Source organism: Schistocerca piceifrons, chromosome 7 (assembly GCF_021461385.2).
Source record: "Schistocerca piceifrons isolate TAMUIC-IGC-003096 chromosome 7, iqSchPice1.1, whole genome shotgun sequence".
NCBI classification, from domain to species: Eukaryota; Metazoa; Arthropoda; class Insecta; order Orthoptera; family Acrididae; genus Schistocerca; species Schistocerca piceifrons.
In genome coordinates, this window is record NC_060144.1 from 139,434,103 (window position 1) to 139,506,191 (window position 72,089).

The window sequence follows — 72,089 nt, forward strand, 5'->3', positions numbered from 1 at the left end:
ACTGCATTATACACTGAAGAGCCAAAGAAAATGGTGCACCTGCAGAAGTACCGCGACACGACGTGGACGTGGCATGGACTCGACTAATGTCTGGAGAAGTGCTGGAGGGAATTGACTCCATGAATCCTGCAGGGTTGTCTATAAATCCGTAAGAGTACGAGGGGGTGAAGATCTCTTCTGAACAGCATGTTGCAAGGCATCCCAGATGTGCTCAATAATATTAATGTCTGAGGAATTTGGTGGCCAGTGGAAGTGTTTAAGCTCAGAAGAGTGTTCCTGGAGCCACTTTGTAGCAATTATGGACGTGTGGGGTATCGCATTGTCCTGCTGGAATTGCCCAAGTTCGTCGGAAAGCGCGGTGGACAGGAATGAATGCAGGTTATCAAACAGAATGTGAAATCCCTGGGTTAGCAGGACAGAGCGGATGAGGTTACATTTGTGGAAAGGGGCTAAAATTAGTTACTGTCAGTTGCACTCAACACATAAACTTTATTTGTTAAAACACACAATCACACTAGCAAGAATCAAAAACTCTCAAGGTTTTAACGAAAGATCTCCTTTGATTTAATTTAGATTGGCTGAAGGCCACATCGAAAATCCAAGGCATAAGGCCTAAGCAAGAAATTGAGGTACAGGAGTTCTTTTGGAGGTTTCACTTCTCTAGAAAATTTTTTTATCATCAATATAAATAAGCTGAAAACCTTAGCTTAAATTTTTCCCATAGACCTCGGCTGAAGGCCACGCATTAATCAAGAACAGTGTTACGGCCTAAGGCCGAGACAAAGATTTTCAAAGTTTAGTCTAAATAGGCTGAAACTCGGCTGAAGGCCCCATATCAAGAAAAAAATTTAACGGCTTAAGGCGTTGGTAGAAGAACTTTCAATTCGAAAAGGCTGAAGGCGTTATCCTAAAATATTTCGTGTAAAACTCTGATGAAGGCCACACACTATGCAGAAAACGATTTTATGGCTAAAGGCCTAAAGGGAAGAGCTTCTAAATTTCAACTAAAAAAGGCTAAATTCTTTATCCTAAAATGCTTCACGTAAAACTCGACTGATGGCCACATGAGAAACCCAAACAATCTCATGGCTTAAAGCCGAGACAAAGAAATTTCCAATTGTTAATTTAAGCTGAAAAACTCGACTGAAGGCTACATACAACTAGAAAATATTTTTCATGGCTTAAGGCCTAGGCAATTTTTTTTAACCTTTCATTTGAAAAGACTGAAAACTCGGCTGAAGGCCACACACCAACCTGAAACAAATTTACAGCTTAAGGTCTAGACACAAGGAATTTTCAATTTTAATTTTGAAAGGCTGAAACTCAGCTGAAGTCCACATACCAAACAAGAAACCGTTTTTTTATTTTTTTTATAGCTCAAGGCCAAAAAGAAGCCTTGCAATGTTAATAAGCTCAATCTCGGCTGAAGGCCACTCAGAGTACCTAAGACTAACAAGGAAATCACTATGTAAAACACAAGGAGCGGCGCTCAGAAGGTTCCAAGGATTGGCCTGGGAAGGTAACATTAACGAACGTCTAGGTGAGACAGGCAGCCAGACCGACAACCTCTTAGTCAGATTGCAACCCAACCAAAAGGCAGCCGACGAACCAACAAACAAGACCAGTCCTGCTCTGCCCGACCATCAAAACGACAACAAGATGTAAATAGCACAACGTTCTGGATACTGGTATCCAATCCAGCCAAGTCCGCCCCAAACTACCAACAACACCTCAGGTGTCGAACTACACGCTGGGCTGGACAGCATGAACACACAGCCAAAAACTACATCAATGACAAGGGCAGGTAACCAGAACGTCAACGGCCACAGGGCAGAAGATACCGCTGGTACTCTTTATTAATTAAGGAATGAATTAAATTAAGTTAAACACGACACAGGTAGGTGGCTGCAATTCTTGCTGACTTCAATGCACACACGTTGTTAGTCGTGGGAATCTCCCAGAAAGTGACAACCAAGATCAAACGAAGAGATGTGATAGTAGTTGAGGCTTGACAGTAGGTTAAGTGAGCACTCAACTTTAGTGTCCAGGATCGCTGGGCGAGGAACTTCGTAACCTTCGCAAGAAGCGCCTTACAACTCCAACCGCGCGTGCACGCCGCCAGCGGCTCAGGCCTGACCACGCGCCACGGTGACTTCCTCGCTGCTCTGCCCCCAACCGACCGACTGCCACACACAGCACACCAGGAAAATACACTCCTGGAAATTGCAATAAGAACACCGTGAATTCATTGTCCCAGGAAGGGGAAACTTTATTGACACATTCCTGGGGTCAGATACATCACATGATCACACTGACAGAACCACAGGCACATAGACACAGGCAACAGAGCATGCACAATGTCGGCACTAGTACAGTGTATATCCACCTTTCGCAGCAATGTAGGCTGCTATTCTCCCATGGAGACGATCGTAGAGATGCTGGATGTGGTCCTGTGGAACGGCTTGCCATGCCATTTCCACCTGGCGCCTCAGTTGGACCAGCGTTCGTGCTGGACGTGCAGACCGCGTGAGACGACGCTTCATCCAGTCCCAAACATGCTCAATGGGGAACAGATCCGGAGATCTTGCTGGCCAGGGTAGTTGACTTACACCTTCTAGAGCATGTTGGGTGGCACGGGATACATGCGGACGTGCATTGTCCTGTTGGAACAGCAAGTTCCCTTGCCGGTCTAGGAATGGTAGAACGATGGGTTCGATGACGGTTTGGATGTACCGTGCACTATTCAGTGTCCCCTCGACGATCACCAGTGGTGTACGGCCAGTGTAGGAGATCGCTCCCCACACCATGATGCCGGGTGTTGGCCCTGTGTGCCTCGGTCGTATGCAGTCCTGATTGTGGCGCTCACCTGCACGGCGCCAAACACGCATACGACCATCATTGGCACCAAGGCAGAAGCGACTCTCATCGCTGAAGACGACACGTCTCCATTCGTCCCTCCATTCACGCCTGTCGCGACGCCACTGGAGGCGGGCTGCACGATGCTGGGGCGTGAGCGGAAGACGGCCTAACGGTGTGCGGGACCGTAGCCCAGCTTCATGGAGACGGTTGCGAATGGTCCTCGCCGATACCCCAGGAGCAACAGTGTCCCTAATTTGCTGGGAAGTGGCGGTGCGGTCCCCTACGGCACTGCGTAGGATCCTACGGTCTTGGCGTGCATCCGTGCGTCGCTGCGGTCCGGTCCCAGGTCGACGGGCACGTGCACCTTCCGCCGACCACTGGCGACAACATCGATGTACTGTGGAGACCTCACGCCCCACGTGTTGAGCAATTCGGCGGTACGTCCACCCGGCCTCCCGCATGCCCACTATACGCCCTCGCTCAAAGTCCGTCAATTGCACATACGGTTCACGTCCACGCTGTCGCGGCATGCTACCAGTGTTAAAGACTGCGATGGAGCTCCGTATGCCGCGGCAAACTGGCTGACACTGACGGCGGCGGTGCACAAATGCTGCGCAGCTAGCGCCATTCGACGGCCAACACCGCGGTTCCTGGTGTGTCCGCTGTGCCGTGCGTGTGATCATTGCTTGTACAGCCCTCTCGCAGTGTCCGGAGCAAGTATGGTGGGTCTGACACACCGGTGTCAATGTGTTCTTTTTTCCATTTCCAGGAGTGTATATCCTGCACACCAAAGATAGTACAGCAGTACTAGTACCGATACACTCTGCTGCTGCCACTCACGGAGAGAAGACAGCATCGTTATGGCGGTAACCGAAGAAGAAATAAGACACCACTGCACTGCAACCAATGATAAAAAACAATGCATGACGCGAGAAAGCCACGGCTCAGGATGCTTACGTACGTGTCACCTGTCAGAGTCGTATCTGGACGTATCAGGGGCCCTATATCAATCCAACTGTACATGCCCCACGCCATTACCGAACCTCCACCAGCTTAAAGAGTCTCATGCACACATACGGGGTCTTTGGATTAATAAGGTTGTCTACATAGCCGTACACATACATCCGCTCGATACGTTTTGAAATGAGACTAGTCCGACCAGGCAACATGTTTCCAGTCATCAACAGTCCAATGGCGGTGTTGATGGGCCCAGGCAACGCGTAAAGCGTTGTGTCGTGCAGTCGTTAAGGTTGCACCACTGGGCCTTCGGCTCCAAAAGCCCATATCAATGATTTCGCTGAATGGTTTGCACACTGACACTTGTTGATGACCCAGGGTTGTAATCTGCAGAAATTTGCGTATGGGTTGCACTTCTGTCACGTTGAACGATTCTCTTCAGTCGTTGTTGGTTCTTGCAGGATCTTTTTCCGGCGGTAGCGATGTTGGAGATTTGATGTTTTACTAGATCCTGACATTCACGGTACACTCGTGAAATGGTCGTACAGGAAAATCCCCACTTCATCGTCACTTCGGAGATACTGTGTCCCATCGCTCGTGCGCCGACTATAACACCACGTTCAAAATAGCAACTGTAGTTGAATACGAATGCCTATACCAGTTTCTTTGGCGCTTCAGTGTGCTAATCACAGCCGTAACGTTAAATTTTATTAAAGACACTTGATTTCGGTCTAGGATCAGGCCATCATCGTGTCCAAAACCCACCTCAGCTATGCATCTGCGTACCAGTAATAAGATGTACAATGTTCCGCCATTACTATTAACGTTATAGGTACAACATTGCGCCCATTTACCCTCTCCGCCGTTAATTGTGTGATAAAATCGTGGACTACCATAAACATGTTCATTCAACAAGGTACTTGGCTCTGAGCACTATGGCACTTAACATCTGAGGTTATCAGTCCCCTAGAACTCAGAACTACTTAAACCTAAATAACCTAAGGACATCACACATATCCATGCCCGAGGCAGGATTCGAACCTGCGACCTTAGCAGTCGCGCGGTTCCGGACTGAAGCGCCTAGAAGCGCTCGGCCACCGCGGCCGGCTCAACAAGGTACTGCTCAGCGGTATTGTATCAGAGAGAGTAGGTGAAAAGTCCATAAACATAAGTGCGTCAGTTTGATAAACTGTCTCTTCCTATACTGAGCACATTTCGAATGTTACAAATAGGGTGAGCGCATTTTAGTTTGTAGATTTTCGTTGTGAGACCTGAGCTGGATATGACTGGTCATAGCATGTATCTCTGAACTGCCTGTACCCGGTGGTGCTCACGACGTGGAAGCAGTATCTACGGGGCGAAAGAAATACAATAAACTGCTGTGGACGTTACTTTATTGTAGAGGCTTGTTATTTTACATTAGTGTCCCGCAGGTCCTATAGGAAACACTAGTATAATATTGACTTGGTGTCATCTCTGTTCTGTGACTGCCACCCTCATCTTCTTTGGCTGTCCGAGAGGATGCGATAATATTAGTCAACTACTAGCCTGGGCTACCGTCTCTCGACATTTATAACCTTTCGCTATGCCATAGGACTTTATAGTATACCGCCAACTAAACGTATTTTTAATTGAAGAACAGTCATTCTTCAGTGTGATGAAACCGTATTTTATTTTTTAAGTTAACATTGATAATCACCGATAAAGTGCGCGCCCACACGTGCGCGCGCCTGTGTACATGTCTAGTGTGTAAGTGTGTGTGTGTGTGTGTGTGTGTGTGTGAGAGAGAGAGTGCTTATAATAATGTGAACACAAGTGGGTAGGCAGATATAGAGCACCGCATTTACGAGCGTCACTCCAAAAGAAGTGCACACTATTTTTTTTAAATCCATCTTTTATTTTATATGTTTGAAAGTTTTACAGTGTAGATACATCCTTGAGGAACAATATTTTGATTTCTCCACATAATTTCCATCCCTCTCAACTCCTTACGCCATCTTGGAACCAGCTGCTGTATACCCGCACGGTAAAATTCTGGACCAACCTGTTGGAGCCACTGTTTGGTAGCGTGCACAAGGGAGTCATCATCTTCAAAACTTGTTCCACGAAGAGAGTCTATCAGTTTTCCGAAGAGATGATAGTCACATGGAGCCAGGTCAGGACTGTAAGGCGGGTGTTTCAGTGTTTTCCATCCGAGTTTTGTGATTGGTTCCATGGTTTTTTGACTGACATGTGGCCGTGCATTGTCGTGCAACAGCAAAACATCCTGCTTTTGCCGATGTGGTTGAACACGACTCAGTCGAGCTCGAAGTTTCTTCAGTGTCGTCACATATGCATCAGAATTTATGGTGGTTCCACTTGGCATGATGTCCACAAGCCAGAGTCCTTCGGAATCGAAAAACACTGTAGCCATAACTTTTCCAGCAGAAGGTGTGGTTTTGAATTTTTTTTTTCTTGGGTGAAGTTGCGTGATGCCACTCCATTGATTGTCTCTTCGTTTCTGGTGAAAAGCGATGGAGCCGTGTTTCATCACCTGTCACAATTCTTCCAAGAAATTCATCTCCAACATTGTCGTACTGTTCCAAAAGTTCGCTGCATACTGTTTTTCTTGTTTCTTTGTGAGCCACTGTCAACATCCTGGGAACCCACCTGGCACAAACCTTTTTTAACGTCAACACTTTCAGTATTCCACAAACACTTCCTTCCCCTATCCCAGCGTAGCGTGATAATTCGTTCACTATGATGCGTCTGCCAGCAGTCACCAATTAGTTAACTCTCCGCACATTTTCTGGAGTGTGTGCAGTAGGAGGCCTACCGCTGCGAGGACAATCCTCAATATTGCCGTGCCCGCTTTCATCGCGTAACCTGCTTGCTCACCGATTAACTGTACTGCGACCGACAGCAGCATCTCTATACACCTTTTTCAACCTCTTGTGGATGTTTCCCACTGTCTCGTTTTCACAGCACAGGAATCCTATGACAGCGCGTTGCTTCTGACGAACGTTAAGTGTAGCAGCCATCTTGAAGACATGCTGTGACGGCGCCACTCACGAGAACAAGTTGAACTAAGTTTGAAAACAAGCGGAAAGGACGTATCTACACACTGTAAAACTTTCACACATGCAGAATGAAAACAGTATTTTTTACAAAAACAGTGTGAATTTCTTTTGGAGTGACCCTCGTACATTACACTGAGATGACAGAAGTCATGGGATAGCTGTATTCATATATACGGATGGTGGTAGTATCGCGTGCAAAAGGTATAAAAGGGCAGTGTATTGTTGGATTTGTCATTCGTACTCAGTTGATTGATGTAAAAAGGTTTCCGACGTGTCTATAGCCGTACGATTGGAATTAATACAAACTGAACGCGGGATGGTTGTGGGACCTGGAGACATGGGACATTCCATTTAGGAAATCGTTAGGGAATTCAGTATCACGGGATCGAAGAGTGTGCCGAGGACACCAAATTTTCATTCAGTGGTCGACGGCCTTCACTTAACGACAGAGAGAAGCAGTGTTTCGGTGGAGTTATGAGTGCTAACAGACAGCAACACTGCGTGGATTAACCGCAGAAATCAATGTGGAACGTACAACGAACGTATCCTTTAGGACCGTGCTGCGAAATTTTGCATTAATAAGCTATGGCAGCAAACGGAGACGCGAGTGCCTTTCTTAACAGCACGTAATCGGCTGCAGGCCTCTCCTGGACTCGTGACCACATCGGTTGGGCTCTAGACGAGTGGAAAACCGTGCCCTGGTCAGATGGGTCCCTATTTCAGCAGGTAGGAGTTGATGGTAGGGCTCGAGTGTGGCGCGGACTACACGAAGCCAGGGACGCAATTTATCAACAAGGCACTGTGTAAACTGGTGGTCTCTCCATACTTGTGTGGGATGTTTTTTCATGGAGTAGACTGGGTCCTGGATATGTTCGGCTACTTGGAAACCATTTGCAACCATTCATGAACTTCATGTTCCAAAACAACGATGGTATTTTTATGAACGACAAACAGCCATGCCACTGGGGCACAACTGTTCGCGATTGGTTTGAAGAACACATTGGACAGTTCGAGCGAATCATTTGCCCACCCAGATCGCCCGACATGAATCACATCATACGTTTCTGGGACATAAACGAGAGGTCAGTTCGTGCACAAAATCCTGCACCGGCAACAGCTTCGCAAGTGTGGACGGCTATAGAGGCAGGATGGCTCAGTATTTCTGCAGATCGTGTCACGCCGAGCTGTTGCACTATGGCGGCAAAAGGAGGTCTGACACGATGTTAGGATGTATCTAGTGACTTTTGTCACCTCAATATGTGTTAGCTCAAGTACGTCCATGTTGATCACTGTATCAGCCCCACCTCAGATGGAAAAAGATGATGTATTTGATACTGGTAGTGAGATTTGAAAGTCTCTAGGGCATGCAGCCGGATTGATTGATCGTAGTACAACGGATTCTCGGAGGTGTAACTCACCTGCGTCATCAGTTTAGTCCTGTTGACTGACATCCTGGACCAGTGTTTGCGATATGTCTCCTGCCGGCTCCACTGATTTGCTGGCCGCGGTGGTATGAGTAGTTCACGGTCGGGAATCGAGTGGCGGTCCTCAGATTGCGCTCCCCCTTCGCATAGTTCGGTGTTCCGTTTGTGCTACGTCCGGGGAATTAATCTCACTAGTCAGCCACCAGGCTCCATTTTACTGCCAGTACCCGTTTGGAACGTTCTAATGGAAAGTAAGTTTCAAAGAGCATGAGAAATGTGTTAAGGAAAGCATTACATTTGTCATCTATGTTATCGGCACTATAAATATGCCACTCTTGTTCCTTAACAAGGTTTAAAAAACTCTTTGTTGCCATTGCATTAGCTTTTCTACAAAGTTTGTAATTGTATATAATATTTATTTGGTCGTTGCGGACGTCACATGACCTCCGTTCAAGTTCGTTTTGTTGATCCTTCCACTCAGTTTTTTTTATTACAGAGGCCAACCAGCTCTCTGACCGAACACGCTGAGCTACCGTGCCGGCTGAAATAGTGTCTATGGGTGTGCTACTGTTACCCTGCACCCTGGTTGGAGAAAAATCAGCCTGTTTCAGACTATACGAATTTAGATCTTCCAACATAATTTTTCTTGCACGATCAAATATAAAAATAATATTGAAGTCACCACATATAACTAATTTTTGGTACTTCCTATAAAGTGAACTAAGAACCCTCTTTAGCTTGAACAGAGATCCTCTGAAATCAGAGACAGGGGACTTATAACCTACAGCAATTAGTAATTCAGTTTCACTATAAGAAGGGTAAAAGAAGGGGCCAGCAAAATTGCAGACTAATATCTTAAATATCGGTTTGCTGAAGAATTCTAGAATATATTCTGAATTCGAAAATAATAAATTTCCTAATGACTGAAACACTTATGTCCACAAATCATCACGGTTTTGAAAGCATCGCTCGTGTGAAACTCAGCTTACCCTTTTCTCACATTATATACTGCAGACTATGGAAAGAGGGTTACAAGTAGAAACCATGTTTCTAGATTTCCAAAAGGCTTTTGACACGGTACCTCACTGCAGACTGCTATGAAGGGACGAGAATATGGAACAGGTTCCCTGAGACGTGAGCGGCTAGAAGACTTCTTATGTAATAGAACCCAGTAAGTTGCCCTCGACGGCGAGTGTACAAGGGTATCGTCAGGAGTGCCCAGGGAAGTGTGGTACGGCAGCTGTGATTCTACGTATGCATAAATGATTTGGGGGACAGGGTGGGTAGCAATCTGACGTTGTTGCTGACGATGCCGTGGTGTACGCATAGGTGTCAAAGGTGAGAGACTGCTGAAAGATACAACATGACTTAGACAAAACTTCTAGTTGGCATGATGAATGTCAGCTGGCTCTAAATGTAGAGAAGTATAAGTTAATGCAAATGAGTAGGAATAAGAAACCCGCCTGACGTTCGGATACAGTATTACTGGTGTCCTGATTGACACAGCCACGTCTCGTAAATATCTGGGCGTAACGTCGCAAAGCGATATGAAGAAGAACGAGCATGTGAAGATTACAGTTGGAAAGGCGAATGGTCAACATTGGTTTATTGGGAGAATTCTACGAAAGTGTGGTTTATCTGTAAGGGAGACCGCATGTAGGATGCTGGTGAGGCCTCTTCTTGAGCACTGTTCGAGTGTTTGGGATGACATCGAAGCAATTGAGAGGGGAGCTGCTAGATTTGTTACCCATAGGTTCGAACAACACGCATGTGTTACGGAGTTGCTTCTGGAACTCAAATAGAAATCGCTGGAGGGAAGGTGACATTCTTTTCGAGTAACGTTACTGAGAAAATTTAGAGAACGAGAACCTGAAGTTGAATGCAGAATGATTCTATTTCCGCCAACGTACATTTCATGTAAGGAACGTCAACATAAGATAAGTGTTATTAGGACTCGTACGGACGCATATAGATAGTCATTTTTCCCTCGACCTATTTGCGTCTGGCGCAGAAAATGAAATGACTAGTAACGGTACAGTGTATCCTCCGCCGGGCACCATACGGCGGCTTGCGAAGTATGTATGTAGATGTAAATGAAGAGTGTACAGGCACATCCTTACATGCGAACCACAAGCGAAAGACTGCCTGAGTTCGAAACAGACTCTGAAGTTGCCTCGTTGACACAACCACCTGGGAATGGGGAGGGAAAACATAGAACACCTGACTCTGAATAGCCAGGCAGACATTTAAATTCCATTCCTACCAAATGCCAGTACGAAGTCTGAAGCATTTGGACAATGCCAACGAACATCCGTTAGCGCGTGGATGACGAGCAACAGTTTGGTTTGTAGTAATATATTGATCAGACTAAGCTGAAAAGTAGTTAACGTGCTCTTCATGTACTGTAATTCTGATACTGGATTTGGGCAGCGTAAAGAATGCACTGGATCTCAAGACACCTCATTTGTTGTCATTGGCCTCAAACATCACTATCGGATGATTGTCTGCAGTTTCTACGCCTGTTTTCGTATTCTTGCCATATGCTCGATGAACAGGCACAGCCATAACTGCACTCGCATGCTGATCACAAAATGCATACCTTTGGCATGTTCAAATCCATCCATTGAGAGAGGTGGCACTGTGGTTAACAGACTGGATTCGCGCTTGTCACATATTGGGATCAAATACTTATTCAGTCATCTAGAGTTAGGCTTCTCGTTCTTTCCACGTGGAGTAGAACGATGATGAGATGTTTCGAAAAGATCACGGTTCAAATGGTTCAAATGGATCTGAGCACTATGGGTCTTAACATCTGTGGTCATCAGTCCCGTAGAACTTAGAACTACTTAAACCTAACTAACCTAAGGACATCACACACAACCATGCCCGAGGCAGGATTCGAACCTGCAACCGTAGCGGTCGCGCGGTTCCAGACTGAAGCGCCTAGAACCGCTCGGCCACTACGGCCGGCGAAAAGATCATGGTCGATTGCATTAACATACTTGTCCTATTCGAGGTTCTGATCCAATCTAATCATCTTATCGTCGATGGGATTATAATCACTAAACTTTGGCTAAGCACGACTGAGCAAACAATGTATCAGTCCTCTCGGGCGCTATTCGCATGCGTCTTCTGAGTTCCTAAGTGGAGTTGAGTATAGCCCTCTTGAACCTACACAATCAATACTCACGTATTAGTTATTGGGATCCTGCACAACTCGAGCAACAGTATCACAGAATCATAAGAAGCGCTCTCATTATGCTACGATCCTGCCGCTGTCGGATTACAAAACGTGCTGACTGACGTTTGTCTTTTTTACGCGAAACATAAGACACTATTTCTCACAAACAACATTAAAATGTGATTTATGAATGAGAAAGCCCACTGCGTAATCTTCCTATTTGGTGTTGCTCCTAACGACCTACTTTGAGCGGCTGCACTTAAATGTTAAGCTTTTGCATGTCCGAACATGCAGTACACTTCATGCCAATTTGACATATGTGGCATGCCGCCTGATGATGCAGTTTTCATAGCCAGTAGCATATATGTAATAGGACGTAGATAAACACAAAATGGGAGACACGATACTATGGGAAGACTTTGACAGAGCATTTTAAGATTTTAAGACAAGTCTTTGACAGAGCACTTTAAGACCCAACTCGAAACAAAGACCCGGGAGTAGAGACATTCCATCATAGCTACTGATAGCCTTGGCAGAGCCAGCCATGACAAAACTCTTCCATCTGGTGTGCAAGATGTATGAGATAGGCGAAATATACTCACACTTCAAGAAGGATATAATAATTCCAATTTTAAAGAAAGAAGGTGCTAACAGGTGTGAATATTACCGAATTATAAGTTTAATAAGTCATCATTGACAAATAGTAAAATGAATTCTTAAAAGAAGAATGAAATGCCGACCTTGGGGAATATCAGTTCCGATTCCGGAAAAATGTAGGACGGCGTGTGGGAGAACTGACACTACAACGTATCTTAGAACATACGTTATGAAAAGACAAAGCTACGTCTATAGACTTAGAGAAAGCCTTAGAAAATGTTGACTGGAATTCCTTCTTTGAAATTCTGAAGGTACCGCGCGCAGGATACAGGAAGGGAAAAGGTATTTTCAACATATACAGAAACCAAATGACAGTTGTAAGATTAGAGGGACATAGAGGGGAAGCAGTGGTTGATGAGGGAGTGAGACAGGGTGGTAGCCTAACCCCGATGTTATTCAATTTATACGCTGAGCAAGCGGTAAAGGAAACCAACAAAAATTTGGAACAGGAATTAAAGTTCAGGAAGAAGAAATAAAAACTTGACGGTTTTCCGATGACGTAATTGTGTCAGAGACAACAAACCACTTGGAGGAGCAGCTGAGCGGAATGGTGAGCGTCTTGAAAGGCTGTTATAAGATGAACATCAACAAAAGTAAAACAGTGGTAATGGTATGTAGTCGTTGAGGGAAATCGATTAGGAAACGAGACACTGAAAGTGGTAGATGAGTTCTGCTGTTTGGGCAGCAAAGAAACTGATGATGGCCGAAGTAGAGACGATATAAAATTTAGACTGGTAAAGACAAGAAAATCGTTTCTGGAGAATAGAAATTTGTTAACATCGAATATAGATTTAAGAGTTAGGAAGTCTTTTCTGAACGTACTTGTCTGGTATGTAGCCATGTGTGGAAGTCAAACATGAACGATAAACCGTTAAGACAAGAAGAGAACAGAAGCTTTTGAAATGTGGTGCTACAGGAGAATGTTGACCGAGCGGTCTAAGGCGTTGCAGTCATGGTCTGTGCGGCTGGTCCCAGCGGAGGTTCGAGTCCTCCCTCGCGCATGTTTGTATGTGTTTGTCCTTAGGATGATTTAGGTTAAGTAGTGTTTAAGCGGATAGAGGTTCAGGGCACGCTCTTGCCCTAGGGGTGGGAAATTACCCCTAAAGGCGGAAGAATCAGCAATGATCAAAGACATGAGGATGCAGAAGGCAATGGAAACCACTGCATTAAAGACACGTTATGTGTATCCACAGGACGTGTGGCCTGTATTTGAAGAAATGTCATGATGATCTCTCCATTGGCAAAAGATTCCGGAAAAGTCAAAAAAATGGTTCAAATGGTTCTGAGCACTATGGGACTCAACTGCTGAGGTCATTTGTCCCCTAGAACTTAGAACTAGCTAAACCTAACTAACCTAAGGACATCACACACATCCATGCTCGAGGCAGGATTCGAACCTGCGACCGTAGCGGTCTCGCGGTTCCAGACTTCAGCGCCTAGAACCGCCCGGCCACTTCGGCGGGCCGGAATAGTCCCCCATTCGGATCTCCGGGAGGGGACTGCCAAGGGGGAGGTTACCATGAGAAAAAGATTGAATAATCAACGAAAGGATAACGTTCTACGAGTCGGGGCGTGGAATGTCGGAAGCTCGAACGTGGCAGGGAAACTAGAAAATCTGAAAAGGGAAATGCAAAGGCTCAATCTAGATATAGTAGGGGTCAGTGAAGTGAAGTGGAAGGAAGACAAGGATTTCTGGTCAGATGAGTATCGGGTAATATCAACAGCAGCAGAAAAAGGTATAACAGGTGTAGGATTCGTTATGAATAGGAAGGTAGGGCAGAGGGTGTGTTACTGTGAACATTTCAGTGACCGGGTTGTTCTAATCAGAATCGACAGCAGACCAACACCGACAACGATAGTTCAGGTATACATGCCGACGTCGCAAGCTGAAGATGAACAGATAGAGAAAGTGTATGAGGATATTGAAAGGGTAATGCAGTATGTAAAGGGGGACGAAAATCTAATAGTCATGGGCGACTGGAATGCAGTTGTAGGGGAAGGGGTAGAAGAAAAGGTTACAGCAGAATATGGGCTTGGGACAAGGAATGAAAGAGGAGAAAGACTAATTGAGTTCTGTAACAAGTTTCAGCTAGTAATAGCGAATACCCTGTTCAAGAATCACAAGAGGAGGAGGTATACTTGGAAAAGGCCGGGAGATACGGGAAGATTTCAATTAGATTACATCATGGTCAGACAGAGATTCCGAAATCAGATACTGGATTGTAAGGCGTACCCAGGAGCACATATAGACTCAGATCACAATGTAGTAGTGATGAAGAGTAGGCTGAAGTTCAAGACATTAGTCAGGAAGAATCAATACGCAAAGAAGTGGGATACGGAAGTACTAAGGAATGACGAGATACGTTTGAAGTTCTCTAACGCTATAGATATAGCATAAGGAATAGCGCAGTAGGCAGTACAGTTGAAGAGGAATGGACATCTCTAAAAAGGGCCATCACAGAAGTTGGGAAGGAAAACATAGGTACAAAGAAGGTAGCTGCGAAGAAACCATGGGTAACAGAAGAAATACTTCAGTTGATTGATGAAAGGAGGAAGTACTAACATGTTCCGGGAAAATCAGGAATACAGAAATACAAGTCGCTGAGGAATGAAATAAATAGGAAGTGCAGGGAAGCTAAGACGACATGGCTGCAGGAAAAATGTGAAGACATCGAAAAAGATATGAATGTCGGAAGGACAGACTCAGCATACAGGAAAGTCAAAGCAACCTTTGGTGACATTAAAAGCAACGGTGGTAACATTAAGAGTGCAACGGGAATTCCACTGTTAAATGCAGAGTAGAGAGCAGATAGGTGGAAAGAATACATTGAAAGCCTCTATGAGGGTGAAGATTTGTCTGATGTGATAGAAGAAGAAACAGGAGTCGATTTAGAACAGATAGGGGATCCAGTATTAGAATCGGAATTTAAAAGAGCTTTGGAGGACTTACGGTCAAATAAGGCAGAAGGGATAGATAACATTCCATCAGAATTTCTAAAATCATTGGGGGAAGTGGCAACAAAACGACTATTCACGTTGATGTGTAGAATATATGAGTCTGGCGATATACCATCTGACTTTCGGAAAAGCATCATCCACACAATTCTGAAGACCGCAAGAGCTGACAAGTGCGAGAATTATCGCACAATCAGCTTAACAGCTCATGCATCGAAGCTGCTTACAAGAATAATATACAGAAGAATGGAAAAGAAAATTGAACGAAGTGCTCGTATTAAGAAGGGTGTAAGACAAGGCTGTAGCCTTTCGCCCCTACTCTTCAATCTGTACATCTGGGAAGCAATGATGGAAATAAAAGAAAGGTTCAGTAGTGGAATTAAAATACAAGGTGAAAGGATATCAATGATACGATTCGCTGATGACATTGCTATCCTGAGTGAAAGTGAAGAAGAATTAAATGATATGCTGAACGGAATGAACAGTCTAATGAGTATACAGTATGGTTTGAGAGTAAATCGGAGAAAGACGAAGGTGATGAGAAGTTGTAGAAATGAGAACAGCGAGAAACTTAACATCAGGATTGATGGTCACGAAGTCAATGAAGTTAAGGAATTCTGCTACCTGGGCAGTAAAATAACCAATGACGGACGGAGCAAGGAGGACATCAAAAGCAGACTCGCTATGGCAAAAAAGGCATTTCTGGCCAAGAGAAGTGTACTAATATCAAATACCGTACTTAATTTGAGGAAGAAATTTCTGAGGATGTACGTCTGGAGTACAGCATTGTATGGTAGTGAAACATGGACTGTGGGAAAACCGGAGCAGAAGAGAATCGAAGCATTTGAGATGTGGTGCTATAGACGAATGTTGAAAATTAGGTGGACTGATACTGTAAGGAATGAGGAGGTTCTACGCAGAATCGGAGAGGAAAGGAATATATGGAAAACACTGATGAGGAGGAGGGACAGGATGATAGGACATCTGCTAAGACATGAGGGAATGACTTCCATGGTACTAGAGGGAGCTGTAGAGGGCAAAAACTGTAGAGGAAGACAAAGACTGGAATACGTCAAGCAAATATTTGAGGACGTAGGTTGCAAGAGCTACTCTGAGATGAAGAGGTTAGCACAGGAAAGGAATTCGTGATTCGTGGCGGGCCGCATCAAACCAGTCAGTAAACTGATGACCAAAAAAAAAAAAAAAGTGTGTATGCTTAGGGACTGATGACCTTAGTAGTTAAGTCCCATAAGATTTCACACACATTTGAACATTTTTTGAAGAATGCTGAAGATTAGAGGGATACATCACATAACTAATGAGGATGTACGGAACGAGAAAAGAAATATGTGACACAAACTGGCTAACAGAAGGGATCGGTTCATAGGATACATTCTGAGACATAAAGGAATGCTGAGTTTAGTATTGGAGGGAAGTGTGGAGCGGTAGAAATCGTAAAGGGAGACTCAGAGATGAATACATTAAGAGGATTCAGAGAGATGTATGTTGCAGATGTTATTCGGAGACGAAGAGACTTTGCAGGACAGTGTAGTACGGTGAGCTGCATCAAACCAGTCTTCGGACTGAAGACTACAACAGCAGCAACTACATATGTAACATCTGTTAGCATTATTCGATGAACCACTGAAGCAGTTATTACGTCGGGAAAGCCGCAGACAGCACAGCAGTTATAAATTCTGAAATATGAACTGACTACGAATGTAGGAAAAAAGTGTAGTTAACTGAAAGAATGTAATCTCACAGAAAACGGAAGACCGCAACGAGAAGAAAGGAAAAGCACATACTGCAAACGGCGAGAAGGCTGAAGCATCGCATGACACGAACAAACATCTGCGCAGTGTTCATATGTCTACAAGTGTAAAGGTAATGAATGTATTTCACACTGTGCTAAATGGCGCGCTGCTGGACACAGTCATACATTTTGCAAACGGTGGCACAACGCGCCAGTGGCCATCGGCGCAAGTGAATGTGTGTGAATGGGCGTTCATCTACACTCACTGCAGGGCAGCAAATTTCGCTAATGGCAGCACATTGTCGCGCCATGTCATTTGGGTCGCGTAATGTCAGGTGTTGGGGGGGATTCCGGCGTACTTCGTTCTAACGCGGCAGCGACCTCCGAGTTCACCAAAAAAAGTAGGTCGGGCGTTTACTGCTGTCCAGATATATCCGTGTGTCTAGTGAAGGCCGCTGACTCTGCTGTACCCACAGTAACGCACTTGTTGCTGCCTAAATTCTGCTCATCGTCCCACAGACGACAGTTGGATCGAGATACTTCACTAAGAGACTCCTGACCCTTGTGATTATGATTCTTTGACAACAGATATTCTACCTATCTGATTCTGTTATTCATACGCTGATTTCTATAGCGTAGAGATAACTGCCGGAAGATCTGCTGGTGTAGGGTAATTCGTACTGCGCTAACTGACGAGACGTGGAATTGAGTCAGCCCAGGATCGAATCTGCGCGGCTGTTTAACCGTCCGGAGTTGGTATAGGAAGCAGTCTCAGTGTGCTCTTTCGGTCGTTTCCCGTAATCGTTTAGACAGACGCTGGGCTGGTTGCGGATTTCCGCCTCAGAGAACACGATACACACTTAAAAAATGGTTCAAATGGCTCTGAGCACTATGGGACTTAACGTCTGAGGTCATCAGTCCCCTACTTAAACCTAACTAACCTAAGGACATCACACACATCCATGCCCGAGGCAGGATTCGAACCTGCGACCGTAGCGGTCGCGCGGTTCCAAACTGTAGCGCCTACAACTGCTCGGCCACTCCGGCCAGCCGATACACACTCATTTAAAATACTGTGACACACAGAACAAAGTTTACACGATTCACAGACAGATGGAGTTCATGACGTTCGTCCAGTAGGTTACCGTGACGGCTGACGCGCCAGGAAGGGACACCAAGCAAATTAATAAAATAACGCTTTCCAAATCGTCAGAAAGCGGACCCCGTACTAGATGGGAGATACGATAGGTAAAAGAAGAAAAAGAGGACAGAGATATTTAGTGAAAGAGTTATGATTCGGCAGTAAAGGTAGGGTATCTGTGCACTAAGTAAGCGGAAACTACACCGCTATGCACTGCCTTTGGGGACTGTACATAGCTTGTAACACTTATATCGATTATAAATAGGTTTATGTAACTGTGTACCTGGAATTTATGAAGTGTGTATTCTGTGTTGTCAAACTCCTTGATCTATGGCAAGAAATTTAGAGTTTTGTAATGTATATATGAAAAAAGTAAAAGAATATGTTGAATGGTAAAGTATTATAATATGAATATGTTTATATAAGGGAAAAGTTTGCTAAAAGTTGATTCATGCTTAGGGCAATTGTATTTCTAACACGTAAAGCTGTAGGGAAGTCCCTCCGCAACGGAAGTGGCATGGCGCGATGTAAAAGACAGTTTTGGCGGTCGAACTGAGCGGCTCCATTGTGTGAACGGCACGCAGTGTGTGGCTAGCCTTAGCACGGTACACCTCGACGGTGCTAAGAGAGGCAATTGGAAGCTGCATTAGAAAGGATTTGCCTCGGATGTGGATCTGGCTATTATTTGGTATTCACAGCACAATGGAATGCCTTAATATGTTGAAAATCCGACACCAAGAAGAGATTTCATAGAGTATTCGTACATCAAGGGCCGTGAGTAGAGTTAGCCGCCATGTCGACTGCCACCAATCTTCGCCACTTCTTCACAAACTGCATACATTCTGTCATGTATTGTATATGGGCATGGACCAGTTAATTTGTGTGTCGTTTCAATAATAACCATATAAAACCTAAATTCGTGACCGGAACCATATATACAATCCTGATCACGAATCTACGCAGGGTACTCACCTAAGTGCTAATCAAATCGGGTATCCTGATTTAAATGAACAATTCTTGCATTCACGATTTTTTTTTGTCTAAAGTAAAAGAAGTAGTAAAAGTTAAAGCTAAAACCAGAAAAGTGAGGTTGCATAGGCTATTGCTAAAGTATCCTTAGTTTTTTATAAAATATAGTTTTGTAGTATTACAGTTCAAGATTGTGCAAACATTACTGTCTATAATACCTGCTCCACAGGTGATTAAAAGGGAAATACATACAGATCTTTAATGAACAGATTTACGATAGTAATGCTAGAAGTGAAGTTACGCTCATTTTCAAAAATAGTGTGGTTTTGGTTTCTATCATGAATGGTTCCTTTATTGAAGTTAATTAAATCCAGTGTTGTATTTCGTTGTCTTGCAAAGTAATTTATTAACCACTCCAGGTGAAGTGAATGATTATCTTTTTTGAAATAGTCTTTACTACTGTAATAATCAAAGAGTGTTGACTAGTGAAATTATACTAGATTATCGGTCCCCATCATATTCTCCACCTATTAGGAAAAAACAGAACTATTACTGCTAAGAAAAACTAATATTTGTAGCCGAGTTCAAACAGTGTATTTGTAATATTAAACACCTTTGCGTTTTTCATGTCAGTCAAGATAGAAGTCCCTCATGTCCAAATTTAGTTCTGCACTTCATGCAGTGACGTTTCAGTATTTGATTAAGTAATGCTCGAGAGTGTGGCTGTCATTAGTGCAAATCTACTCCTTACAATTTACTGGTGTGTGTGTTACTGGTAACTGCTGCTATACACAGTACAGACTGCACTGTATCAATTTGTATCCTGTTTGCTATTCAAAGGGAAATCTCAACAAAAATAACTTCAATAACTAATATCCAATTTTCTCCAATATATGTTTTCAAATTAATGTGCCTAGTTGGTCTCGCGACCGTTTATTTTTTTCATTCATTTATTATTTTACCACTTTCGTTGACTCCCAAAATTAAAGCATGTTTGGTTTTTCTGTTATTTCACCAAATTCTAAATTATAGTTCGATACCCTTGTCCAATACACACGCGCGATCAAACTTCGAAATCCTCTCACAGGGTAACATTAGCGTGTTTCACGGCACGTTAGAGTGCTATATGTGCCTTTCACAGAAAGGGGTAAATTATGCTGCCACAAAAGTCTTTGGTCACCTACCAAACAGCATCAAAAGCCTGACAGATAGCCAACCAACATTTAAAAATAAATTGAAAGAATTTCTAGATGACAACTCCTTCTACTCATTGGCTGAATTTTTAGATATAAATTAAGGGAGGGAAAAAAACTTAAACATTAGTGTCATGCAATATTTTGTGTAATGTAATATCTTGTACAGACATCTTTTATTAACCTGACACGTTCCACAGCATTATGAAGTGTCGTATTCATGATCTATGGAACAAGTATTAATCTAATCTAATCTAATATTTCCCGTGATAGGACTGTAGGTTCGGTTGTTAGGGAAGGCCGGCCGCGGTGACCGAGCGGTTCTAGACGCTTCAGTTCGGAACCGCGCGCCTCCTATGTCGCAGGTTCGAATCCTGCCTCGGGTATGGATGTGTGTGATGTCCTTAGGTTAGTTAGGTTTAAGTATTTCTAAGTTCTAGGGGACTGATGACCTCAGATGTTAAGTCCCATAGTGCTCAGAGCCATTTGAAGCATTTGAATTTTTGTTAGGGAAGCGTTATATATGTTAGTGTTATAAGCTGAGTACAACACGTCAGAGATACGTTGATTGCAAGTCTAACAGGAGGGACCAAAACCGTCTTCGGCTTCTCACTTAAACCACTCTTGCCTATTTCACGTAGACCTCTTAATTTAGCGGCGATTTGAACAATTTATTATCTGCAAGAGATCTCCTACAACGTTTGCTTGGCCTCCCAGCATTTTTCTTAAAATTTTTCGTTCCGATATATTTGTTAAAAAGTTATTTTGTTTAAATAGTTACGCAAACAGTTTTGTGTTTCTAATGGCCCCTTGAGGTCCCATTTTTATCTGATTTCTGTCAAGAATAATCCTTCTACACTTCATGGGCTGAGACAACAATTTCTAAACATCTTTGTGTGTGTGACAATAAGGGTCATAAGAGAGGCAAGGCGGGATGAGCACCAAACCCTGCCTCATGGCGTTGCTATCCCATCTCATGGCGTTTGACTATTATACGTGCAAACGAAAGGCGCTAATAGACGACAGTGAAACAAATAACAATCCTGATAAACATAGATCCTGGAACCAATGCTTTTCCTAACACGACGTGTTACGACGGAGAACATAAACACCTTATAGTAGAGTCACCGAGATTCTAAGCTACATATATGCACTTGAAGACCAATACATTAAAGGAACCGTTTCACATGGCCACCGTTCATGTGAAGGCTGGCTTAAGCATGTCTCCTCATCGATGCCGCCACACGTTCAGAACTGCCAAGCGTGTTCCGAATGCACAGACGTTCAGTCGTTACACAGACAAGAATATCTAGATAGGAGAAATAAAACATAGGTAATACAGCAACACAATCGTTGTATATGGAGTGATGAAATAATGGCAATACTGCCGGAACTCATAAAATAAATTATTTAAAAATCAATAATGTCAAAAAGTTAAAGAATGAACTTAAAAACCACGATGGCTAAAATTATTAGGAAATTATTAAAAGTTATTTGAAACTCCAATGGGAAATGTAAAAGAACCGTACTAAAAGAGGACAAAAATGCTCATGTAGTGCAAAATAATAATTATACGTAAAAAGTACAAATACGTAAACAGTTAAGCTGCTAAAGGGAGCCGAACTGCAAAGACTAGTATAAATAGCATCCAGACTTTGCGAGACCGTACTGTTTGCATGACCCGATGTTAATTTTACTATGTGAGTATTTCGTTGTCTCGTTTTTTGGATTAGATACCAAACATGTTTGATATTAATTTGCTCCTAATCCACATTCTATGCAAAACAACAATTTGCTAGACGGACATCCACAGCTAAATTTTTGCATGTTGAGAAAAACCGCTTCAGCTGTTCTAAATTCTTTATCAAAGGCGCGACCGGTTCCGTAATTTTAAATTACATCGCCGGGTGGAAATCTGAGTGAAAAGAAGGAAGAGACCGTAAACGGTTTTACGTAAAGACCAGAGGAAAGCTACAAGGCCAAACAGGAAGGTCATTTGGAGTTAGGTTTAAGGAACATATTTTTGGTTCGCGTTCCAGTTCTGTCTTCTGTTAGCATTTATCCGAAACGGTCGCTCAAATTCTCGTACTACATTTGGTATCACAATTTTGAACACGGAATGCAAGGATAACGTTCTTAATATCTTGGGAGATCAGGATATATTTGGTATGGTACGAAAATCTTCAAGCTAAACACTAAATTCTCAAACTGAGTTAAGACATAAATGATTTTGGCCTACTTTGATTTCTTAAATGAACAGCCTGGTTCATTTGCTCTCTTCTCCTTACCTATTCTTCCTTGATGCCTTTACTGGGTCTATTCCCCCTTTTTTATATGTTTTTTTAAATTTTCTAATATTTTTAAATTCTTTAAAGTTATTTTAATAATGTTTTTGATTCTTTAATTCTAAATTCTATGTATATAAATGGCTCATAACAGGTTCCAGATGTGTCTATCCGTATACGCTATTCACTTGAGAGTTGCTATTTTCATTATTACGTTTATTTTTGTACGGCCGGTTCCGAACAAATTTCCTTTAAGCTTACCGGAAGAAATAAAACATAGGTAATACAGCAACACAATCGTTGTATATGGAGTGATGAAATAATGGCAATACTGCCGGAACTCATAAAATGTTTTGATAATCAATTCGTGTATGACAGTCGCAGAGTTCCATCCTGGTACTGTTTACTTTATACACTGCCCGCACATCCCCCCCCCCCCCCCCCCTCCTTTTCTAGTGGGATTTATAATCTTTCGTCTCTCCCCATTTGTTCACACGTTCCAGTTTCATGTCGCATTTTTTTAGTCCATGACTATCGCTTCTTTCACCATGTCAAAAATATTAAAAGAAATGTTTTGGAGCGGACTATAAAAGTGGCCTGATCACTTACTGCAAGTATTCGGTTTCCAGACACCTTTTGTCACTTTCACATGGTGTTTGCGTAAAACTGTTTACGGACTCATTTTTTTCTTTTTATTCAGATTTGCGACTGATGATGCAATTTAAAGTTACAAAACCGATCGTGCCTTTAATAATCTTTTTACAACAGCTGTAGCGGTTCTTATTCGATGCACATTGTATGGGCTTGTAGACGTTTTAATGCTGGTTCCGGAGGTTTTTTCAGAAGCTTATAGGGAAAGTACGGAAATAACCAGACACAGATTTGAGTTACAGTTCTCCGACGGTGATTACAGTGCTTTATCATTCTATATATTTCTAACACTATCAATCTGAGGGCGATCTGCAGTGTGTGTTAACTGAAGAAAACTTCACAATCCAAGATCGCTAATAAGCATTTTATTTGATGGCCGGTTTCGGCAGAACTACGCCGTCATCATTGGATCTTATGTTGTAGAAATTTTAAAGGGTAATATCGGATGACAAGAGGCTAGCCCTGTCGGAGCCGTCATTTAACATTTCTCCGTGTCATTTTGTGATGTAAATGGATAGTTTGTAGTAAACTAGTTTCACCCTAACGAGTGAATATTTAACAAGTTTTGTATACTCACTAGGTGAGACAAGACACAACCAAGAGCAATAAGAAAATAACGTCCGTAATTTCTGAAAAGTTTCAGCATACTGCGTGTCTACATCTACATGATTACTCTGCAATTCACAATTAAGTGCCTGGCAGAGGGTTCATCAAACCATTTTCATACTACTTCTCCACCATTCCACTCTCGAATGGCGCGTGGGAAAAAGGAGCACCTAAATCTTTCCGTTCGAGCTCTGATTCCTCTTATTTTATTATGATGATCATTTCTCCCTACTTAGGTGGGCGCCAACAAAATGTTTTCGCATCCGGAAGAGAAAGTTGGTGATTGAAATTTTGTAAACAGATCTCGCCGCAAAAAAAACCGCCTCTGTTTCAGTGACTGCCACTCCAACTCGCATATCATATCAGTGACACTCTCACCCCTGATGCGCGATAACACGAAACGAGCTGCCCTTCTTTGCACTTTCTCGATGTCCTCCGTCAATCATACCTGGTAAGGATCCCATACCACGCAGCAGTTTTCCAGCAGAGGACGGACGAGTGTAATGTAGGCTGTCTCTTTAGTGGGTTTGTCGCATCTTCTAAGTGTTCTGCCAACAAATCGCAGTCTTTGTTTCGCCTTCCCCACAATATTATCTATGTAGTCTTTCCAATTTAAGTTGCTCGTGATTGTAATTCCTAGGTGTTTAGTCGAATTGACAGCCCTTAGATTTGTGCGATATATCGTATACCCAAAATTTATCGGATTTCTTTTAGTACCCATGTGGATGACCTCTCACTTTTTCTTGTTTAGGCCAATTGCCCCTTTTCGCACCATACAGAAATTCTGTCTAGATCATTTTGTAATTGGAATTGATCGTCTTACGATTTTATTAGATGGTGAATTGCAGCGTCATCTGCAAACAGTCTAAATGGGGCTGCTCAGATTATCACTTAGATCATTTATGTAAATCAGGAGCAGCAGAGGGCCTATGACACTACCTTGCGGAACGCCAGATATCACTTCTGTTCTACTCGATGATTTATCGTCTATCAGATGAAAGATTCTAACCAATTTTCGTTGATACATTTTATGATGTTGAGCCAAAATATTATATTACTCTGTAGGAATCAGTATACTCTGTAGGAATCAGCATGGGATTCGAAAAAGACGATCGTGTGAAACTCAGCTTGCGCTATTCGTCCACGAGACTCAGAGGGTCATAGACGCGGGTTCCCCGGTAGATGCCGTGTTTCTTGACTTCCGCAAGGCGTTTGATACAGTTCCCCACAGTCGTTTAATGAACAAAGGAAGAGCATATGGAGTCTCAGACCAATTGTGTGATTGGATTGAAGAATTCCTAGATAACAGAACGCAGCATGTCATTCTCAATGGAGAGAAGTCTTCCGAAGTACGAGTGATTTCAGGTGTGGCACAAGGGAGTGCCTCAGGACCGTTGCTATTCGCATTATATATAAATGACCTTGTTAATAACATCGGAAGTTCATTAAGGTTTTTTGCGGATGATGCTGTGGTATAGCGAGAGGTTGTAACAATGGAAAATTGTACTGAAATCCAGGAGGATCTGCAACGAATTGACGCATTGTGCAGGGAATGGCATTTCAATATCAATGTAGACAAGTGTAATGTGCTGCGAATACATAGAAAGAAAGATCCCTTATCATTTAGCTACAAAATAGCAGGTCAGCAACTAAAAGCAGTTAATTCCATAAATTATCTGGGAGTAGGCATTAGGAGGTATTTAAAATGGGATGATCATGTAAAGTTGATCGTCGGTAAAGCAGATGCCAGACTGAGATTCATTGGAAGAATCCTAAGGCAATGCAATCCGAAAACAAAGGAAGTAGGTTACAGTACACTGCTAGAATATTGCTCACCGGTGTGGGATCCGTACCAGATAGGTTTGATAGAAGAGATAGAGAAGGTCCATCGGAGAGCAGCGCGCTTCGTTACAGGATCATTTAGTAATCGCGAAAGCGTTACGGGAATGATAGATAAACTCCAGTGGAAGACTCTGCACGAGAGGTGCTCAGTAGCTCGGTACGGGCTTTTGTTGAAGTTTCGAGAACATACCTTCACCGAGGAGTCAAGCAGTATATTGCTCCCTCCTACGTATATCTCGCGAAGAGACCACGAGGATAAAATCAGAGAGATTAGAGCCCACACAGAGACATACTGACAGTCTTTCTTTCCACGAGCAATACGGGACTGGAATAGAAGGGAGAACCGATAAAGGTACTCAAAGTACCCTCCGCCACACACCGTCAGGTGGCTTGCGGAGTATGGATGTAGATGTAGATTATGACCACGGCCCACTGCGTGACCAAGGGCTGCCAGCTGGCGTTGAGTGCATGAGACGCGGTAAGGAAAGTATAGCAGCGGTGCAGACACAAATGAGGAATCATTCCAGCAACAATACACGTGGAAAAGGGGGAATGACACTGACAAAGTTAGGAAAAGGGCAGACTGGTAATGGCGGCAGCTGGAAAACAGCAAGGTTGGTAGGTTGTTCGTGTACCGCTGTCGTAGCCATCAGTGGAAAGTGGTTGAAAGACGACGATAATATCTTCGAGGAGGACAACTGTCCCCTTAAAAAGACCAGAATGCGCTACAGTGGTTTGGGGAGCATGATAGTGAGCTCCAGTTGCTGCCAATCACCAAACTCTCCTCGTGTGAAGCCGATGGATCGCATGTGGGACGCTAACGGGTGCCAGTTCCGCACCAGGAAATCACCGGCCCGTTATTTACGAGAACTGCGTGACCTATGTGTAGGGGGTTTTCTTACAAAACACTCGTTCGACCTATAGTTGAGTATTGCTCATCATTGTGGGATCCGTACCAGGTCGGGTTGACAGAGGAGATAGAGAAGATCCAAAGAAGAGCGGCGCCTTTCGTCACAGGGTTATTTGGTAAGCGTGGCAGCGTTACGCAGATGTTTAGCAAACTCAAGTGGCAGACTCTGCAAGAGAGGCGCTCTGCATCGCGGTGTAGCTTACTTTCCAGGTTTCGAGAGGGTGCGTTTCTGGATGAGGTGCCGAATATATTGCTTCCCCCTACTTATACCATCCGAGGAGATCACCAATGTAAAATTAGATAGATTCGAGCGCGCATGGAGGCTTTCCGGCAGTCGTTCTTCCCGCGAACCATACGGGACTGGAACAGGAATGGGAGGTAATGTCAGTGGCACGTTAAGTGCCCTCCGCCACATACTGTTGGGTGGCTTGTGGAGCATAAATGTAGATGTAGATGTAGATGTAGATGTAAACATACCTCCGGAAACCTACCAAGGACATGTCGGATCCATGACACGTAGAAATGCTGCTCTACTGCGTTCCGAAGGCGGAGCAACACACAGAGAAGCAGACAGTCATAATGTTTCGTCTTATCAGTCTATATTTGCTTACTCTGAATGTTACCACCATGGTTCGGAATCTAAATACCGAAGTGTAACGCTGCTCTCTTAGCGAATGATGACTGGACGCTGTGGTCTGACGATAAGTTAAGGTGATGAAAGCAACAGACAGAGAATAGCGAAAGGCACTGGAACTACACTTGGATTGTATTACGTGTACCTGTGTTTATACACTGACCTCCATACGTTTGGAAACACCATGCTGTTTATTACAACCGAGCAAGATGGAAGTGATGTATGTGAATTATTGGTTACAATAATGAATAGCAAGCTCAAATAACGGTTAATAATGACACGTACAGTACTGTACAGTTAATTATTGTACATATACATAAATATTGGAACATATTACGCTGCTGGCCATTAAAATTGTTACACCACGAAGATGACGTTCTACAGACGCGAAATTTAACCCACAGGAAGGAGATGCTGTGATATGCAAATGATTAGCTTTTCAGAACATTCACACAAGGTTGGCGCCAGTGGCGACACCTACAACGTGCTGACATCAGGAAAGTTTACAACTGATTTCTCATACACAAACAGCAGTTGACCGGCGTTGCCTGGTGAAACGTTGTTGTGATGCCTCGTGTAAGGAGGAGAAATGCGTACCATCACGTTTCCGACTTTGATAAAGGTCGGATTGTAGCCTATCGCGATTGCGGTTTGTCGTATCGGACATTGCTGCTCGCATTGGTCGAGATCCAATGACTCTTAGCAGAATATGGAATCGGTGGCTTCAGGAGGGTAATAAGGAACGCCGTGCTGGATCACAACGGCCTCGTATCACTAGCAGTCGAGATGACAGGCATCTTATCCGCATGGCTGTAACGGATCGTACAGCCACGTCTCGATCCCTGAGTCAACAGATGGGGACGTTTGCAAGACAACAACCATCTGCACGAACATTTCGACGACGTTTGCAGCAGCATGGACTATCAGCTCGTAGACCATGGCTGCGGTTACTCTTGACGCTGCATCACAGACAGGAGCGCCTGCGATGGTGTACTCAACGACGAACCCGGGTGCAAGAATGGCAAAACGTCATTTTTTCGGATGAATCCTGGTTCTGTTTACAGCATCATGACGGTCGCATTCGATCCCTGCGAAACCCTACATTTCAGAACGATAATGCACGACCGCACGTTACAGGTCCTGTACGGGCCTACCTGGATACAGAAAATGTTCGACTGCTGCCCTGGCCAGCACATTCTACAGATCTCTCACCAATTGAAAACTTCTGGTCAATGGTGGCCGAGCAACTGGCTCGTCACAATACGTCAGTCACTACTCTTGATGAACTGTGGTATCGTGTTGAAGCTGCATGGGCAACTGTACCTGTACACGCCATCCAAGCTCTGTTTGACTCAATGCCCAGGGGTATCAAGGCCGTTATTATGGCCCGAGGTGGTTGTTCTGGATACTGATTTCTCAGGATCTATGCACCAAAATTGCGTGAAAATGTAATTACATGTTAGTTCTAGTATAATATATTTTTCCAATGAATACCCATTTATCATCTGCCTTTCTTCTTGGTGTAGCAATTTTAATGGCCAGTAGTGTGTAGTATTGCTGCGTTTTATGTAAACCGATGTTACCTGTCCAAGCAATTCTACTAAACAGTCCAGGTGGCGCGAGTAGACCGCATGGTTATGTAGAGGTACGATGTTTACATTTCTGTTCACTTGTAGTTGCGGTTGCATAAAGGTATAACACGTCGCGAAAGTGATTGAAAATGGCCCCAAAGTGCCAGATTCCTTATGAATCACGGGTAATGATAATCGCTTTGCACCAAGAAGGCAATAGTGTCCGAGAAATAGCAAAGAAACAGATGATCCCCATTAGCAGAGTTGTCAAAACCATACACCGGCATCGAGAAACAGGCTCCTATGGAGATCGTCCTCGCTCAGTAGAACCCAGGAAAATATCAAAACGCCAGGAAAAGTATTTGGTAGTGACCAGTAAACGTAACAGATTAAAAACTGTCCGTGAATTGACTGCTGAACTAAACACAACGAGGGATACACCGGTGAGTGAGTCGACAGTGAGACGACGCCTGGCAGACAACAACCTCCGAGGTTACGTAGCAACAAGGAAACCACTGTCGCGTCCTGTTAACAAGAAGAAACGGCTTCAGTGGGCTAAGACAGCGGGGGATTGGGAAAGAGTCTTATTCACTGACGAATCCAAGTTCGATATATTTGGAAGTAAACGCCATCAATTTGTACGCAGTCCTCCCTATGAACGCTGGAATCCTCAGTGCGTAATTCCAACTGTAAAGCATGGAGGGGGTTCTGTAATGGTATGGGGATCCTTTGGAGAGAATAAAGTCGGAGAAAACAGATGGAAAACTGAACCAAAAGGATTATCATGCCATTCTCCAGCAACATGCTAAGACATCTGGTTTGCGTCTGATTGGGAAAGTCCGAACGAAACATACGTCTCGCTTCTATGTGAAGGCTCTAGTGGTTTGTAAAATATTGAACAACATGGAATGGCCGCTTTAATCCCCTGATTGTTGCCCAATCGAGCTGCTATGGGATGGATTGAACAGGAGGAACCGAAAACGGGAAATCATGAGTGGGTCACTATTGTGGGAGGTCCTTCAGCAAGAATGGAGATTAATTCCAACTGAAACCTTGGCAAAACTGGCGCAGCGCATGCCGAGAGTGTGCAAGGCAGTGATGAAAGCAAAGGGTGGCTATTTTTAGGAATCGAAAATTTAATGTTGCGTCTTCCTGTGTATTATTTGAGCTTAATAAACATTTGGGAAACAACAAAAAATGGCTCAAATGGCTCTGAGAACTATGGGACTTAACATCTGAGGCCATGAGTCCCCTAGAACTTAGAACTACTTAAACGTCACTAACCTAAGGATATCACACACATCCATGCCCGAGGTCCAGACTGAAGCACCTAGAACCACTCGGCCACAGCGGCGTTGGAAAACAAAGAAATTCATTTTTATACTGTTTTTCCTTTCCATTATTTATAATTACTAGGTGTTTCCCAACTTTTGGAGGGTAGTCTATGTTTTATCTTTAGTTGCTGTTTAAATTTTGTTCCCTTGTTTTGTATTTGTACTCGGGAAAAAGGTGATATGTCAGTGATGTTGTACTGGATGAAAATACTCTCATTAGTACTACAGTGGGTTCTATAAATTCGCTCCTGGAGGAGACTGAGAGGTCATTGTAATGCATAAAATATTAGTTCACTTTAATACTAGGATTACTTAACAACCTAAATAAAATGTTCAAACCTACCTACTTTTTTTTCTTAATTGAATTTCAATTCCCCCCGAAGGGGGCGGGCTGACAGCAGCTTAGTAAGCCTACACACTTTGTTAAAAAGATGAAGAGAATTAATAATAAAAACAGGCGATAAAATCGGAGACTTTAAGAGTAACATGGCGAAAAAAATCGTGGAACTTAAAACAAAGAAAAGAGGGATGATAAAATACATACGAAGCAGACAGGTAAAACAATAGACAGACAATAAAAAAACACGGCGACAGTCTGGTTTCTGTTCGCAGAAGATATAAAATTCACACCTAGCGACAGCATGGTTTCTGTTCGCAACACGAGAAAGAGGAACAACACTGAACAGTCACTGAAACACTGCACTAAAAAGTTGGCAAATGTGGCATACCACAGCCGAGAGTAGGTGGGGGGAAACTGAACAGATGATGGGAAAGTAAAAAAGGAGGGAAGGAGAGGAAAAGCGAAGGAGGGGAGGCGGGAAAAGTCAAACCTACCTACGTTCTGTATTTTAATTTAGAAAACCTACCTGTATCCAACTGTTCGTCTAAAATTGTGAGCCATATGTTTTTGACTATTACAGCGCCATTTATCACAAAGAGAAAAAGTGGTAAAACTAAAACTTTCATTATTTCTTTACGTACTACACGAATATGTAATAAAAATGTGGGTTCCAATTTTAAAAAACGCAGTTGATATCCGTTTGAACTATGGCAGCGCCATCTAGCGGGCCAACGGTAGCGCCATCTCGTTTCCCCCCTTCAAGCTAGACGAGTGTCGTTCTTTGTAGTTTTTTCGTTTGATGCTTATTTCGTGAGATATTTGGCGCGGTCACTATCAATGGACCACCCTACTCAAACAAAATTTGGTTTCATTCGCGTGTGGCAGCAAAACAACTTGAGAAGCTCAATGGAGGCACTAAGATGACACGAGTTCCGCCAGTGCCAACAAGCAAAAACTGCAGAAAACCTCAAAATGTGATCTAGTATCCTCGAGGGCGTACAACAGTTCCCTTGCGTTAGTAGTGCTCCATTTGTATTAGAGCGGCTGTCCACCGTGATATCGCCGTTGGAGATATGCAAGAGCGTCACATCTCGGGGTTGTTGATGGAAATCCACTAATATGCTTCTTTCACATGATGTCCCTTTTGGAAGCGCTGGTCGTAGGCTCGTCAAATCGGGATGCGGAGGTATAGCTGCAATGATGAATTTTGAAGGGCATCCTCAACTAATCTCTTTCACATAAAAGACGGAACAATTATTTAGAAAGGGATGCCATAATTATCGAATTACACTGTAGTGTTGTCACATAAGCTGCACGTCACACTTCATTCGTTACAAATCAATATCCCACTCTTCAACTGTTGGGAGACCTCACAATAACAGACCGTGCAAATATAAACACTAAGAGCGACTATACTTAACGAGAGCCAATTCCGCTCTGTTAATCACTGACGTTACCGATACCGATTGTATTTGTAATTCAAGAAATTCAACAATTACAGTAATGAGCAGGAGGTACAAAAGACACACTTTTGCTCGTGATGGCGTCCTCTTCATGACTAACTTGCCAGCTGTGACCTTAAAGCTGTGACTCGAGGCAAAGATGCGCTGCCTTGCCTTTCTGATATTAGTGCCCCAGAAATTTTATTTTACAAATATAGCTGCCTAGATCTGCCAGTAGTGCTCTCTTGCGTGGCTGTCGACAAGCCAGGTCGCCCATGTACCACGCTGGAAGTGCCATGTCGTCCGATGCTATCTTCCCTCCTTCTCTTATAGTAAGCTGGCACCGTATTGCACAACATTATGAAATAATATATACCGATTATTTGATATAAAAATGGCTCTGAGCACTATGGGACTTAACTTCTGAGGTCATCAGTTCCCTAGAACTTAGAACTAATTGAACCTAACTAACCTAAGGACATCACACACATCCATGCCCGAGACAGGATTCGAACCTGCGCCCGTAGCGGTCGCGCAGTTCCAGGCTGTAGCGCCTAGAACCGCTCGGCCACTCTGGCCGGCTATTTGATATAACTGAAGCAGGCAAGTAGAGAATGTTGTGTCCATCGACAGAAAAAAAAAAACTGTTCCAGGTTCACTCATTTTTTCCGCCAGGGGAACCATTATCTTAATCTATCGATAAGCGGATGCTCTTTAATAAGTCACATACCTGTGAAATACTGGCAGTCGATTGACAAATGGACGTGGCCAGCGGCGATGTGGGCCGGTCGGCTTCTGACTCCTTCACCCTGTCCTCTCTAAAAAATTATCTTCACAAACCGAGCTTTAAGCTGACTCGCCCCACAGCCAGACATATAAATTTCAGTATCATCTTGAAGGAAGACGAAACATACAATGCATACTGGCTAGAAGCAAGTGTAACCAGAAACACTTATTCTAAATATAAAAATTATTCGGATCCTACACCCCTAGCTCCAAACCTGGATATGCCTTGTATGGACAAACACATTAATTAAGAGCATTTATAATAACTATATACACTAAATATGTCCATATCATAATCATTAATGTTATTAATATTAAACCGACCGGTGGGCATAGGATGCTCACAATTGTAATACTGTCTGCTAAATCAGATTATCATTTTGAGGTATCTGCAAATTATACGTAAGAAAAGGTAAGAACTAACCAAAACAATTTTACTCAAAAAAGAACATCGTCCATACACTACGATGTCATGTACGGATCACAAGCTCCGATCGTAGTAAGAAAATTAATGATAAGTTGCAATACCTTTTCGAAAGCATCCACGTCGGTATGTTCTCTATGCCATATAGACCAAAATATGACTCCCCATATTGTGTTCCGAGCCACCACTCCCCGACTGCGAGACTAGTGTGTTAACCACTGCGTCTCCTCATCGGTGAAAATTAGGAAGTTCACCCGATTGATCGCATCTTCCAACGTCCAACATGATTTAGAACTTTTCTTACTTGTTTACTTACTGAATTATGTGCAAAGATATTAATATTTATTCAGGCCGGTTAGTAACACTGTTTCTAGTTCTCAAAACATAAAAGGGTTATTTTAATTTCGATCGTTTTAATTGTCAGAGTACAGCAAAAATACGGCTCGAAATATACTCTTGAAGTAAGAAGGTCTTCCTTCCTTTACCTCAACCTTGCTAGACATATTTTTGCAATTAACTCGCTATCACGGCATGTCAGCCCCTACGAAGGAAGAAATAAAAGCTCCACTAATCTTAATAGTGCTGAAACAATGAAAGAACCGACCATAGGTCCTGTATAAGACAGCGTTTTATATCTAATTGCTTGAAGGCTTTTGAACATCTTTCATTCTAGACGAAAACTCGCCAGCACTGCCACGTGTAATTACTTCTTCACCTGGCTACAGCTTTCATGAATGGTGCGTTCTTCACTTCCTACCGTCAGGACTCCTCGAGCGATTGATAATGTGTCTGAAATCGATAATTAATTGCTTGCAGTAGCTAAATTTGCATCGCGCGCTGAATATTACGAGTTAGTCACGACGAATAAAATACGCGATATTCCCAAATTTTCCGTATCAACTCGTTTCTCAGTGACAGTAATATCGAATGAACAATGTCATTATAACTGACAAATGTAGCTCGCTCACGAAACAGATTTTTGGCCATGTTTATGGCAGATAATCCATAATAACGGTGGATAACAAAATGTTTTCCACGCAGATAAACGAAATCACAGTGCAAATAATTTCATGGTTGCAATTGACATCAAATGCAATGGGAATTTGAGACGCTATGCAACGAAATAAATGAAGAAACAGACTCAGGAGCTTCGTGTTCATTTTTTATGTTTGAGAATATCTTTCGAGATAAATTACGAAAATGATAAAAACAATTAAATGATTAGCTCCACATTGTTTAGAAAGACAAGAGCAAGAAGCAGTTGGTGCTTTTCTGATACTGGAATGTGCTTTTGAGATGACGGTATAAACATTCACCTGTATAGGCTAAACCCCATTGTAGGGAAAGGAAGGAGTATGAATCTTTCACTCTGCAGCAGACCTTGCGTTGTTTTGAAACTTCCTGGCAAATTAAAATTTATCCTAGACCTGGACTCGAACAGCATACTGAATAATTCTATTCCAGCTGGCGGTTGTGACGAGTGAGAAGTTTAAAATGACATCAACTGCAGTTTACATCATGTAACACAGAAATAAATAAATAAAAATTACGTCGTTGTCTTAAAACCGGCTATACATTATGGATGAAAGGTTACTTACAGAATTAAGCAGCAGTTCCAGTTGTCAAATGTGACAGCAGAAATGAAAGAAGAAGACTGAAGTCTTAATGTTATCCGAAAGGCAAAATGAGAACCTGAACGTCGAGCCTAACCGTCTCAAAATGCTACAAATTGTCACCGAAAAATAGTGCATACAGACGAGGTAATGCTAACAAAGGAAAGTTTGGAATGTGTGGTATGTACATGAAAATTACAGTTCAATTATTACATTTCGTTATTGAATCTTATAAAACCACATGCAGCGTGCTTATAAGTCTGCTACGTTGCACCCTACGATAACATCCGCCACATCTCATCAAATATAGTAATTAATAAATATACAGTGCAGCAGTCAGCAGACCAGTTGTGTACACACGGCTGTACGTGGCGACAGTTCGGTTACTTCTGTGTTTTTATCTTGAAAATGTCTTAATAGGTGGAGTGTACATAGGAGGAGTGTACTTTGCCACTGGTTTCCTCCCACTTGACGTGTGTTAAGAGTACCGTGTGGACTGCGAGGAGTGGTTTTACAGTTTACTGATACATTCATGTTGTTGCTGACGATTACAAAATGAAAAGGTGACACAGTTTCGAAAGATATCGGAACCCCTGTCAGGTGTTTGGCGGATTCCCTAGACAGGGTGTTTGGCACTTGCCTTCCAGGCGCATTTGTCGTCTTAGGTGCAGAGCTCTATCAGATTTTTAAAGCCACTGGAGCACATCATATACTAACCACACAGTACTTTTGCTTATCTTCTTTGTTCCGTAAGTGCCCTTCAATCAAATGAACCCAGAAGAATTTAAAGGACAAATTGGAGGAGAATTTTGGCCCCATAAAAGACACAGTATATTTAATTTTCCTTTATCCATACATTGAAAGGTGGCTACACTGAGTCACAGCGCCAGAGATTGCGCCAAAGAGCATTATTCAGCCGCCTACACTGGCAGTGCTTGTTCAGAAGTTGTGGTGGTTAGTGCTTTGCTGAGAGGATGTTGATAACTGTACTGTTTGAGGCCATGTCGTCTGCAGTTGTTTTGATGGGCTAGACAGCAGATGTTGTTCGAATGGAGATGTTGTAATGATTAGAGTGTATTTTTAGTCAATATATATGAAGGTAAAAAACATTTTTTTTAAATTTCCTAACTAACAATGCCTCTTGGTCACAGGTTCAGTCAACAAAGCATCTGGCTTATGTTCATGTATTAGACTGTAATTCGTGTTTCTATGTGCAATTATAGTATTTCAGTTTTATTTAATTAATTCAGTGTAAATGGTATTTAAAATATCTTGTCTTATTGAGGAAGAACCGTGCCAGATGTGTACGTTGAATCACACTTCCACACACAGAACAGTTACACTTGTGCTTTGTTGTTCGTAGTTTTTGTTTCGTAGCTTTTATAGTTGCTGGGGACTTAATTAATTAATTGTGGTAACGAAAATTTCCTTTCATTCTTTGTTGTTATTCTATGCAGTCAGATTGCGTACTAATACTAGTCAGGGCCAACCGGTTACGAGACTGCGTAACCGGACAGGCAGCGACTAAAATTAAAATTATTTGCATTCTATTTAATTAAGCCCCCATGCAACATGTTACAGCACTTCATGTGCAATATTTGGTGGGCGTTCTATTATTCTGTCTTACTTAATGCTGGTATTTTGTTTTGGTAGAGTCACTCTGAGCAGCTTCTTGAGATGTTGCCTTGTTTATCGTTGTGACAGATGTGTTACGGATCTTAACATGCTTACTTTTGGTGCTTCGACTATTGCACTCGTTCGCTCATGGTTTTATTCTTATTTACCACCATCGAAAAAAGCTTCACTATTACGCAATATTTTATATTACCAACACCAAATAAGTGACAGTTTTATGTAAGGCTCAGAAACATAAAAATTCTCAAACATAATAAAGTTCTGAAACGTCTATTAGTAACAGAAAATACACTGATCAGCCAGAATATTATGACCACCTACCTACTACTGATATAAACGCGTCCAGGCGACAGCAGCATCACGTGGCGAGGAATGACTGCTGGTCAGACACAAGCACGGTGCATGTAGTATCTGCGAGTTTGCTGTCCGTGTGTAGGATGGGGAAGGCGCGCGATGTATTTGAGTTTGACGGAGGGCAGAATGTGTTGGCCCGGAGGCTCGGCACGAGCATTTCGTAAACTGCGCGATTTGTAGGGTGTTCGAGGAGTGCTGGGGTGAGCGTTTTCTACACGTGGCGGCAGCAAGATGAAACCACATGCAGACGTCGTGGGGTTGGGCGTCGGACATCGTAAGCTGGCCAGACTGGTAAAACAGGGCACTGTGGAATGTGTCTGAACTAGCATAAGACTTTAATACTGGACAGGGTACAATTGTGTCTGGACAGCCAGTACACCGAACACTCCTAACGATGGGCCTCTGCAGCCGACGACCAATGCGTGTGCCAGTATTAACACCACGACATCGGCAACTTCGACTGAAATGGGCACGTGACCATCGGCACTAGACGTCAGCGCAGTAGCAGAGAGTTCCACGATCTTATGTGTTGAGTCTATGACTCCTGCCTAATCGGTTCGCTAGACAAACAAACAACTAGCATTAATGAGTTTCCTTACAACAAGGAAATTACAATACTTAACTTTGCTAGATGTGTCGCAAGCGAAGGGACACGTACAAAGAAATGAGTCTTTGCAGTGTCTGCTGATCTCTAACTGACAAAAGTCTTTCCTGAACAGCTCTCGAAGTACCTAACGTTGACGCTGCTATCCAAATCCCTAATCTTGAAGCTGAAGTGGGCCGTCACCAGTCGGTCGCGGCGCATATGTCCTCGTCACACAGGGGCCACTACTGTCGCGTTGTCGTCCTGGAAGTCGCGCGGCCCCTCCCGCCAGAGATTCGAGTCCTCCCTCGGGCATGGATGTGTGTGTTGTCCTTAGCGTAAGTTAGTTTAACTAGTATGTAAGAATAGGGACCGATGACCTCGGCAGTTTGGTCCCTTAGGAAATCACACACATTTGAACATTTTTAGTCCTGGAAGGGAGGTCTGTCAGCGCGCGATTGGCTGACCTCTTCTCACTGTTTTCCCTCCTCTGTCGTTCCCGACTGGAGAGCCGGCGCTTGACTTTACGCCGTAACGTGATGAATCCCGATACCTTCAACACTATGCCGATGGCAGGGAGCGAATTCGTAGTCTTCCAGGGGTACAGCTCCTTGACACACGTACTGCAGGACGGAGACAAGGTGGTAGCGGCTCCATTATCCTCTGCAGAACATTCATGTGGGCATCCATGTGTCCAGTGGAACTCATGCAAGACACCATGACGACCATGGAGTACCGTTCACTGGTTTCAGACTACATACACCTCTTCATGACGATCATGTATCTCGGCGAAAGTGGCATCGTACCCCATGTCACATAGCCAGGAGAGTGATGCAGTGGTTCGAAGAACACATTGGCGTGTTCCAATTCATGTGGTGCCTCCCCCACCCCCCCTCTCCTCCAAATTTCCAGATTTGAAACCGATCGAAAGCATCTCGTATGTGACTGAACGTGGTATCAGAGCTCATCGCCCTCCTCGATGGAATTTATGGAAATTAGGTGTGTTGTGTGTCCAGATGTGCTCTCAGTTCCCTCCAGCGTCTTAATGAGGCCTCATTGATTCCTTGCCACGAAGCGTCGCCACTGTTATCTGTGCCAGAGGTGCACACACCGGCTGTTAGGTGGGTGGTCATAATCTTCTGACTGATCATTGCAAGTGAATAATATCTTGCGAAATGCGGAAATCCTCTCCATCGATTCCTTGTAAACAAGGAACTTAAGAACAACTACAGTATCCTAAAGGTGATTCAGTAACACCAGGACTGCGGCAGTCTGTTGTGAACGGTCTCCGGAATCTGTCAATGAACAAAGTTTCGCAGCTATTCATTCAGAAGGACAACGTTTTGTGAACAGTAATTATTACTCGACTGTGCTTCAAAGTAAACCGATACACGAGATAACAAATCACCTAATTGCTGTCTCAAAAAGTGTGATTGTCCTCCACGCCAAAATGCGTCCTCATAATGCCCAGAAACAGTGAGGCATAGTTCATAAACTGAACAGAGAGGTGTTCCAACAGATGGTGCCAACTTCGAGCTATCCTATGGTCATTTTTTCGTGCCGATCAAATGTCAAGACTTTAACTATATGGTTTAAATGGCTCTAAGCACTATGGGGGGAAACGGCCTTGCCGCAGTGGATACACCTGTTCCCGTGAGATTACCGAAGTTAAGCGCCGTCGGGCGTGGTCGGCACTTGGATGGGTGACCATCCAGGCCGCCATGCGCTGTTGCCATTTTTCGTGGTGCACTCAGCCTCGTGACGCCAGTTGAGGAGCTACTCGACCGAATAGTAGCGGCTTCGGTCAAGAATATCATCATAACGACTGGGAGAGCGGTGTGCAGAACCCACGACCCTCCTATCCGCATCCTCCACTGAGGATGACACGGCGGTCGGATGGTCCCCGTAGGCCTCTCGTGGCCTGACGACGGAGTGCTAAGCACTATGGAACTTAACATCTGAGGTCATCAGTCCCCTAGACTTAGAACTACTTAAACCTAACTAACCTAAGGACAACACACACATCCATGCCCGAGGCAGGATTCGAACCTGCGACCGTAGCAGCAGCGCGGTTCCGGACTGAAGCGCCTAGAACCGCTTGGTCACAGGGGCCGGCTTTAACTGTATCAAAGAAACTCTGCAAGTTCAATAATTCTTTACCATTAGAAACTAGACAACACAGAGTTATGAGGTAAACGTCTAACTGTTGGTGCAAGTTGAACTGTAAAATGGAGTAAGTTTCCTTGTCAATCAATAGCTTTCGTCTTCTGGCGTTACTGAATCATCTTTAGGATGTTGTAGTTGTTCCTAATTTCCGTGCTTGCAAAGAATAGGTGGAGAAAATTTCCACATTTCGCAAGACACTATTCATTTTGACTGATCAGTCAGAAGATTATGACCACGTATCTAAAAGCCAGTATATCCACCTATGGCACAGATGACAGAGGAGACGGATCGTCGTGCGAAATCGATGAGACCGTGGTAGGTCGTTGGAGGCCGTTGCTACCTCGTCTGCACACACAAGTCACCTAATTGCCGTAAATTCCAGCAAGGGGGACGATGAGCTCTGATGCCACGCTCAATCACATGCCAGATGTGAATGTTTTATTATTGGAATTTGCTCATTATCAGTTTCAGGAGATTGTTCACAACAGACTGACAGCAGGCACCCGAATTATGAGTGTTTTCTTATTGGATCAAGACTACACCGTTTTTATTTAGTTCCGTAAGTGTGCTGATGTTTCATAGGAGGCTATAAAATGGTCTAGAAAGTCTTTATCTTCCTATGAAATCTCTTGTTTGATAATTTTTGAACTTATAACTGGAACGTCAGCGATCTTGGATCGTAATATACCAAAAACCGAATAGTCCACATTGCAAATTGCGTTTATTTTTATGGTACGGTAACTGGTTTCAGTTGTACATAGATCTTCTTCAGACCGCTCATGTCCCCGTTAGTGACGCCTGGAGTCGATCTGCGGAGCTGTTGGCAGTGCAACTGCTAGAAATTGACGGCAGGTCTCACTTGCACTTACAACAGCTACGCGCACCAACTCCGCGCATCACCGATAGAGACATCGCTGGTCTGAAGCTAGTCTACGTGGGACTGAAACCGGTTACCATTCCATAAAACTAAAGCCCATTAACGATCTGCGCCGCCGGATTTTTGTTGTTCACTTGTCTGGTTTCAAAACGATGGCGGCCACGATTTTCTTTATGGACAATAGTCAACGCTTTGGAATAAAAACAGATTTTGTCAAAAGTAGACTTTATTTCACAGATGCTAAGCTAACAATACACAGATCAGCATGTAGGGGAAAGAAGGGGAAAGTGGTCAAGTTGGGAAAAGTGGCCACTGCTTATCTGATGTCTTCAGCAGTGCTGCTTCCTACAGAGCAGTGGCCAAACTAACTGTAATCGACACCCTTAGTGTTGTCAGTGACGTTGACAAAGCATTTAGGTTTTTCGATCGTTTGATGTAAGGTATGTGGTGTCACCGCCAGACACCACACTTGCTAGGTGGTAGTTTAAATCGGCCGCGGTCCATGTAGTACATGTCGGACCCGCGTGTCGCCACTGTGATCGCAGACCTAGCGCCACCACCAAGGCAGGTCTCGTGATACGAGAGTGGACTCGACCCCAGTTGTACGAGAACCAAGCTACCGCCCAGTTGTACGCGACCTAGCTATCGCCCAGTTGTACGAAGCCTTTCTCTCTCATTAGCCGAGAGACAGAATAGCCATCAGAAGTTAATGGCTACGAACTAGCAAGGAGCCATTTGTATCAGTGCCTATAGCTTACGAGTATTCAAGAGAGATGTATTCCACGAACTAAATAAAAGATAAGTAAAAAGCATCTAAATACTTTTCTTCTTATTCATTCATAAGTTTTTATGTTCCAGACTTCACGCCCGTATGCTTATTGCCGTGCGTGCACTATCGGCTACAGCGTTAGTTTAGCGTGCCTTTCTTTTGGCTACTACCGTGTGGCGTAACAGTCTTGTTACGTCACTACAAGGTAAGTCACTCATATTACCTTAGTTGCTTCAGTTTTATGTAGAACAATAGGTATTTGCCATGTCACAGTTCACGCAACGCCTTTTGGCTTACAAATATAAGTCACTGTCGTTTCCTTCAGTTGTATTGTTTCGTTTTGTGTGAGCCACTGATACAGACAGGGTGTTCGATCTGAAAAACTGGCCACGCTACACGTCGGGAAAATGGGCCAAGGTGACCACTTTTCCCAACAATTCACTTTCAGTCTGTTTGTCCCAATGGGAATTAGCTAATTCCATATTTTATGCATAGTATAACAACTGAAATTAAAACTTCAGAACAGTTTTATACACAAAATTAATATCCGTTATACTCCTCTTCTGCAAGGGTTTCCAAGAGCTTCAAGATGCCAAGAAAATACATCCATAAAACAGAGCAACAAACGTGGGACCTTATTGCAATGCAAAAGGTAACTGAAGCAGTGAAGAATGATAACATGCGTTTTTCAGCAGCAGCAAAACAATTTAATATTCGAGGTAATTCGCTAAAATGAAGAGTTCTAGGGAAAAATGGAGGTGCAGTGGGCAGTAAAAAGGTTATGGGCAGCTTAAGAGTAGTGTTCAGCGAAGAACAAGAGCAAGAAATCCTTAATTAAATTTATGAAACAGAAAAGAAATTTGGAAAAACAGAGATGCAGTCGGCAGTAAAAATGTTATGGGCAGCTTAAGCGCATTGTTCAGTAAAGAACAGAAACAAGACATCCTTAATTATATTTTTGACATAGAAAAGCATTTTTTATGGAGTTACAGTGAATGACGTGCGACAAATAGTAATCCAGTTGGCGGAGCACAACAGAATGCCAGATCGTTTCAACAAAGAGTCTGAAATGGCAGACAAAGACTGGGTTGATACGATGTCGGAACTGTAAACTCTGGGCTCATGAACTGTGCTCTGGATGTGATGACGGTATGACAACTTCAAGAGCGAATTTTGTATATGACTTAATATTGTTTCTGAGCGAATAATTGTGAATGAATTACGTTGAAATAGTAACCCGTAATGAATAATTGATTTCTCTATTATATCATTAGCAATGTTGACCTTTTTGTACCAACAATATATTGCAATACTTTTCCTTCTCACTTATGTTGTACTCCTAATAATAATCAATCATGATATAAAAACTTTAAGGGCACTTATTTTTTAAAACCAAACAATCTATTTGGGAATGGTGGCACAGGTCTGGCCACTTTCCCGATTACGTAGGGATAAGTGGTCACTATGTAAGCATTCAGAAAAAGTTTATGTATCCTTTAAAATACACTCCTGGAAATTGAAATAAGAACACCGTGAATTCATTGTCCCAGGAAGGGGAAACTTTATTGACACATTCCTGGGGTCAGATACATCACATGATCACACTGACAGAACCACAGGCACATAGACACAGGCAACAGAGCATGCACAATGTCGGCACTAGTACAGTGTATATCCACCTTTCGCAGCAATGCAGGCTGCTATTCTCCCATGGAGACGATCGTAGAGATGCTGGATGTAGTCCTGTGGAACGGCTTGCCATGCCATTTCCACCTGGCGCCTCAGTTGGACCAGCGTTCGTGCTGGACGTGCAGACCGCGTGAGACGACGCTTCATCCAGTCCCAAACATGCTCAATGGGGGACAGATCCGGAGATCTTGCTGGCCAGGGTAGTTGACTTACACCTTCTAGAGCACGTTGGGTGGCACGGGATACATGCGGACGTGCATTGTCCTGTTGGAACAGCAAGTTTCCTTGCCGGTCTAGGAATGGTAGAACGATGGGTTCGATGACGGTTTGGATGTACCGTGCACTATTCAGTGTCCCCTCGACGATCACCAGTGGTGTACGGCCAGTGTAGGAGATCGCTCCCCACACCATGATGCCGGGTGTTGGCCCTGTGTGCCTCGGTCGTATGCAGTCCTGATTGTGGTGCTCACCTGCACGGCGCCAAACACGCATACGACCATCATTGGCACCAAGGCAGAAGCGACTCTCATCGCTGAAGACGACACGTCTCCATTCGTCCCTCCATTCACGCCTGTCACGACACCACTGGAGGCGGGCTGCACGATGTTGGGGCGTGAGCGGAAGACGGCCTAACGGTGTGCGGGACCGTAGCCCAGCTTCATGGAGACGGTTGCGAATGGTCCTCGCCGATACCCCAGGAGCAACAGTGTCCCTAATTTGCTGGGAAGTGGCGGTGCGGTCCCCTACGGCACTGCGTAGGATCCTACGGTCTAGGCGTGCATCCGTGCGTCGCTGCGGTCCGGTCCCAGGTCGACGGGCACGTGCACCTTCCGCCGACCACTGGCGACAACATCGATGTACTGTGGAGACCTCACGCCCCACGTGTTGAGCAATTCGGCGGTACGTCCACCCGGCCTCCCGCATGCCCACTATACGCCCTCGCTCAAAGTCCGTCAACTGCACATACGGTTCACGTCCACGCTGTCGCGGCATGCTACCAGTGTTAAAGACTGCGATGGAGCTCCGTATGCCACGGCAAACTGGCTGACACTGACGGCGGCGGTGCACAAATGCTGCGCAGCTAGCGCCATTCGACGGCCAACACCGCGGTTCCTGGTGTGTCCGCTGTGCCGTGCGTGTGATCATTGCTTGTACAGCCCTCTCGCAGTGTCCGGAGCAAGTATGGTGGGTCTGACACACCGGTGTCAATGTGTTCTTTCCATTTCCAGGAGTGTATATTCTTACCTTAACTATAAAATTTGGTGTGATACCTTACAGTGTGTAGAGTCGAGATGTATATACCACAAACTTTAGTTAATAGTCGTAGTTTCATGAAAATTCAATTTCACCTGGAAAGGCCACTTTACCCGACCCTCCTCTATCTAGATCTTTGTACTTTTATCTGCGCAAAATGTCCTTCATGCGATTTGCAGCGTTGTTCAAGTTACTATGTGTTTACCTAAAAGAAAATATTGAACTCGCTTATTTGTCAGCATGATCTAAGATATTGTCACCAAAAGATAGGAAAACGTTTCAGTAGATGGCGTTAACATATGCACGTCTGTTTCGTTCGATCTCTCGCCGCCAACCCGGATTCCATCTAAAGTAGAATTGCGTCATAATTTATGAGTGAAAAGAGAGTTTACGTACCGTCAGTGTTACGCTAGCTGGTATGGAAGTGCTCTTTGTAATCATTTGGTGGATCTTGAGTTAGCTAGAAGACAATGCGGTTAGCATCTAAAGATGAAAACAAGCGCTTTCCGCCTAAAATTAATAAGATTAAAAGTTGAGGCCAGCCTGGGGCCAACGAGAAATCCGGGCCCTGGCATACGCCACAGTGCCTCACACAACTGGTCATGCTATCCATTCGCCTACTCTGCGTGTGTAAAGTTCGTTACTGTGATTAAAATTGTTGCCATAATGATTTTTCACCTGGTAATTAATGTTTTAATGCAGCTATCTAAATGAACTGAAATTCATTTATATACAGTCTTTGACTTACATTTGAAAGCGTGTAGCTAAATTGCTTGATGGCGTGCATCGTCTGCGATAGCGTAATTGCTCTGATACGTGATGTAACCAATATAATGCACTCCAAACTGTTGCAGTCCTTGCATATTAAGTATAAATGTGTAACGGGCGTATTTCTGATTCTTCAGTGATCCTGCAATAGCCTCCCCACTTAATATTGTTCGAGGAAGACACAACCATGTAGTGAAAAGTGGAAGAGCAGGAGGAGGAGGAGAAAGGGGAACGGATCTAAGCCCAAATAACTGAAAAACTAAGAAACGTGTATTTGATAGTCCCCACACACTCTAGTTGGCAGTGCATATGCACTGACGACACGTGCATATGCCAGACAGAAGAAGCTAGGAGTAGAGAAGAGATAGTTGAAGCCCACCCGGGGGCAACGAGATATAAGGCGTCTGTGGCTTACATCACAGAGTGTGACACTACAGGCCTTAGCAATTGCAGCGACCATCTCCGGAAGGGGGCGAGTTACTACTTGAGACCATTCAATATTTCGTAGCTGCTCGTTGAAATAGACTCACCTTCTCGATAACATATGACAAAATTAAGGAGTTTTGGGTTCCTTTTCATTTACATACTAATTTTCCACCGCCTAGCGCTTGCGATGTTTTATGACAGACAAGGTAACTAATGTGACGTCAATATTTCGTTGCGGGGCACATATTTTCCGTGGGCCCCGAGCCAGCCGAGGTGACGTGATTCAGGTCACCACGAAGCGAAACACCAAGCACGTGGAAGTAATAAACGCTACGACCCCGAGTCGTTGCATATCAGAGTTTGAGAAGAAGGGAAAATGCATACAAATAAGATTTATAAGTTGTTAAACAAAATTAAGGAAGTTCAATATCTTAACTGTAGTGACAGGAGAGATCACGTTAATTAAATCATTAATTAGACACGAAGAAAGTATAGGAGCAGAAGTTACAATCGAAGATAAGGTGGAAAGAATGAAGACATATGTCAGTAACTAGGGAGATAGCGACGAGAGGGACGAGGCACAAGAAGCATGGGAGAGAAAGATGAAGAGCTTAGGAAGGAAGATAGAGGAAATGAGCACTGAACGTAGGAAGAAGGGTATTAAAGAGGAAAATGAAGAGGATGTTAATAGTGAAAGGGGAGAGGACTTGGGTAAAATGGAAGAGGACGAAGCAGAGTAAGAAGGAAGAGAAGAGATAACAAAAGAGGGTTTAGAAGAGATGATGGGAGAAGGGAGAAGGAGAATGTGAAAGTGAGGAGGATTTAGGTCAGGAGGTGGAGGACAAGAGGTTCGAGAAGCACAGTAATTTGGAAAATGCGGAGGAAGAAGAATTTGAATGAATGGTCGGATTAGTGGAAAACTATGCCAGTTAGAAGGAGATAGTAATCTTCAAAGTTCCACAAAAGGAGTCGACAGAAGGTGAAGATTTACCATTGTTTGCCATAAGATCAAACTTGTCAAAAAATATGGATGAAGACGAAAGAAAAGTGGATTATTGAGTCAGTTAAGTACCAGGCAGGGTACCAGTGGACGTACTGAAGGCAACCATTAAAAATCAGTTGGATAAACTACCAAACAAAGAATTACAATGCTGTACACAAATGAAGAAGTGGAACAATGTGTGTTAGGAGATGACAAGAAGAATGAGGAATCAAATGGTACTTTGCAGCATCTAATAGAAATCAGAATCGGTAAAACGATGGTAGCTCTTACTGAGAGGAACAGTACATTCACAGCAATGTCTGATATACTGTTTCGATACCTTATGAAGAAGTATAAAGCAATAACAAAACTATTTACTAAATCTGTACACTCGTATGTGACTATCATCTGACAGACTTTGAAATGAAAAAAGATTTTTCAATACTGACAAAAGTTGATATTGATGTTTTGGTTGCAATGGACACATTGAACAGATACGAAACGGAATCAGATGGAGGATGGTCACATGTGGGATATATAACAGACGTTCAAATTGAAAGAATACCTTTTCATAGGGTCACATAGAGAGAAAAGGCACAAATGTGTCGATTAAAACTGAAAGAGTGTGAGTGATATGATATTGGGAAGCCAGAATCGAAACACAACGAGACAGCCACTCACAAAGAGGAACAGCTAGAGCAAAGAACAGAAAAAATAAGCCGCACTGAAAATATTACCACCGATGAACTCAATGAACTGAGGTTCTTTCTTAAATACGAACAAGAATTTTTGGATCTTCCTGGAATAATAAGAAAACGAATGCGAGCTTAAGGTAAAACCTCATCAGCCATTTGTTGAAAGAGCTTCCCGTATACCCTTGGCCAAAAGAACGGCGACAGAAGAACTTAGAAAAATGGAGAAGTAGGATGAAATTGAAAGAGCAAGATGGGGATCACTATGAGTCAAGGCAGATATCTTAGCAAAATCATTGAAATGGAAACCGGTAGGCCAGGAAACAAATTGTACAAAAGTCTGAAGTGGTGCAGTATATGACTAGTCTCGATTTGACGTATGGGTACTGTCAAGTATCACTGGTGACATAGAGCCGGGCGTGTACAGGTTTCTATTTTAATGGAAAATGTCACCATCACACAGTTGTGCCATTTGGAATCAGTTTACCTATTTTTCAGCATTCATCAGATCCTCAGAAACAACCTTGGGATACAAGTTAAGTTACCTTGATTAGCTTACCTTTTTATAATAGCACTTTAAGGTGTATGACCCACGTTAGTTTTGATACCGCAAAATCGGAATTTCTAAGGGAGAGAATCAAGTTTTTGGGACATCACATTTGGCAAAAAGGAAGTGAAATCGGTCCAAAAAAGATAAAAGCTAGCAAGGAAGCACCTCCTCCGAAAGACAAATGGCAGATAAAAATCACTGTTACAAATATGGGAATTTCACCGCTGGTCCATACCATACAATCCAACTTTAGCAACGCCATGTAGGAATAACAGCATTTGGATACCTGAATGTCAGCAAGCATTTTAATGGATTAAAGAAACGTCAGTTAATACCTTTATTTTGTATTGCCCTAATCATAATGTACCATTTTGTTTCGTCCCAGACACGAGCGGCCATGGAATAGGACGCCACATATATCAGGAAATCGAGGAGAATGGGAAGAAACAATAGGAGATCATAGCCTCCACCAACTGTCGCCTAGTGAACAGTGGAAAGAAATGTAGAATTATTGAGACAGAAATTCTAGTAATTATTTGGAGTTTAGATAGGTTCACCTGCTAAGTTCGGAGAAATCATAATTTAGACATCGTAGATCAAAAGCACTGATGTACCTGAAGGTATGCTGTTTGTTACATGGAAGATTTATCAGATGGTCATTTTTACTGCAGATATCTGATATCGATATTAAATAGGTATATAAAACGAGAGCACTCGTGATACTGGATGCACTTTCCACAATGTCTACAGATACATAATAGAAAGATAACATACTAAATGTCACAAGAAAATTCAAATTTATGTATAGCAAAGGAATTCCACTGGACGCTGATGTTAGAAGAATTTTTAAGAAGCTACACCTATTGAAATGAGTGGATATTGACTTGAGAATGATACGAGAGAGAATTTAGCAAAAATTAGTGAAACACTATCTCATTCATCGGTGGATCTTGTTAAAGGAGAAGAAGGGCGAAAGAATTTGTAGGCCTAAGATATTTGTGAATAAATTAAATGTCTACAAGCACTTCAGTCACGGTTATTATGGGAGCACTGAAGCGCTTAGGAAAACTGCATGAATCCGTCATTTTGAGCGGAATGAGGAAGAGGACAAAGCAGGTGAGCAATACTTGCAACTGATGTGCATAAGTGACAACCCTGAATAAACCCATTCAAGGAAATATCCAGAGTATTTCAGGACAGGAAGAGTTAGAGCTGCCGGTTGTAGACTTGTTCAGTCTCCTCCCTAGAACCATAAGAGGCAGTCGATTTATTTTTGTTATCTTTATCATATTCACCAAATTTATAAAACTGTACCGAATCATCAGAGCTAATGGGAAAACAGTAATGGCAAATGTTGACCGATATGTAGATGATGTGGACACTCTCAAAACGATTTAGTCTCACAATGGGCCGTAATTCGTATCAGAAGAATGGAAGGATAAGTTAATTGTGCTTGGTATCAAAATAATACATGCTACACCCCGCCACCCGGCAAATAATACATCCGAAACTTCCTGGCAGATTAAAACTGTGTGCCCGACCGAGACTCCAACTCGGGACCTTTACCTTTCGCGGGCAAGTGCTCTACCAACTGAGCTACCGAAGCACGACTCACGCCCGGTACTCACAGCTTTACTTCTGCCAGTATCTCGTCTCCCACCTTCCAAACTTTACAGAAGCTCTCCTGCGAACCTTGCAGAACTAGCACTCCTGACAGAAAGGATATTGCGGAGACATGGCTTAGCCGCAGCCTGGGGGATGTTTCCAGAATGAGATTTTCACTCTGCAGCGGAGTGTGCGCTGATATGAAACTTCCTGGCAGATTAAAGCTGTATGTCCGACCGAGACTCGAACTCTGGACCTTCGCCTTTCGCGGGCAAGTGCTCTACCAACTGAGCTACCGAAGCACGACTCACGCCCCGTACTCACAGCTTTACTTCTGCCAGTATCTCGTCTCCCACCTTCCAAACTTTACAGAAGCTCTCCTGCGAACCTTGCAGAACTAGCACTCCTGAAGGAATGGATATTGCGGAGACATGGCTTAGCCACAGCCTGGGGGTTGTTTCCAGAATGAGATTTTCACTCTGCAGCGGAGTGTGCGCTGATACGAAACTTCCTGGTCGGTCGGGCACACAGTTTTAATCTGCCACGAAGTTTCATATCAGCGCACACTCCGCTGCAGAGTGAAAATCTCATTCTGGAATACATCCGAACGTTGTATGAAAGAGATATTACGCCGTTTCAGAACCTTCTGTTTGTATATACATACTACTTGGAGAAAATATGTCCAAATGTTTGATGAAGTAGTTCACAGATAGGCTCCCAGATACTTGTATGGTCGGGCGTGAGTACAGAGTAAATTGTGGAAAATTAATTAGTTAATGGAAAGAAAATGGAAGTGAGCGTTTGGCGACATTGGTCGGGAGGCCCCTTGTGGGGCAGGTCCGGCCGCCTTGGTGCAGGTCTTATTACATTCGACGCCACGTTGGGCGACCTGCACTCCGGATGGAGATGAAATGATGATGAAAGCAACGCAACACCCCAGTCCCTGAGCGGAGAATATCCCCGACCCACCCGGGAATCGAACCCGGGCCCGTAGGACGGCAATCCGTCACCCGACCGCTTCTTTTTTTTAAATCTCACTTTGTTTGTTTTTTAGTTCTTTGCAACTGCTCGGGGCGGACGTCGCAAGACACCCGTTTCAGTTCGTTGTTGATCCATTAACTCAGTTTTTCTATTACAGAGGGCAGTGTAATGACACATTCCGACGTAGAGACCTATAGTACCATAAAGGTTGCGCCAAAGATTAAATTGAGAGGGATGTAGAATATAATCTCTGTAATGTTCATATTGGATTTTCTTTTGTTTCATACTCCAAGAAGGAGTTAAGATACACTTTCTATTGTTACCTTGTAGGGGATGGACGTAATTTTTGGTGTGTGCGGAAAGGCAGCCATCTTTTTAGTATTTATGGTTTGTGCGACGAGCAGAGCAAGTCTTATTGTCTTGTGAATGAAAAATAGTGAAAAGTATCTAAGTTTTATGAGAATTATTTAAAGCGACGTAGCATTGTATTCCTTGGTTTCCACCGTCTTCGTGAAGTAAACCGATGCCGACTTTGGAAGATACACACGGTCAACAAAGAGAAGAACATCGATGGCGACTAATGAATTAATATTGTGGCAGGAGGACTAATTCTACGTCTAAGGTGAGAACTCTGATTAAATCAACAATGACGTAGAATTCAAAATGTAATTAATCGGAATTGTAAATTATATTATAGGCAAATTTCACGCAGCACTGAATTTGTCCGCATTCTAGCCGGTCAATACAGTCCGTTAAAAAGTCTTTCAAAAATTCTGAAGTTACAGTTCCATATCCATAATTTTTTCTCTTTTCAAAAAAAAACAATAAATTAAATTTTTTTATTTATTTCGCCACAGCAGCTAACCCTCTGACCGAACACGCTGAGCTACCGTGCCGCCACCACTCGGCTATTGGGGCCGATTTAATGGAAAGAAGAACAGATGCACAACTGTTGGAAAGACGAGAAGTTGGAAGATCCCACTGACAGTATATTGTAACGTAGAACACTTTGATTTACAAGGAATGACGGTTATAGCTCCGAGCCTTCTGAATAACGGTTGCTTCACTGTTATTGCAATAATTTTCTGATACTTCTAAAAGAAGAATTCATTCAAAAGATCGATACAGAAAAGGAAATCAGAAATGGGGAAGACCAAAGAAGATTAGACGAATTACAGGTGAGGAGATTTATTTCAAGATCATTTTCTGCACCACGAGAAAGAAGAATAAGAAGAAAAGGAAAAAGCCGAAGATACATTGAAGAATCGGGAACCACAGCCAGTAACGTTAAGAGAACGCGATTGCGTCATGATTTCTTCGGCAGTAAACAGAATTATTTTGTGTTACGCGAGACAGAAAGTCGACGGTGAACTTTACTATTTTATGAACTGTACTAAGAGTGAAGACCAACGGAATTTGTTCTGTGTATTTAACTGTGAATTGTCTTCAACAGTTGCTAGATATTGTGGGAGTGTAAACTGCCGATCATTTAATTTGAGTGAAGTTAATAAGAGGACAACCTGTCATTTAAAACTTAGTCACGCAGACGTCATTATTTAAAGAGTAAAATCCGTGTCTGCTAATTTTACTATCCCGACATTTCCCGTGCTGCATTGAACTTGGAAACAGTTTAATATTTTTACAGCTTATCTAGTCATAGCGCAACTCGCCGGAGCTGCTGCTGGAATTTCATTTGAAATTTTGTAATTAATTTGCTGATTGGCGAGATAGCTACCGCAATTTTGCTGTGGTCCACAGGTCTCCTAGGAACAGCAACATCGTGACAGCAGCAAAGAACTTCCACCACAGTAGGACATCACAAGGTGAGCCTTATCTGTGCTACACAGATTATCGTCCAGCCTGCATCTTTGTAGCTACAACGTGCAAAACGGCAAATTTCGATAAACTATGAAATTAAAGAGGATAAGGCAGGATAGCAATGTTATCATTTCCTTAAGAAAATAATTAACAGTATTTCAGAGAAAAACAGCAATAGTATTCTCTCTTGCGATCGTAGGCTATAATTAAAACTATATGCCCAATGAAATGGTAAATATTAGACAGATTACGATGAGTGTTGGGTCGTATGGGGAATGTAGCAACTGCCACGCGCTTGTATGTAAGTACAAAGCCCATCCCAGATCTTGGAGTCGAGAAGATTAAAACTAAAATGAGAGAGAGAGCCTGTATGTAATACAACTGTGTGATCTTGTACTATGATAGACTAACAAGATTCAAGACGACTGTGTTTCTGAACGAAAGGAGCTTAAAGTTTGAACTTTGTGTGAAACGTAACAGAAGATATCATTGTTATCGTTCACTACAGTAAGTGGATACCTGTACGGTGATAGCTTAACATGCTTCGCCCATACATATGCGATCTATATTTACAATAGTCGACATCTTGCTACTTCGTTCGCTCTGAATATCTTACGCAATACCAGACGGCTAATGCACATGTCAGTAGAGAATTCGTGTTTACTTCCCTTTGCGTAACAGTTACATCAAACATAACTGAGGTATTGTTCATACACATTTACAACATCAAATATTTAACTGAAATATTGCAATAGACCTTGTGATATATATTGGTATCTATTGTTTTGTAAGAGTGCGGGCGGATGAGTGTGTTGCCTTGCTATTATCACTTAGGTGTAAGAGGAAAGCGAGCCACAGGACTATTTCTGGAATTTATTTTGTCAGATTTGAAGCATTCTGTGTTAAGCTGAGTCCTACAGAGAAGCGTGGTTGGTCAAGTTAAATTTGGTTAGAAAGCTGTTGTTGCGACCACGTTGTGTACTAGAGTATAAAGTACTTATGACAACACAGTAAACTCTCGCTGTCGGAGCATTATAGACGGTGGGGAGTGAGCGTATTGCGCACGTTCATACTTATCTTTTACAGTAGCAAGTATTATGGTTTACATCAGACAACTAATACCTAATTAAAATTTAAAGAAACAGCCTTAACTAATCCAATAACCGTAGTATCAGTGATCATAAGTCAGTGGTTGCATCAATGACTACAAGTGTAATAAGAAATGCCAAGAAAGGAAGGAAAATATATTTGCTTAACAAGAGTGATAGGGCACAAATCGCAGAATATCTGAGTGACCACCATCAAACGTTCATTTCTGAGGAAGAGGATGTGGAACAAAAATGGAAAAAATTCAGAAACATCGTCCAGTACGCCTTAGATAAGTTCGTACCGACTAAGGTCCAAAGCGAGGGGAAAGATCCACCGTGGTATAACAATCATGTACGAAAGGTACTACGGAAACAAAGAAAGCTTCACCATAGGTTTAAGAGTAGTCGAATCCTAGCTGATAAGGAAAAGCTGAACGAAGCAAAAAAGAGCGTAAAGAGAGCAATGAGAGAAGCATTCAACGAATTCGAACATAAAACATTGGCAAACAATCTAAACAAGAACCCTAAAAAGTTTTGGTCATATGTAAAATCGGTAAGCGGATCTAAATCCCCTATTCAGTCACTCGTTGACCACGATGGCACCGAAACAGAGGACGACCGAAGAAAGGCAGAAATACTGAATTCAGTGTTCCGAAACTGTTTCACTGCGGAAAATCGTAACACGGTCCCTGACTTCAGCCGTCGCACGGACGCCAAAATGGAAAATATTGAAATAAACGATATCGGAATTGAAAAACAACTGCTATCACTTAGTAGCGGAAAAGCATCTGGACCAGACGAGATACCCTTAAGATTCTACAGTGATTATGCTAAAGAACTTGCCCCCTTTCTATCAGCAATTTATCGTAGATCGCTGGAAGAACGTAAAGTACCTAGCGACTGGAAGAAAGCGCAGGTCGTTCCCATTTTCAAGAAGGGTCATAAATCAGATGCGAATAATTATAGGCCTATTTCGCTTACGTCAATCTGTTGTAGAATAATGGAACATGTTTTGTGTTCTCGTATTATGACGTTCTTAGATAATACAAATCTCCTTCATCACAACCAACATGGATTCCGCAAACAGAGATCATGTGAAACGCAGCTCGCCCTATTTGCCCAAGAAATTCACAGTGCCGTAGACACTGGCGAGCAGATTGATGCCGTATTCCTGGACTTCAGGAAGGCATTTGATACGGTTCCGCACTTACGTTTAGTGAAAAAAATACGAGCTTACGGAATATCGGACCAGGTTTGTGATTGGATTCAGGATTTCCTAGAAGAAAGAACACAACATGTCATTCTTAACGGTTCAAAATCTGCAGATGTAGAGGTAATTTCGGGAGTACCGCAGGGAAGCGTGATAGGACCTTTATTGTTTACAATATACATAAATGACTTAGTTGACAACATCGGTAGCTCCGTGAGGCTATTTGCAGATGACACGGTTGTCTACAAGAAAGTAGCAACATCAGAAGACTCGTACGTACTCCAGGAGGACCTGCAGAGGATTAATGCATGGTGCGACAGCTGGCAGCTTTCCCTAAACGTAGATAAATGTAATATAATGCGCATACATAGGGGCAGAAATCCATTCCAGTACGATTATGCCATAGGTGGTAAATCATTGGAAGCGGTAACGACCGTAAAATACTTAGGAGTTACTATCCGGAGCGATCTGAAGTGGAATGATCACATAAAACAAATAGTGGGAAAAGCAGGCGCCAGGTTGAGATTCATAGGAAGAATTCTAAGAAAATGTGACTCATCGACGAAAGAAGTAGCTTACAAAACGCTTGTTCGTCCGATTCTTGAGTATTGCTCATCAGTATGGGACCCTTACCAGGTTGGATTAATAGAAGAGATAGACATGATCCAGCGAAAAGCAGCGCGATTCGTCATGGGGACATTTAGTCAGCGCGAGAGCGTTACGGAGATGCTGAACAAGCTCCAGTGGCGGACACTTCAAGAAAGGCGTTACGCAATACGGAGAGGTTTATTATCGAAATTACGAGAGAGCACATTCCGGGAAGAGATGGGCAACATATTACTACCGCCCACATATATCTCGTGTAATGATCACAACGAAAAGATCCGAGAAATTAGAGCAAATACGGAGACTTACAAGCAGTCGTTCTTCCCACGCACAATTCGTGAATGGAACAGGGAAGGGGGGATCAGATAGTGGTACAATAAGTACCCTCCGCCACACACCGTAAGGTGGCTCGCGGAGTATAGATGTAGATGTAGATGTAGATGTAGTGACACTGATAGCACGGATTAATCAGAATAGTCAAAAAATGTAAGTTAGGACCGTTTTAAATATGTGGATTAGTTTAATAAAGTAGTCGCATACGAAGCCTATTATGTTACCATGAAGTGTGTGTACTCCTGGCTTGCAATAAGTGTTAGTATAATTTGACGTGTACTTAAAACAGAGAGATAGAAGTACATACAGGGGTCATTCACACTTATTTACAGATGTAAATGTATTTAATCTGTATTAGAAAGTTGCAAGAAATTTTAACGCCGTGTCAGAATACCGCGATATGCATAGTCGAAATTTAGCTGAAATACCACTAAGTGATGTTAAGAGAAAAAGATACTCCAGTCAACTGGTGTGAGCCAGTTCCGTTAACTGTACGTGTAATCGCTCTTTTATGCATGAAATTCAGCGATAAATGTAATTACATCACAGCTTAGAACACCAACTAGGAAGTGTTTTTCCGATATTTGTTTTATCATTAAGATATTGTAGAAGACTTAGTTGGACAATAAACTATTTCGTTTGGAAATATTTCGCTTGAGCCGGCCAGAGTGGCCGTGCGGTTCTAGGCACTCAGTACGGAACCGAGCGACCGCTACGGTCGCAGGTTCGAATCCTGTCTCGGGCATGGATGTGTGTGATGTCTTTAGGTTAGTTGAGTTTAATTAGTTCTAAGTTCTAGGTGACTGATGACCTCAGAAGTTAACTCGCATAGCGCTCAGAGCCATTTGAACCATTTTTCGCTTGTACTTTAGTGTGAGGACATATTATAAGGACGCTCAAGTCCGTGGCAGAAGCAGCAGTTATGTGAGAACTACGCGGAAGAACGAGTATCAGGAAAATTGAAGATTTGGCAGATTGCATTTGAAAGGCTGCATGTGGATGATATATCAGGGGGTAACAATGAAACTGTTTGAAAATCTACTTAAAATGGCGCGAAAGAAAGGAAAATACCTGTTAATGTCCGGTCATTAGCGAAGGAGTGAACGCTCTGTTTGGGGAAAGAAACTAGCTGTGCCTTTTTCAAGGGAACAACCGCAATATATGCCAGAAAGTTAGAATAACCACGGAAGATCCTAAATCTACTAGAAAGTTGGACTCACTGAAGATTCCGCAGCAACAGGCTAACGCTCTAAATATCGTTCTTGTGAAACGCAGCTACCTGTACATTCTCGCGAAGTAACAATCGACAAGAGTCATTAAACTGATTGCACGTTTTTTGATTTCCGGAAGGCTTTTGACACCGTTTCTTACGAGCGACTTCTGATCAAATAGAGTGTCTACGTAGTATCGTCTAAAGGCCTCGTACAACCTAGGCCAACGAATGACAGCCAACCGCTTCGTTGGCCGAGATTTGCCGAGTATGTAAGGGCGGCAAATCGAAGCCAACGAATCGGTTGGCGGTTCGGTCTGCTGGCGGTAACATCAAAGAGTCGGCGGTTGGCTTTATGACCCCTCTCGTAGTACGGATTCTAGGTCGTGCGTTCGTTGGTTCAGTAGCGATTTTCTACGTCTCTAGAATGTGTGTGTACTTAAGTTTCTCAGGACATTCAAAGGAGCACTTAGTAAGTTTCATTGACAGGTTTCTATCTTTAATTTAACAAGAGCATCATAAGAAACTCCGGAATTTACAATTTAAAGTACAGTAATTTGCTGCTAAACTGAAGAGTGAAACCAGTCAATAAAAATACTGAGTGCGACTTGTGATTTACCTGAAAAGCTTAATATCAACTGTCGCTGAAGAGCTGATAAACGTGCTTTAGGGCAGTCCGGGTGCAACGCGAGGATCCATGAATACAAGGCAATTAAGACGCGCTCCAAAAGTTGCTTCAGGAAACTAAAAGTTTCTACGAAGGCAACTGCAATTTGACGTATGGGGACGACCATATAAGCCATTGACTGAAAAGTTTAACGAACCTGCTGCCATGTCCGAAATTCGAAAAGAGAGTGGCACAATGACGGCTGGGTGGGGAGAGTCAGCAGTACATCTACTAACCGTCCTAATTTCTGATGATACCGCCAACACAGATACTGAAACACACGCACAACTTAGAAGAGAAGTGGATCTCGAATACGACAATTAGATGTTGGTGACAAATTTCACTCAATAAGAAGTTGCTATAGTAATTTCCAAGCGGATGGCGGTTACTCCAAGGTCGTGGGGATGGGAGGTCCACTGATAATGCCATATCTGAGAGCATTATTAAACGAGGCGTTGCATATGTGTAGGATTCCGGCCATATAGGAAACAGCTAGACCAGTAGTGATTAAAAAGGAAAAGGATAAAGACACGGCATCGCCGAGAAGCTATGACCTACTTGCTTATTAAACGTCTTGGCCAAACTTCAATATCGTCTGATCTGTGACCGGTTGCAGGCACACAGGGAGCTATTGGGTCTAAATCAGTGTCAGTATGGATTGAGAAAAGGGAAGTGTATAGACGATGCGGTTAACAGAGCTCTTCATGCCGCAAAAAATTCGACAGCGAAATATGCAAGCGCGCTCATGATTGACATCGCAGGCACATTCCATAATCTTTGGTGGCCTGCGATGTTTGAAGGCCTCCAAGATTCCGGTGTCCCCAAATATCTGTCTGAGAACTTTTTAGATTCTTGTAGCGGACGTAGTATCCAGTGGATTGTGGGGCACGGCAAGGTAATCAGGAAAGGGTGTCCTAAAGGCTCATTAAGTGGTTCATTATTCAGGATATTGCACACGTGTCACATCTGATAGGGGGTGCAGACGCTAATGAGGGTGTTTGTGCATAGGCAGGTGGCATCCTAGTAGTTGTGTCTGCAGACTCCAGGGCTAGACCTGAGGAAAAGACGAATGATATGTTTGCTCAGATGCAGCATTGGCGCAGGGCAACAAACTGACTATAGTTGTTCATACAGCAGCATACATACTTCTGAAGGGAAGACTTCATGTTACCAGAAATCCTGGACGGAATCCGTGTAAAATGCAGCACTGTTTACAGATATTAGGCATTCCTCTAGACGAGAAAAAAAGCTTAGGAGAACATGTAAAATTTCTTACTCAGAAAGTAGTTAAAATTCTGCATAAGTCTGCCGTGCTGGCACTGCTGACTAAGTATTACGATTGCACGTGGTGCGGTCATACAACGAAGCTATCTTCAGCGCCTTTGTGGGCTTCGCTGACAGCGTCTAGGCGCATTGCCTTCGACTAGGCAGCTACCAAACAATACTGAGACGAAGTCAGCGGAGCGTACCTCTGAGGCATGAAGGCGCCTTATACACTAAACCTGTCGAAAGATTACTAGTGGGTCTCGGGATATGTCCGACGTGTATCGTCGTACGTCACAGGAGAGATTTGTATTAGTTGGGGCCTGGACAAAATGATCGTGTGTACGAAATCATAGGAACTCCTATTACTGATAAACCACATTTAGGAACCTGGAAATTAGATGAATAGCAGTCTGATTGGAACTCTAGAAGCGTTGCAAGGCGGATTTACTACACATTTCTGACCATCAGGGACAGAATCAAACTGCGCGAAATCGCCCGTACTCGAAGTATGGTGCACCTATTAACAAAAAAATGGCTCTGAGCACTATGGCATCTGTGGTCATCAGTCCCCTAGAACTTAGAACCACTTAAACCTAACTAACCTAAGGACATCATACACACCCATGCCCGAGGCAGGACTCGAACCTGCGACCGTAGCAGCAGCGCGGCTCCAGACTGAAGCGCCTAGAACCGCACGGCCACACCGGCCGACACCTATTAACAGGTCACGGTCCATATCCCATACATTTGTATGGAGTGGGAAGTGAATGTGGAGAGGAAAGCTCGGTTGATCATGCCGTTTTCAGTTGTCACTTTTGTCAGGTAGAGAGAGACTGCAGACAGTTTGACTGCTATCTGGAAACAATTGTAAGTGATCAAAACTTTTGGATGAAAGTTATGATGATTGCACACACAATATCTGAAAGGTAGTTGCTTGACTTTCAGTCTATAAGATCAAGTGGCCCACCTGAATACGAAAATGTAGTCAATAGATGACAAGAAGCATTTCCTCCATTATAGATAGTGAAAGGCACATTTAAATTTAATTAAGAGAAACTTATATGTGTATGTTTCTCTTTTAGATAACGATAGGATGTTAGGCAGCATAAATTGAATTGGGAGAAATAATAAACACTTTTTTTAAAAAAGTAAAGAAAGACGAAAAGAAAGAACGGTACAGCAACACACACTGGGATGCGTAGACTCGATGATTACCGAGGCACGCACACACCAATGTGGACAATGTAGAATACTGCAGCAACAAGTAGAAGTTTAGACAAAGTTGTAGTTAGTCGGCAAACCTCGAGTTATTCTGAGGCCAGTAACGTATCTAGTATTGTAAGTTGGAAATCATTCTCTTGGAACTGGAGTTAATTCCTTTAATTTTATGTTTTTTTCCTGAATCTTGTTTTAAATTTTATCTTTTATTTCCTGGAACCGCGCGGCTGCTACGGTCGCAGGTTCGAATCCTGCCTCGGGCATGGATGTGTGTGATGTCCTTAGGTTAGTTAGGTTTAAGTAGTTCTAAGTTCTAGGGGACTGATGACCTTAGAAGTTAAGTCCCATAGTGCTCAGAGCCATTTTTATCTTTTATTTCTACATTAATATTACAAAAGGTCGCTGTTAACATAATTTATTACAATATACAAAATATAATTCACTGTAGGTCACCATTATTTTTGAATATATATGACTCGTTTAGAGTTTCTAGATAACAGGTAAAAAATTCGTGTCAATAAACTGAAAACTGCAAAAGAATTGTTTTCCCTACAGGCGACGTCTGCTCTCACTAAGGATGTGTATTTATTATGTTTCAAAACAGTACAGTATAGAGTGGAATAAGAAGAGAACATTAGCGCTGATGGAGGTTTATAGAGAAGGGGAATGTTTATGAACCCCTTCGAACTGCTGTTATAAAAGCAAGCTGAAAAGATTAGACCCTTGGAGGCAAATAACTCAGCTATTAGAAGGTGATATGCACGATGTGAAAAACAAAATAGTTCTTCTATTGACACCTTTTTGGCCGCGAACGACAAAGAGAAACAAACAACACCGGAACTGATTACTAACTTCCTGCTGCAGGCACAGCCATCCTAACAGAGGTGTTGTCTTTCTAAGTTCTAGGGCGTACACAATTCAGTAACAATTCGAAACCTGTAGCTTACATTAGAGAAAAAATCATGAAGCAAGTCATACATCAAATGGTTCAAATGGCTCTGAACACTATGGGACTTAACATCTTAGGTCATCAGTTCCTTAGAACTTAGAACTACTTAAACCTAACTAACCTAAGGACATCACACACATCCATGCCCGAGGCAGGATTCGAACCTGCGACCGTAGCAGTCCCGCGGTTCCGGACTGCAGCGCCTAGAACCGCACGGCCACCGCGGCCGGCAAGTCATATATCGTTTCAGCTTTAAGACGGACATTAATTTTGCCCAATCACAGTGCTCCCTAACTTCTTCTGCTTTTTCTGATTATCAGCTTCTTGCACTAAAATACATGCTGCACATGCGACGACTGCTAAATCCTCTTCTTCCCTCATAATATCGGCCAGTGAACTTGTAATTAAAACGCTACTTCGTAACAATAATAAAACGTAAGCAACGTCGTGAAGTTATCAGAGCCAACTGTGATTCCACATGGCCGAATACCTTGTCCCCAAGCCGTTCGTGTGGTGTTGATCAGAAGCCGAACACCATTGCATTGGTGACAAACGTTCGACCGAATCCAGTCTCCGTCGTTCGTTGGCCTTCGTTGGCCTAGTGCGCCGTCAGTTGTGCGACAGGATTCGTGATTTCCTGTCACACAACTGACGGAAAGTCATCGAGTAAAACTGAAATGTTATCTGACGTTCCCCAAGAAGCGTTAGAGGCACTCTGCTGTTCCTCATCTATATAAACGATTTAGGACTCAATCGGAGCAGTCATCTTAGACTGTTTGCGGATGATGCTGTCATTTACCGTCTTGTAAAGTCAACAGATGATCAAAACCAATTGCAAACTGATTCAAACAAGGTATAAGGATGACACAAAAAGTGTCATTTGACTCTAAATAATGAAAAGTGTGAAGTCATCCACATGAATGCTAAAAGGAATCCGCTAAATTTCGGTTACACAATAAATAACGTAAATCTAAGGCTGTGAATTGAAATAAACAGTTAGGACTACGATTACAAATAACTTGAAATTGAATAATCACATAGATAATGTTCTGGGGAAAGCAAACCAAAGACTGGTATTTATTGGCAGAACACTTAGAAAATACAATAGGTCTACCAAAGAGACTGTCTACCCTACGCGGTTCCGTCTCTTCTGGACTACTGCTGCGCATTGTGGGATCCGCATCAGATAGGATTGACAGTGGGCGTCTAAAAAGTTCAGAGAAGGGCAGCTCGTTTTGTATTATCGGGAAATAGAGGAGAGAGTGCCATAGACATGATATGCTAATTGGGGTGCGAAGGTGTCTTCTCATGAAATTTCCGTCACCATCCTTCTTCTACGAATGCGAAAATATCTTGTAGGTGCTCACCTGTATAAGAAGAAGTAATCATCATGATAAAATAAGAGAAAACATAGCTCCCACGGAAAGATTTAAAGAGTTCGTTTTTCCCTTGGTTTTCGGCAGTGGAACAGTAGAGCAATAGCTTTAGGTGGTTCGACGAATCCTCTACCAGGCACTTAACGGTGGATTGCTGAATAATGACGTAGATGTAAATCATTGGGCAGACAATAGACAGTTGGCGTTTTAGTTTACTGGAACTTCGGGACTGGCGAAGTGTTCTGGATGTCTGAAGAGGGGTGTACACCTTGCAGTCGTAAGTAAATTTGTTTGGTGATGCAGTCATCATCATCATTTATATTTTCAGGTTAGATATCTTTACCTGTTTCGAAGCCAAGCATTTTAAAACTAAACTCACCATCTTCTTCGTGGTCGTCCTGTCCTTCTTATCCACTTGGGTCTGAAGTCACAGGTTCCGCTAGATATCCGGCTTTGATCTATACGTAATAATAGATGGTCGTGCCATTCCTTTATGTACTGTTGGATCTTTTCTACTATTCCCAGAAGATGGCCCTCCTCTGTTACCTAACTGTTCAGCTTACGATCTTCAAGTCTGTATGCCGGCCCGACAAAGTCTCATTTCAGGCACTTCATTTCTCTGTAACTATTTGGTCGTTAAAGCCCATACTTCGGATCCATACAGCAGTAACGGTACAGTCACATTATTATAGACTTTAAGTACTGTCTCTATCTTGATTTCGTTCAGGAGCGTTCTCTTTATCTTACCTAACATCTGTAATTTTTCAGCACCATTATCATTGGCATAAGAGATATCACAGTCCTGGTAGTTGAATAAGTGGGCTTCTTCCAATATGTTAGTCTCTATTATGATTTTAAATGTAAGGTGATATTTTACACGAAAGACCCTAACTTAAATCTTCTTTGCGGATACCATTAAATTATATTTGTTTTGCCACTGTATGTATCCAATAGTATCACTTGGTTATCTGCAAAAAAAGAGTGACTGAAACACTGTCCATCTCGGTTATGTTTTACGAATTATCGACAATACCATTTACATATATGTTAAATTGTGTCGGTGATAAAGGACTGCTTTGTCTGACTCTTTGTTTGATTCTTCTCATTCCTATACTAATGAATGAGCAAACACGTATCTTGACATTGTTATTAACACACAACCTCGCAACTGACCATGTGAAATCCCGAGGAATGCCATATTCTCCTAAAATTCCCTATTGGGGCGAAGGCCTTTTCATAATCCACAGAAGTTATATACGTCGGGAGATAAAATTCCCTACGCTTCTCTGTTGCTTGGTTTGTAAACAAAACGCAATCCATGCATGATCTTCCCTCTCTAATAGCAATTTGTTCTTCTACCACAAAAATCTCTGTTAAGGAATTTAATCTTCTGGAAAGTATTTTGGTATATATGTTATACCCAGAGTTAAGTAGGCTTACATCTCTGTAGTTATTCCACCCATTGGTCATACAGCGTTTATAAGAAAATGAAAATACGAATTAATTTGCCATGTAAAGCAATCAGTGGTTGAGTAATGTAGCTCACTGATAATGTTCTCTACCTTGAACTTTTCCAAAGAAGTATAACTTCTTGAAATAACGTTCTCAGCGACTGCGATTGCGCAGAAGCTATGAGCGTAAAACGGTCAATGGATGACATACAGAAGATACTAGTGGAAACACGAGGTGAGCAGTGCAGATGGACATCTGGTTACCCCCTGGTGCTATACGTGTATATTGCTACCTGCAGTACGGGAAGCAGCACAATTAAATTTGCGGGACAAAAGCGTTTGTTTACAAAGCCCTCTTTGGGCAAGCAGCGCAAACAACAAACGTTGATTCGTTGCCGTTTAGCTTCACTCGCTGACATATTAACCATCGGTCTCTCTTGAAGTATAATTAGAGTGCCCTTGGTGGTATATAGGCCCGTGCATGGCTTTGTCAACTGCACGATTCAGAGCTCTGCAGCGCTTGCTATTGGTGACTAATTTCCAGAGTAGACTGATACGAAACCACGGATATTTGTTAAGAAAAACTTGTGTCAGAAGTTTAATTGTAGATCATGATTTGGCTACCAGTTATATTATTTGAAGAATATATCATCCATAAGCACTGTTTACATCGAGTCCTCATCTGATTAGTTACTGTATGTGTGCCTGTTTCCGCGGCTGATCGCAGATGTAAGGGCATCTGTGTGGTACCGGTAGCTAAGAATGCTAATTTATTTCTTGTTTTATCAGTCCACGGACAACGTTAGCTTGTCTGATGTATCTGCACTCAATGAGCCTGAAGAATAATGTTCAAAAATAGTGGCTTTCGGTCAGCTTACAAATACCATGCATTTTAAAACGAATGGATGTTGCTATGTTTACAGTCAAAGTGATAATCACTGACTGACGCTAATCCTTCAAATTTCTCACGTGCGCAAATGCGACCATAATTGCAGGGACACTATGTACCCCTAAATTACGACTCCCCTATTACGAAATGCTCTGGTGCCCGCATCTCGTGGTCGTGCGGTAGCGTTCTCGCTTCCCACGCCCGGGTTCCCGGGTTCGATTCCCGGCGGGGTCAGGGATTGTCTCTACCTCGTGATGGCTGGGTGTTGTGTGCTGTCCTTAGGTTAGTTAGGTTTAAGTAGTTCTAAGTTCTAGGGAACTTATGACCACAGCAGTTGAGTCCCATAGTGCTCAGAGCCATTTTTTTGAAATGCTGTGGCATATTTTCACCAGGGAATTTGGCGTATCGCTGGGGAACTAAAAATACCTGAAATATCTTCCACACAAATAAATCTTCTACTTCTTTTTGCTCTTCAATTTACAGACTATGCTTACAATCTCTTCCGTCTTCACCGAAGTCATATGTGCGTCGGTTGTCCTGCATGTATCTTTCCTATGGGTTTCTGTTCTATTCACTGTTTTATTTTGGAGCGTATTTGACATTTCCCTTTGAAGGCCATTACTTACGTTTTTTTACTGCAACTTTTAGGTGATAGTTCTTATACATCTGACTCAGGAAAATTTTGCAAGCTGGAGGTGATTTTCAGCCTTCTGAATAGTAATTTGGCCATCGGAAAAGAACTGGTTGAGGACGATACGGTGTTTGGTCTGCCCCGATTGGCCGTAACGGCGAATCTTTCCTTTCCACCGAAAAAAAAACAGCAGATTATCTATGTGTGTGTGTGTGTGTGTGTGTGTCCTGGTATTAACCTGACACCTTGTTTGACTTCCCGTTTTAACTGTCTACCAATACCGCCTAATATATATTGAATACGGTAAGTAATAGCTGCCTTCTCGTAATGCGTAAAGCGCGGCTTGCTAGTTGTCGAGACATGAAGGTGCAACAAACCCGCATCGAATCGTTGCGATAGATTGACAATCGTGAGATCGTGCACCGGCGAGACTGTGTGTGGTTTTTAGACGGTTTTCCACGCTTGTTATGCAAATGCTGGGCTGGTCCCTGCGGCGGGGCGGGTTGTAACTTCCCATCCCTAACATTCAGTCACCTATTTCGACAGGCTTTTTGTTGTCTACCTCTTCTCTCTGCTTTCGTAGATACTCACTCAACCTATGAGAAGGAACACTGAAGAAACAGTGACTGAATACCTACCAAGCAAAGGCCGCAAAACTGAAGCGTGGAAGCAGCAACGGTAAGTTTCTAAATTTCGTGCGGTCGGGGTAGTGAAACAAACTTGTTTGAAAATATTTTAAAAGATCTATTAAATAGGCTTAGTTGCCTCCAAAACAAGTAGAAAAATGGCTTTCAAGTTCATAATGACTGTCAGACTATTACTGGTGTAACTAGGGTACAGTATTAACTACACAGTTTCACACGGAAGTTTCCCAGTCCGACCCGAATAATTTTCACGTTCTCTACTGTCACTGAACCACAGCTATTCACGATTTAGTACATCAAATCGCTCCGGGTCATCTTAAAAAGAAATGGTCCAAAATGGTCCGAGGCTTTCACAAAACACGCCACGCGAAGTTTTAAGTACGACAAGGAAGTCCACACCAAAATAACTTCCAAGCAAATCCTCTTAAGATTTCCAGATTTTCACTATTGTTGTTGTTGTTGTGGTCTTCAGTCCTGAGACTGGTTTGATGCAGCTCTCCATGCTACTCTATCCTGTGCAAGCTTCTTCACCTCCCAGTAACTACTGCAACCTACATCCTTCTGAATCTGCTTAGTGTATTCATCTCTTGGTCTCCCTCTATGATTTTTACCCTCCACGCTGCCCTCCAATACTAAATTGGTGATCCCTTGATGCCACAGAACATGTCCTACCAACCGATCCCTTCTTCTAGTCAAGTTGTGCCACAAATTTCTCTTCTCCCCAACCCTATTCAATACCTCCTCATTAGTTATGTGATCTACCCATCTAATCTTAAGCATTCTTCTGTAGCACCACATTTTGAAAGCTTCTATTCTATTCTTGTCCAAACTACTTATCGTCCATGTTTCACTTCCATACATGGCTACACTCCATACAAATACTTTCAGAAACGACTTCCTGACACTTAAATCAATACTCGATGTTAACAAATTTCTCTTCTTCAGAAACGCTTTCCTTGCCATTGCCAGTCTACATTTTATATCCTCTCTACTTCGACCACCATCAGTTATTTTGCTCCCCAAATAGCAGAACTCCTTTACTACTTTAAGTGTCTCATTTCCTAATCTAATTCCCTCAGCATCACCCGACTTAATTCGACTACATTCCATTATCCTTGTTTTGCTTTTGTTGATGTTCATCTTATATCGTCCTTTCAAGACACTATCCATTCCGTTCAACTGCTCTTCCAAGTCCTTTGCTGTCTCTGACTGAATTACAATGTCATCGGCGAACCTCAAAGTTTTTATTTCTTCTCCATGGATTTTAATACGTACTCCGAATTTTTCTTTTGTTTCCTTCACTGCTTGCTCAATATATAGATTGACTAACATCGGGGAGAGGCTGCAACCCTGTCTCACTCCCTTCTCAACCACTGCTTCCCTTTCATGTCCCTCGATTCTTATAACTGCCATCTGGTTTCTGTACAAATTGTAAATAGCCTTTCGCTCCCTGTATTTTACCCCTGCCACCTCCAGAATTTGAAAGAGAGTATTCCAGTCAACATTATCAAAAACCTTCTCCAAGTCTACAAATTCACTGTAATGCTCAAAACTAAAGTTCCATTGTAAATACGATAAAAGAATAGAAAAAGTGAAAGATGTTCATCTTAACAAAAATGTGAGCGGCTCGGCTGCACATGGATCTGCGCAATAAGACAGCTGCCGAGCGACTCCTAGGGACACAGGACTGTATTACAGAGCACTACGTAATGCGCGGGATACGCTAAATCCCTATCGGCTGACGGTTTATGCAGCCAATCAGAAAATCTCGAATACTGCTATTATCGTGATAATTCCTTAGTCATCCCATGGCATTACAGAGAGCAATTTATAAAAGAAATCCTAAATTTACTAGAAAATTTAATTTCAATAAAATTAGACGTGACTTATCCCCAGAAATGGAATACTAATTGATTTAATATTTAACTTCTAAAAAAAATAATTAAGTTGTGATGTGTATGTAAAATGAGTCGTTCAACATCATCCTGGTTTGTCGTGCAAATAATCCGTGGGACATGAAACTGACTAACTTTGTGCAAAGGTATGCACACTAGGACAAACGTCACACGATTCACGATTGCACGAGAAATTTTCCACGCACACATTTTGCACAGTTTTTAATACAAAAGTGAACACACTTTACGTATGCTATCCAAACACTCTCCCACTCTATCCACATAATTCACACGAAGAACATAATTAAATAATAATTTTGAAGTAGATAGTATTACGTGAGTGGTCTACTGATATTATAAATATATACTTTACAATCCCTAGCTCAATTTTGTAATAACAAAAAACTTATTATGTATTTAGGAAAAATTTTATATCTCGAAAAATATTGAAGAGTTCGAAGTGATTGTTTTACTGTTTACCTGTATTACCAATACAGGACGTATATAGAGTACGAAAAAATCGTATAAATACTACTTCTCTAGACTTAAAAAAAAAAAGCAAACTGCTCTCTCTCCCGGCCACATGGCAAAACACAATACAAGATCACTCACTTCACTGCAAGGGGTAAAGATTCTGATTCAGATAAGACGATGCACAAACAGTTAAAATACGATAACAGGCAGATCAAAGGTTGCACAATTCATAGACAGATGGCGCACACGTCTTGCCTCTTTTAAAGTTATTTGCCCGTGACGGAATGCAAAAGTACTAACAATTTTATTATGGTTTACACGGCTGTAACCAAAAATGCGTGAACCCTAACTGTGATGAAAACTGTAGGACAGTAAGAGCGTTTCTTGCTAAGCCCTTTGATATACTATTAACAACATTAGTTCTCACGTTGACTTTGTTATGCGTTTAATGACGATTAATATGTTACATTTTTATATGCTGATCCATACTTGGAATCTATGCACTGACTAACTATTTTACCGAGACGCTAGGAACTTTATGTACACACTAAGAACGCGTCTACCTAAAAAATAGACTACAAAAATGTCATTTCAGTGACAAGTTTACGATCTGACAATCAGAATTAAGGTTTCTTTTCTGTAATAATCAGTAAGTATTTTCCTTCCTGTTGATAGTAAGTTAGAGTGTGTAGTCTACTTTCCTCCAAATTGTACCCTGAAACATCCCAAAATTTTCAGACTTCTAGCTCAAATAGGCTTTCGTGCATGAAATAAATTATCCGAAAATTTAACTCTCGGGAAATTCAGTTCAGAGTTATATCTGAGCTATGACTCACCTATGTTGTTCCCAACATACTGCAGTTGTATAAACGTATTGGCTTTACATGCTACTCATCTTCTCTTTTCCTTTTATTGTTTCTCCTGGTTATTCTGCCTCAAGGATCCAATTCTTAGCTTCGGCCATTCTCATGGAATCAATTGCCAACACTGTCTCATATTAAATCCAGAATATGTTCCTCACAACTCTAGAAGTTTACAACTGCTGACTGTCCCAAATTAAAGCAAATTACAGACGTAATAAAATATCAGCAACACCAGCTGCAGGAAAGTTTATAAGGAAAGAAACGCTCGAAAATTAAGGATATACATGGGAAAACATATAAGAGCGTCCCAAAGCGCATCTTCTAACAGGGTTGTCAACTTGCTAAACAGTTCTACTGTGTATGTCTCTCGAACACGAGTGGCCCATTAAGTTGATTTTTATACAACGAAGGGCAACGAAACGGGGAGTAGAATATTGTTATTAGAATACGACAGACAATACGATAACCGGTCACAACGTATCTCAGTGGTTTACAGGAAGTCGAGGTGAACATTTTGACATGGTATACTTGTGGTCTGTCATGTCGGGAAACCACCTCAAATTGTCGTACAAAATCCTTGTAAGCTACAGCGCATGCGCGTTGGACGAGATTTTTTACATTTTCTCGGTCTCTTCGGGCAAACCACAGTAGTGTAAATCAGTATAAGAGCACGGATATTTGTAGGAAAATTGACATTGTCGGTAGGTATGAGATCCAGTATACTGACAAATGCAGTCAAATGATATCGCATTAGAAGTCAGTAGTGAGATACATAACAAGACATCAATGATTCAGGTGGCGGAGGGTGGAATTCAGTACAAAGGCAGTTGTCTCTACGTGGTGTTAGTGTGTGCTTACGTGGCTTTACTGCAGGCAGGAAGCAGACCTTTAGTGACAGTGCGTCTTGTGTACATAAACAACAATTGTGACAATGCTACGCGGAAAAAGTGAAAATTGGCGAGTACAATGAAATGAGACACGCTAATTGACAAATCGCCAGTACGTTGAAAAGCTCAAGCACAGTGACTGAATTTCGTTGTATTGGGTACTGACGTAAAATATCGGTTGGTTAGAAAATTATTTGAGGCATCGAAACGATTCCTTTTGAGCAAAGCAAGGGCCATCAACCTTTATTCTTCTTAACCTATTGCTGATTTACAGATGTGTACGACAAATTCTGTCAAATGACAGACATCTTGCATTCAAGGAACGGTTGCAGAAACCTGCTCTAACATCCAAACATGTATACGCTGGGTTGAAGTTTTCTGTAAAACGTATGTCATGGATTTGAGAATGGGATAAAGTGATCTTGAGCAATGGGAAGAAGTTTAATTTAGATGGGTCGGATGGATGTCGATATTATTGGCATGATATGAGAACAGAGCAGCAGGTAAGAATGAGCAGAACTTTTGGGAGTGGAAACGTTATGATTTAGACATTCTTCTAAAGGTAAATCACGCATTGCTTGTTTTGTATCCCGCCTGGAAGGCGGTGCGTGGGTCTGCTCCTGTAAACTGAAGGGTAGGCCGAATGTAGGAAGCGAGTAGGAGCAGGAAAAAGGTGAAATGCTTCGGTACTGCGTATAGGTTAAAACTCTTTTACTGGGGTATGAACATATACAACTGATATTATTACTTAACTTCGCGTACAGAAGAGCACGTAGGTGCGAAGCTGTTCATCAGTCAAATCCAACATCGGCTTGAAATTACAAAGGCAAAATCGGTAGTGGCTCGCCCACTATGAAATAGAAAGAATGTTGTTTGGCCGTCTACTCGGAATCAAATGGGCTGAATCTGGAGCGGCGGTCGTAGAGCTGCACAGCGCCGGCTAGAGGGCGCTGCTGTCGGTGTCGTAGTCGTAGTGCGAAGCTAAGAACTTTTTCCTTCGCCCTGGTATCATAGCTATCGATATCACAGCTTGGCTGAAGACTGCGATGAACTCTAACATGTACTTCGAGATACTATAGACAGAAATGATTGGAATCTATGAGGCCTTAGGCAACGAAAGTCTAATATTTCAACAAAATAATGTGTCTGTGCATATTACTGCTGCCACGGAAAGTTGTTTGAAGAGAAAGATATCGATGTCTTGGCCTGGCCTGCACGTATCCTGGATATAAACCGCTTGGAAAACCGTTGGGGGAAAACCTTTAATACATGTTTATCGCGATCGAAGGCGATTTGAGGCCGCATCTGAGCTGTTAAGGGCTGTTCGAGAAGAGTGGGCGACAATTTCGCTGCAAGAACTGCAAACCATAAGAAAATTAATGCCGAAAAGAAAATACTAAGAATGGAGGCTGGACAAGGTAATAACAATGCAATAGCACAACAGCACAGTGAGCGCCTTTACACCAGTTTGCATCCACGAAATGCAAACGCCTCACACACACACACACACACACACACACACACACACACACACCCACACATACACACCGTCTCCCACACCCCCACCTCCCCGCCCACATTCGATCAGGATTTTAGTTAGCGTAATTAATAAAAAAGGAGACTTTTTGAACGTCATGCAAAAATTGATATCTTTACAATTAGATCCAGAGTTAACCCTTACAATGACTTTAGTTTCGTAGTAAAAAGACCAAATAATCTGAATGGTTTAATTGTGAATATTTTGCTGATAACGTACACAAATTTGCGAGGAAAAGTTACAAATAGTTCAACTTTACAAAAAAATGTTCAAATGTGTGTGAAATCTTATGGGACTTAACTGCTAAGGTCATCAGTCCCTAAGCTTACACACTACTTAACCTAAATTATCCTAAGGACAAACACACACACCCACGCCCGAGGGAGGACACGAACCTCCGCTGGGACCAGCCGAACAGTCCATGACTGCAGCGCCTGAGACCGCTCGGCTAATCCCGCGCAGCTTCAATTTTACACTTTTTTTTTTTTTTTAATTTCACGACTAGGCCGGTTGGGTAAAAGCCCAGTCATTGGACATTAAGAATGGTCTAATATGGGAAATAATTCATGTAATCGCAAATTACTGTACAGTGGTAGGAGGTAGCATCCTGAACAACGTACTAGAAATCCTAACCACGTCTGGGGATGAGAGTAGAGAGAGATGTAATGGGGATGCATTTGAACTGCATGAATAGCATGAAAACCGCGACTTCTAGCGAACACATTTCCAGTGCACAAATACACTACTCTCTACGACAAGAAAAAGACATATCGCGAAGGAATTATCCGAATGGGACGGAATCCGGTAGATCGATGTACATGTACGACAAACAAGTATTACAACTTCAGAAACTTTGAATGATTTGTTCAAGAGAAGGCGCTTCAGAAACTGAGCAAGTCAACAACGCCTTGGTCCACCTCTGGCTCGTATGCAGGGGGTTATTCCCTTGGCATTGATTGATGAAGTTTTCAGTTGTCCTCCTGGTGGATACCGTGCCAATTTGTACACAACTGGTGTCTTACATCGTCAAAATCTCGAGCTGGTTGGATGGCCCTGCCCATATTGATCGAAACATTCTCATATGGGAAGAGACCTGCCGAACGTGTCTGGCGATTTCCGGTGATTAAGGGTAGCAGTGTGATACTGGTGTGCAAGACTCA